The sequence below is a fragment of the Ambystoma mexicanum genome, chromosome 10 (genome assembly GCF_040938575.1).
Source record: "Ambystoma mexicanum isolate Mex_15411 chromosome 10, UKY_AmexF1_1, whole genome shotgun sequence".
Lineage (NCBI taxonomy): Eukaryota > Metazoa > Chordata > Amphibia > Caudata > Ambystomatidae > Ambystoma > Ambystoma mexicanum.
In genome coordinates, this window is record NC_090932.1 from 1,302,465,037 (window position 1) to 1,302,537,125 (window position 72,089).

The 72,089-nt window shown below is 47.3% G+C and overlaps 1 protein-coding gene across 3 annotated transcripts; it reads right to left on the reverse strand.

Moving 5' to 3' along the window:
- Positions 1-4,349: 4,349 nt before the first annotated feature.
- Positions 4,350-52,886, reverse strand: LOC138492268 (zona pellucida sperm-binding protein 3-like). 3 transcript variants are annotated; one of them, XM_069619313.1, is made up of 10 exons: positions 52,626-52,886; positions 46,910-47,106; positions 43,066-43,181; positions 18,005-18,093; positions 7,471-7,645; positions 5,530-5,638; positions 5,278-5,369; positions 5,032-5,123; positions 4,709-4,837; positions 4,350-4,548 (listed from the first exon to the last, which is right to left on the reverse strand). In XM_069619313.1, the coding sequence occupies exons 1-10, from the start codon at positions 52,705-52,707 to the stop codon at positions 4,364-4,366; spliced, it is 1,266 nt and encodes a 421-aa protein (XP_069475414.1). In that variant the 5' UTR covers positions 52,708-52,886; the 3' UTR covers positions 4,350-4,363. The 3 variants fall into 3 exon arrangements, with proteins under 3 accessions (XP_069475414.1, XP_069475416.1, XP_069475415.1); XM_069619315.1 differs by lacking the exon at positions 52,626-52,886 and adding an exon at positions 52,506-52,558; XM_069619314.1 differs by lacking the exon at positions 52,626-52,886 and adding an exon at positions 52,396-52,468.
- Positions 52,887-72,089: the final 19,203 nt, after the last annotated feature.

The following is a 72,089-nucleotide window of genomic DNA, read 5'->3' on the forward strand; positions in this document are numbered from 1 at the left end:
TAGGCACCTCCGCCCACAACCTAAAAAAACTCCAAATCACGCAAAACAACACGCTCCGGGCAGCGCTGTCCATTCCAAAAAGAGAACACATCTCGCAAGCAAGGAAAGATGCTCACTGGCTACCCGTGAAGGAACGCATACTTTTCAAAGCCATGACCATCACACATAGATGCCTCTCCCTGGATGCCCCACCCTATCTCGCAGAAAGAATCACACCGAAAGCCTCCATCAGACCCACCAGAGCTCACCGCACCAACATGATTGATGTCCCCACGTTTCAAAGATCCAGGGCGGGAGGAACCAGCTTCCAACACCTCGCACCTAAAAACTGGAACTCCTTACCTACCTCACTAAGGAACGAAAAATCATACCACACCTTCCGTAAAAACCTCAAAACCCTCCTATTCCGCTAAAAGTCCTCCACATGCACATCCATGCTTGCATTGTAACCACAGCATAGCATAACCCCTAAGCTCAATGTTTATTACCAATGTGAAACGTACTCTGTAACTCGGTTTACATCTGTAAACATATTCCTATGTTTGTGTTCAAGACTAAGTCTGCTGTAACAGCGCCACGATGCCCCAGGGCAGTTTTGTGCGCTTTATAAATGCAAATAAATAAAATAAATAAATTGTGCTCTTATTGATACAGATCAATTGACAGGTGGTCATAATGTACGGATTCAAGCTGAAATACCAATTATGCAATGGGAGTTGAGCTCATAGGACACTCAAGAGGCCAGTGTAATCAAATGGAAATGGTACATTCAAGACCGTGCCAAATCAGGAAAGGGTTGTGAAATTACATGAGCAAGTGGCTAATCTATTACATACCACAGGAAGTGACTGAAATACATGAGACTCCAGTGAAATGGGGAGTAACCTATGGAGCTCTGACAGGGGCACAGACAGAGCATGCTTGGTTTACCGATGCTCTGCTAGCTATGTAGGAACTGTGAGCAACTGGAAAGCAGTGTCAATACAATACAAAAAAAAGATCTTGACAACGTCAGGCTAAGGGTAGAGCAGTCAGTTTTCAGAACTCTATGCAGACTATCAAGTTTTGAAACAAGTAACACCAGGTCAATGTCATTCGTACACAGATTCATGGTCAGTAGCCAATGGGCTAGGTGTGCGGCTGCCGACATGGCAGAAGAATGGATAGAAAATTCATTCAAAATATGGTAGAAACTGAATTGTGGCAAGATATTTTGGAAATGTCACTGTCAAGTAACAGTGGTTTGTATGCACACTGTACTACCAATTCACACAGTTGGTTTAATTCTGTTGCAGATACACACCAAGATTTCATTAGTGGACGTGGAGGCTCAGGAGGAAGAATGAGGGTTTGGCCAAGTGGGCCCTGCAGAAATATGCTACTAGCAGGTGGGCACAAGCTCGAGGGATCAATATCTCTTTAGAGGTAATGAAAACCATCATTTTACAATGTCCTTTGTGTCATCAATATCATAGACCCATCCCTCATTGTCCAGGGCACTTTCTGAAGGGGCAAGTTACTGGGTCAAATCTGGCAGATCGATTATCGGTCCTATGCCAATCAGCAGAGGCGTTGCTAGGGTGGGCTAAGGGGCTATAGCCCCTAGTCGTTTGGTTGCAGCCCCGTATAGAATCTCAAGAGCTACAACCAAAAGGCTAGCTAGCCCCCAGTCCTGACATCAAACCCTGCCAATCAGTAAAAACTTCCACTATGCATGTACTATTGTGGGTACCTTTGCAGGATATGTAATGGTGTTGCCATACAAGAGGGCCACACATTTAAACCCCATTAAGATATCAGATTATATCGCAACATGGAGTGCCCTTGAAAATTCAGAGTGACAAACGGCACACATTTGAAAGGCAAGTTAATTCAGGCGTACTGTCGGGAGAATACTGAGTGGCTCTACCATGTGTCATTTCATCCACAAGGAGCGACCCGGATTGAGAGAATGGATGGTTTGTTCAAAGAGCAATTGCGCAAGTCAGGTAATGGCAGTTTGGTGGGCTGGCATGAGCGTGTGTTTGATGCTGTAAAGGTGTTCAACAATAGTCCAGTGGCCGAGTGTTTAACGCCTGACATGCTCAACACCTATTGTGCAAATGCAACCTAATTCAACTACAGAAACCCTAGTTTACTGAGAAGTCCTACCAGGTGCCTAACCCCATTCTGCACACACCAGAATCAGCTGCAGTTGATTCTCAAAGAAATCCGATTAGAACCCAGAGGTATAATAGTCATTGAGACTGGCATTGGAGTACATATTCCCTCCGAACATATGGGATTCATTGCTCCTCGATTAGCATTGAAAGGCATCCAAGTACTGGGAGAAGTGATCGATGCTGACTATCAAGGAGAAAGCACATTTTAATGAACAGTGGAGATCACATACATATTGCGGATCCATGTAGGAGACAGGCTAGCCCAATTGATTGAGATACCTGTTCACTGTCCATGATCAGAAAGGGAGAGCCGCCAACAGTGTTAACTAAAACCACCCCCCTTTCCCGCACCTGTGTAGTTATCAGACCACATGGTGCCAGGTGCAAAGATGTGGGTATAAAAGCCTAGTGCCCCACATGTACCCGCAGATGTCATAGCGTCAGGCAGAACCCAAATTGTGTTAGTAATGGAACCTGGTAAGGATAATGTTCTACTGACGAATGTTATTTATGAGAATGATCAACACGGATATGCTTTTTCTGGTTTGCTTTAAAGATTCTGTGCCTGGCTGGTGTAAGAGCAATTCTGAAGGGTCTCCATTTGGTAGACCAAAACGACACAGCAGAAGCAAATGTAAAATGCCACATTTGTGCAAACAACCAATTTGAAATTGACGAGGTTGGAGAATTGAGATTCGTGGTCACTTGATGCCAACCCAGACATACCAGCCCAAGCAGGTACAAATATACTTCACAAAGATAAACCAAATACAAGCTGCCCAAACTGAAAACAAATGGATCTACTTGGCTCAGGAAATTCTAAACATAAGCAAAAATAGGTTATCAAATTCACATAATGGAATGGATCCAATGACAACCTGTCCGGTAGCAGTGCCAATACGTGCTTCAACTTTGAGACACATTTTCAGCATCACGTATAAGGACTCTTTGGTGGACGTTAATGTCCCGACAATCATTTTCACTTTATGAATATTTTCAGTTCTGTCAGAAGACAGACAACAAATTGAGAAATTTAACTAAGCTCTTTATTGCTAAAGGTGATGCCTTGAGGTTGTCAAGTGTCAGCAATTGACTAGGACTAAACAAATTAACCAAACCCCCCAAAGAAAAGGATTTTTCGGCAAAAAAAAAAAAATCATAGTAAAAAACCCACGAAAAAACATCCCGCAATGAAAGGACGTCATACCCATACACAAGAGCTGTGCACCATCTAAACAGCCGTTCACTTGCAGGGAACAGCATCACTCATCCTCCACTAAGTTTCTATATTAGGTCAAGCAAAACCCGAGATTAGGCACCCGGCCCATGTGCTCCACTAGAGTGCTTTCCATTGAATAATATGTCCCACTTCCATATACAAATATACCAAGTAGCACCAAACCGCTAGAGCTTTTCACAGATCCACTCCCAGCACTGGTGCAGAGATGTTGGATTCCCCTCCCCGCCCCCCCCCCTCCATTTTCCGTTAGTAGGGGAACATGGCGCCATAGGCAGACACTTCCCTGGAACCAGTTCCGAGCATTTGAATCTAGTCAGAATTCCATCCTTGACACCATCTCCAGATAGATGCCCCAGTGCACTTCGACCCAGTTACTTCCTCACTTTGACATCTGTAGCAGTCGCGGTCACAAGGGGTGTAATGGTCACCTCTAGGTCTATATTGTACCCTTTACCATATTGCTCATGTAAGCAAGCTTCTCCCCCCCCCCCTTCAACTCCCACTGGCCCATTCCGGTAGCAGCCATTTCCAACCCGAGTCTCCCTCCTAGCCAGTTAACTGTGGTGGTACCATCTGCTACGTGGCCACCCCATGACACTACACAAACTTGACCAGACCCATAAAGACATTGGACATCTAGAACTGGTGGTAGGGTGCATGGTTTGCATGCGTCCGAGCATCCTTCTTGGGATCCCCTCTCCCAAACCCAACATCAACTTGGGTTAACCCAGTGAGTCCATCTGAAGGTCAGTCCCCTTCATAATCACATGCCCCTCCCCTAGTTCGTAGCCAATGAAATCCAACAACCAAATCCGACTAAAGAACCATCCCTCAAGAGTGCTATGCAAAGCAAGTGACAGAACATGACCTTATCAACCTCATTGGGACCCAAACCATACTTATGACGGTCATACATTGAAGTAATGTACAAAAGAAAGGACACTGAATAACTTCTTGACATTTATTGTGCATCGCTCTTCTCTTCTTCCAGCACGAGCCGCGAGGTCTCTGTCTCCCCTGTGGCATCGAGTCCTGCACTGGCCTTCCCTCTTTGGTATAGGTGGACGCCCAAGAAAACCAGGCCGAGCAGAGCAGCTTCCATCAGCAAGGCCCCAATTGCTGGGGGCAGCCCAAATGCCCGATGCTCTGCATGAGAAAGCAAGAACAAAGTCAACACTACTATTGGTTTGTTGGGGGAGGTGGTGAGGGGGAGGTGGGGAGGGGGGGAGAAGATCTGTTCAACACCCACCCACAGTTGAAAAGACATGGCACTCCTTCCATATGGTCCCCATCCTCTATAGCTTACCTTTGAGTTCATTAATGGCTAGAGTTCGGTTCATGTTCCATTCATAGCTTCCAGTCCTGGGGTCGGAGCTGACATGCAGTGGCCCAACGCTCACGGTGTGGGTCGAAGTCTCAAAAGAAGTCTCAAATTCTGCGACGAGGGAAGCCAGAAAACAAGTAGTTTGCATGGACATCCTGCCCACTCCACACAATACATCAAAGGTAAGTTCCAACTGGGCTACAAGGTGTGCAGCACCCCCCCCCCCAACCTCACTAGTGTGCAGCAAAGAGACAGAACACGCACCACCAAGGGTCGGGGACATACATGAAGAACACAGACTGTACCTTTCAAGCCTCTCCCAATGCGAGGAGCTGGGCAGTTGGACTCGCAACAGGCACAGACTGAGCTGGCAGAGGGGTTATCAAGCAGCTCCCACCTGCAGGACAAAGACATCCTTTCCTGAATGATCACTCTTTTTGAACAGAACCCAAATGCCCCCAACACCACCTCCTCTTTCTTCTACCACCGCAAGTCATGTCATACATGGTCAAGTAGGTCCAGAAAAGGCCATAGCAGCTATCCAGCCTTACCTGCTGGAGTCTCTGAAATAGGAGCAGGCCTTCCTCGTGGCATCTGTCAGCACGTTGGGATCCCAAACCAATAATTGGAAATGCAGATACACCTGCAGGAGAAGCAGCCAGAGTGGGTAACGCTGGATCAAACTGTCAGCCCCTAGCCCATTGCAACTGGCACCTCATGAACAAGGCCAATGCCTCTCCCAAATGCCCCCTACTTGATCTTCCATTTTGGGTTCTGTGAAGGAGCAGGCTACCGCTACTTACATCAGAGTTCGCCACAGCAAACCGGAAAGCCTGGAGAGTAAGACGGATTCTTGAAGGACTGGGCCTAGCCACAAACTTGGAATCTGCTCCTCTGCCATCAATGAGGCACCTAGGAGAACGCGTAACAAAAAATGGTTTAGGCCGAAGACAATCATTCACAAAAAGCCAGACTACCCTTAAGGACATATACATGCCTGTGACAAGAGTGATAAAAGATGCATGGAGACTGGGTCCAGCAGGCAAGAGAATCCTACCTTTCCAGGCACTTCATCTGTGCTTTTTTTAGATTTGGCCATCAGGTGGCGCTGAAGGGACACCTATAAGCCAAAACGGGTGTATTGGAGTACAGATTGGGAGAAGGAATGTGTGGAGGGACAGGTGGTGGGCATGTTATGTAGCCACTCACCAACCGCTGATGGCCATGCTAATCCCTAGGGCCAGTTCCAACCATTGACTGGTCCTTCCAACCCCTGCCTCCCCCGTGCCCCCCGCGTCCCTCAATATAGATCATCCTGTGATGCGAGCTAGCTCTACCACAGAGGCAAACTTTTCTCTGTACAAGCATGCCCGCATTATTCCAAAGCAGTCTTCAGGGGTAGTGGCTTAAGTGCAGCTGCAATAGAAAGGTCTTGGTCACGTGTGCTTTCAGCCAATAATCAAAGTGCCCCCATCTGTCCCTTGCTCTGAAGCAATGTGCAAAGGAAAAGCATTGCATCCTCATTTTGGGCTTCGGTATAGGTTTTAGATAGGCATTTGCCAGATGCTGCCATCATAATCCCAGGTACTCGCCATTTTCCAGCTGTTGCCATCTTGTGATAAGGTAGAACCATTGTGGCTGTACCCCACAAATGCCTAGCCAAATTCTACAAAATAGTAAAAACTGGAATTTGCCAATGCATATTACATGGATTACTTCCACAAGCATAATCCAAACAGTTCTGCACAGTGCAGCTACCCTCCACCCCCGCACACCCTCGATCAAGCATTGTGCATTGCCAGGCTTCAGGTTTTCGCACAGTGAACCTCTCACTCAACTACATTGCTGCGCAATCGTCCCTCATCAACTGAGCTGTTGCACTGTAGCCAGAATTAGTATACGTCTGGCCCACCTCACCCTCTGCGTAGGGTGGCACCCAGGGGAGTTGCTAGGTCTGGAAAAGACTCGGGGCTAAGGTGATGTCGGAACTGTTGGGACTGGGGGCTAGCTAGTCTTTTGGCTGTAGCTCCAGAGATTCTGTCCGGGGCTACAACCAAAAGATCAGGGGCTATAGCCCCCTTAGGCCCCACCTAGCAACGCCCCTGGGTGAACCTAGGCTAACATTTCATGGAAAAGTGGGGGGGGCAGGACTGACCTGTCAAATGTTGTAAAGGAGCAGATTTCAGAGACTTGGGAGGGGCAAACGTTCTTGTGTTGGAGCATTAACTTCTTTAATGGGACTGTTCTAGTGTCGCCTCAATGTTACAGTTGACCCTCTCCTTCAGGTCTGAAACCACACAACTGCTATGAGAACAAGCAATCTCCTGTCCCACCCTACCCTTCCAAATCACTCCCCCAACAGGCAAGTACTAACCCCCATCACTATTTCAATTGCCTAAAAACATTCATCCCAGTGCAGGGGCAAACAATGAAATGATTTAAATGAGTAATTGCCGGTCCTTTGTTAACTGTGCAGCCCCTTGCACCATTTGTAGTTTCCGCCCAGGCTCTCTTGGTCACTCAGGTCAAGTTAACATAGCCCAATATTTCAGGGGGCGGGGCTAGTGAAGCCCAATGGTTGTTCTGCCACTGACTCCGTGCAAGTCTTTGACCTCCCTTTCCCTCCCCCCCAACCCACCCCCCCCCCCTTAGGCGTCTTCTGGAAAGGTTACTAGTGAAAGCCTCTGAAAGCCCAATGCCCGACTAGCTCAGCCGCTAGAGCACAAGAGTCTTATGCCACTTACCCATAATTGTTGATGATGCTGTGCGTCAACGTGGTGGGGTCGGGACTCAGAGTAGCCTTGCACTGGTCTATGTAGAGAAGCATGGGCAGGTGGAAGGACCCTAGCACAGAAAGCTCAATGTTGATGCTGGAGCCAAGGCCATAGACACGGGTGCCCGAAGGAGCGCTGAAGTCTGCTGCAGAGTGCAAGAGGAGGGTGGGTTAATATCTGCACAATCCTACATGCCTCCCCGTAACAACCTCCCATAGACGTGCAGCCCCGCTCCGTGAGGGTTCCAGCATGGAACGCGACGCCGGTTGAGCGCTCCCTCCCATGCTTCATTGCTAAACAGGCTTGGTTTATGCTGTCCAATAAACTTCATGCAGTCCCTGCGGATGAGGTTTTACAAAGAACCCGTCACATATACCCTTCAGCACCTACTCGATGTGCCTTCATGGATAGACGCTGCGCAAGGGTGTGCGCATGGGGACAACCAGCTACAAGTCTCACAACTTTGCTTTCCTAATGAAAATTGAGTCAATATAAACTAGTGGCATCACATTTTATTTAAAATAGTAAAGTAATCGACTCATACATACTTCATGAACATCAAGACCCAAAAAGGGACTCATAGTAGCCCACGTGCCCACAGCCCTGCTGCTCTTACAGTTCCACCGATAAACTACCTGGAGATGTGTGGGCGACAGCAGGGAACAGGCCCCTACATGTCACCTTCAGATCCTTATTGGGACTACTCAGCAGTTTTCAGGGGGTAAATTTGTTGGTACACAAATGTGTAAGTCTGGGTACACACCTATAGCCACAAATTAATGAACATTAAAACGTCCTAAAAATGGCAGACATATTCCAGCTTTGCGACTGCCTTGCCACCAATCAATTTCTCACCTATATTGAAGCCAAACTGCTGGCGTTGCTAATGCTTCTCATACCACGGAGCAACGCAGCCAGATTTACTGCTGGAGAGATACGACAGTACATTGAAGCCCATTACCTCCACGTCCACTCTTCCTCGTCCCAGTACTTACTTCATGAGGCACCCGCCTCCGACACAGGCCCTTCTTCTATTTCTTTAAATCCCTATAACTCCTCCCCCACATCCATGTCACTCAGTTTAAATTTTTCCTGCCTCCGGCAGGTTGGACTTTTTCTTCCCGGTGCGGGGCACCAGGGAGCACCGATTGCTGGCCCCCTGGGGGGGGGGCTGTGTGGCGGGGCCCTCGGCTCCCTCAGGTGCAGCACTGCTCCTGGGCCCCCTGCGGGGCTTGGGGTCACAGTTGAGCTGGATTGCCTCGCTCGGTTCTTTGCTGGGCTCCGGACCGCAGCGTGAGCATTGTGTCCCGGGTCCTGCACGGCCCGGGAGAAGGTGAGGGGAGGACTGGGCTTGGTGTTTTTCCCCTCTCCTCCTGTTTTGGCCATCTTGATTCGACTTGGCAGTGTGGGCTAGCCTTCCCTTTTGTTGTGAGGCCTCTCTGCTTCTTGTCGTGGGGTGACTGTGACAGAGTATTTGAAAGTGCGGGGGCTCTGTTCTGTCGCAGGCATGCCACATACCACCCGCTCCTCAGAGACACGGCCCAGGATGCACCGGATGTCAGCTGCATTCTCTGGGGGAAGGTAAGGAGAGGGGAGGACTGTGCTTGATGTTTTCCCCTCTCTTGCTGGTATGGCCATCTTGACTCCTTTGAAAGGCCGTTACCTCGTGCTCTGTGTACACATCTTTATTGGAAATGATGGCAAGCACTTGGCAGTATGGGCTAGCCTTCCTTTTTTGTTGTGAGGACTCTCTGCTTCTTGTCGTGGGGTGACTGTGACAGAGTATTTGAAAGTGCGGGGCTCTGTTCTGTCACAGACATGTCACATACCACCAGCTCCTCAGACACACACAGCCCAGTATGCACCGGATGTTGGCTGCATTCCTTGCATGCTGCCTGTGAATACGGCGCAGATTTTGGACACATCTGCAAGCGGCCGGAAGGGTACCGGCCTGGCATAGTCTACACTTCGGGTTCGAGTCTCAGCGGTGCTGACTCGGTCCTTCATCCTTCCTAGACCGATGCATTGGAACGATTTAGAGCATGGGGCTACCAGCTACTGGATACAGGGCTCAAGCCACCTCTCAGTCATGTGGTGTGTTAGTGGTGTGTTTGGGTCTGTGCTAGCTATGGACGCAGACTCCTTGTCCTGTCCTCTTCCTCTAAACTGCGCAAGGGAAAGTCAAAGGAGTTGATTTGCTTTTCCCTTGTCCGGCATGGGATTATGGAAAATGATCATGGAAGTAACGGCCATGCAGGGGGTTCCCAGTGTCTCTTCTTTTAGGCCCTAGGTCCTCCGGTGCTGACGTGTTGCTTTCACGCCTCCTCTCAGACTTGTGGGAAGTGATAGGGCACATGGTGGCACATGTCTGTGCTTAGAGGGGTTCTCAGAGCCCCTGGTGCCGGAGGGGGATGTCACTTCAGTGGGTTTTCCAGTATAGGCATACCTCAGGTAGGGGGTTGCCTTTGATGTCGGCTATCCGGGATGGATTGCTTTGCCCCGCTTTGTGACAGTACTCTGCCCTTTTGATGCCAGCCTGGTGGCTCCTCTGTCGGCTGAGGGGGCCATAGTCTGCTGGACTTCTGGCCTGTCCAGTATCTTCCTTTTGATAGGTCAAATCTTTTTGTGGGCTGACAAGCATGCTGTTATATTGTGGCGCAGGCCTGTTTCAACGTCCTGTGATTTCCCTCTGGTGCAAGTGCAGTGACTGGCGGTTTTCCCTGGCTCCTCGTCTCTATCTTCTCGGAGGTGTATGGGACCGGTGGGGTTCGGTTTCCTGGGTAATGGGCTCCTTCTGGAGGGGGTATAAGTTGCCGTTCCTGTCTCCTCCTGTCCAGGTTTGCATGGTTAGGACTTTGGTACCCAGCTCACGGTCCAAGTAGTTGGCCATGGGATCCGTTCTCTCCGAACGGTTGTTGTGGGTTACCGTCTTGCCCGTTCCTCTCCCTGTTCAGGGTCAAGTTTTCTACTTGCGGGTGTTCCTGGTCCCTATGCCTTCTAGGATGTGTCACCTGCTTATGGGTCTCAAGACCCTGCACTGCTTGTCCAGACGTCTGGGGAGAGCGTACTCTGGATGTTGTGCAGGGGGGGGGGGGGGGGGGGCGCTTGCTGGCTGTTCTGGGCTGGGTTCTCAGAAGGCAGTATGTCTCGACTCACCTGTTGCTGAAGTTACGGGGCACGTGGCGTCTTGCATGTTTTCCAGTTCCTTGAGCCGGTCTTCGGTTACGTCTCCTGGTGTCTTATACTCTCTCCCACTGGCTCCCGACATCTCGGCTTTCGTAGTTTTGTTTTCAGTGTCCCCAGCGCTGCAAGTGTCCCTGCTATGGTGGCGGGGGGTTTCAGGTCTACAGGCTGAGGTGTGCATGGTCCTTCCTCCTGTGACCTCTCCTACTACCAACACCAGCAGAAAGGGTATACATTGGGGGTCCTCTCAGCTCAAGGGTTGAGAGATCTGGGGAGAGCCGGTGATCATCCAATTGGCAAGAGTTGTGCCATTGTGCAAGCTCTGGTGTACTTCGAGGAGTTGCTGGACGTCGGCGGTTTTTGGTCCGATCGGACAATACGACGGCCTTGGCATATGTGAACTGCAAAAGGGGTTCTGGCTGTTCCTTGAATGCTCTGGCAGCGCTGATAGGCACCTGGGAGGAATCTCATCTGGTGTATCTGCTGGCCTCACGTATCAGAAGGGTGGACAATGTTCAAGTGGATCTTCTCAGACGCCGGTTTTCACTCCTCTGCAGAACTGGTCCTGTTGGCCCAGGTCTTTGCGGTGACCTGTGTCAAATTAGGGTCCTTGGTTCTAGACCTGTTTGCATCCCTGGCCTCAGCAGAAGTTCCCCTCTTCTGCTCTCAGTTTCAGGTTGAGGGGATTGGGGGATGGACGCCCTCTCTGTACAGTGGCCTTGGGGTTTTCCTTTATGCCTTTCCGCCTATTCCCCTTCTGCCCCGGGTGGTTTGGCGCATCTGAGTGTCCAGGGGGACTGTGTTGTTAGCTCTGTTCTGGTGTCGCCGGGGTTGGCTCCCCTCTCTTTTGGAGCTTCGTTCCTAGGAACCTTGGCTGGTTCCGAGGTGGCCGTGTCCCCTTCAAGGGGATCTGCGGTTAGAATTCCACCGGATGCAATGGGCGGTGTGGCTATTGCTCAGTCTAGGTTGATATCTCAGGGGTTCTCAGATCCTGTAGTTGAGTCCAAATGGATGCTCTTAGACCCTCCACTCTGAAGGTGTTAGGCAGACATTGGGGCCATTTCCGAGACTGGTATGGGCAGTCTGGGATCCCTCCCCTGCGTTCTGGCCTCTGCTATCCTTCGGTTCCTCCAGGAGGGGTTTTGACAGGGGCCTGGCAGTTTTTCCAGGCTTCGCTCTCAGCGGGCCTCCATGAAATTCCTTTTGGGGGACTCTGACGGTCACTTGGATGGGGAGGTGTTGGTGGGGAAGTTGATCCAGGGTTTTTCTTCTTCCCTTCCTTGTGCTGATAAAGGGTTTTCCTTTTGGGATCTCCCTCTTGTATTACGGTTCCTTCACGGGCCTCCTTTTGAGCCCGTTTCCGAGATTGATATCAAACATCTTACACTGAAATCTGCTTTTCTTATTGCCCTCACTTCTGCCCGTAGGCTTGGGGAGATTGGGGCTCTCTTATGTCACGCTCCTTTCCTGAGGGTGCTGCCAGACTCGGTGGTGCCGGGGTGTGGTCCGAAGTTTCTCCCTTCAGTTGTCTCTCGGGTTTCACACCTCTCAAGGTCAGGTTCTCCCTGACTTCTTTCATGATCCAAGAACGCCTGAGGAGGTGGCTCGGCTTAACATTGATGTCCGGCGGGACGCGTTGGAGTATTTGGCTTGGTTTGCCTTTTCCACCAATCTGATAGTCTTCTGATTGCTTGTGGTCTGGCTGGGGCTGGGCATAACGCATCTGTGGTTTCCATTTTCCGGTGGTTCCGGGTTGTGATCTCTAGGGCCTATGTGGCAATCAGGGGCGGTCTACCAGGGGTTTCGCGGCTTCCTGGCCCGATGTAAGGAGGGTTTTTCTCTGCAAGAGATTTGTATGGCTGCCGCCTTGGCTGGTCTAGACATTTTCATCAACCGCTATGGGTTGAGTTTCTCCCAATCGGGAGTTGGTTCCTTCGTGGTTGGAGTTTTTGTCTGTGGGGATGTGATTTAAGAGTTATTGTGGGTGTGTTTTGCTGCACTGTTTTTGGCTCTGTCTCATTGGGACCTTTTCCCCTTTGATGCTTTGGTATACCTCATGAAGTAAGTACTGGGACGAGGAAGAGTGGACGTGGACGTGGAGGTAATGCTCCGATTACTTACCGGTAATCTTCATCACTCCTAGTCCTACTCTTCCTCGTCACAGTACTGACGACCCTCCCTGCAGGGAAGGTCCCATGCTCCGGCTTGGTAATATGAAACTGAGTGACATGGATGTGGGGGAGGAGTTATAGGGATTTAAAGAAATAGAAGAAGGTCCTGTGTCGGAGGCGGGTGCCTCATGAAGTAAGTACTGTGACGAGGAAGAGTAGGACTAGGAGTAATGAAGATTACCGGTAAGTAATCAGAGCTTTATTTTGGAACAAAAACACTGCGAGATAAGGGGCGAGTAGTCTATGCACGTTTAACAATCTCTGGGGATGAGTGACAGGAAACAATGAAAACTGACACCCAACAATAGAGAGTGGATCCGATGCCACCTTCCCCATTACACTTCATAACAGCAGTTTGGCACCAAGAATATGGGTTTCATAAAACAGGGGGCAGAACCACCACTTTTTTTGGAAGGGTATATTAAAAAAGAGGCGGGTTGTTCTATGTGGAAAGATCTCATTAAGGCTTCATGATGTATGATCAAAAGAAAAACTGGGAATAAAAAAACAAAAATCGGTCTTTTGCTCATGAGACCTTAAAAAGGTCTTTTCACATAGAACCCATAAAACATGCTTTTTTGTAACAGTGTGAATGATTGCAATTAGAGCAAGATAATGTAGCTACTAAGTAAGTGTGATCACTATTCATTACACTGTAGATCCAATTCCTTTGATCGCTCCAAGCGGGAAGGATATCTGTCTCAGGTTTAAGTGTATCATGGTCTGATATTGCCCTTAGAATCCACTTAAAATAATGAGACCAAGATTAATTTACTGTGAAGAGCCAGACTGTTCTAAACGCCGAGATGTGGTTAGCCATTTGAAAAGGTACTGCAACTATCATTTCCATATTTCTCAGTTTTTTGTTTTGGCCAATTTGTGGCACTTGCTCCACAAAAATGGCCTAAACATGTGAGTGAAGGGGTTTCTGAACTCAAAAAACCTGGGTGGCATAGCAACCAGAACACAGATTTTTTTCAACCTACGCCGCAGTACTACCCAATGAGGACTTCCCAAACAATAGTAGCACCAATCTGCAACTTTGTAATAAGCAAGTTAGGTGCCGGCTTTCCATTTCTAGCCATGCATGGATTTGTAGAGTTGCGTCATTGGGCTACTTCATGTCCAATTGGGCTATTTGTGCTACTTTTGAATGCAGATCTGTTTTTCTTTATTTTTTTTTTATTAAGTCCTCCTGAGGCTGCCTCTCTACCCCCACCCACCCCACTTTCTACCACCACACACACACCCATTTACGTGCTGGTTGCGTTTTGTTTGGGATAATTCTGTAGAGTCCTCCCGAGGCTGCTTTGTTTGTTTTCTAATCATAAACAGCCAACACAAACCCACCCAATCCCCACTCCCTCCACCCCCACCAACCCCACCTCCACCCAAAGACCCACTTGCTCTAACCTCACAAACCGAATCCTCAAGCAGGCCAAGGTCTGGACGCGTGCATCCCGGGCAGGGGCACATCCACCACGTACAAATATCTGGCACTCTGAAACTGCTTTTATACTGTGCCAAATCATTGTAGTAGAACAACAAAACAGATAACACACCCGGTTTGCTCCATTCCACACTAATTTATTCAATGTTTAGCCCTGGTGCAAATGTAAATAATCGGTGAAGCTTAACTTCAGTATAATAAGCCCAATTGGAACATATGAACAGAGATCTGTTGCAGAAGTGTTGGGAAGGGGACAAGCACTGTGATGGGCCAGGGGGACGGTCGAAGGACCCCGCCCCAATGTAATCAACCCACAGTGTAGCGCAGGGCATGAGCAAGACTGCCATTTTGCATAGATGTTAGTAATAGTGAGGAGACAAGGCCTGCACATCAAATGCAGCATTTTATACACTGGGGCTCTAATTGCGAGACAAAGGAATACTCCAGCCATGCCTGAGCTCCCACGAGGACAGCCCACACCCCCAACCAACACATAACTAATTCATTGTTGTAACAGTGTTGCATAGCTATTTTACGTTATCTCACACTGGCCAATAAATGACCTGCCCATCCCCAGACAACCACGAGTTATAACCCATATAACTAAGGAAAGGCTTGGTACATCAATGAAGACCAACACAAATGAGACAGGTCAAGGGCGATTATTGAATTTAAAAGGGTTGATTAAACGCTTATCTGAACCTAAACCCAAGGATGGGATCAAGCTGCAACCACCAAATACAGTCCTAGTCAAGTCTATCAAAATAAAAGGGCCTTTGCTAGCAAACCTATTGCCAATCCTGAATTCCAAATACAAAATGGTGTGGGAGCGTATTGTGTGCAAAAATGGAAAAGTGTTCAAAAACAATATGTCAGGACAGTTGAGCAGTTACCCTCCCTTCCCCACGCTCACAGGACAAGGCAGCACGCTCAAGCCTCCTGCACTCTGGCTTCCTTGGCACAAGTGGTTCGTATGGTCTCACACCACTTCTTCGGAGAATCCTTTTTGTGTCTTAAAGAAACATCTTGTCAAAACACAGGCTTCCTCTGCCTTGAAACAAAGTTCACTTGGCTTGTCAAGCACACAGTATTGCCTCCTTTCCTAGTGACTGCTGGTACTTTTAGTTCCTTTTGTTACTCACAGTTCAATATCTCAGTACTAGGACCTTCTGTGCCAAAGTCTTTGCCATTGAAAGTCTTAGCCATTGAAAGTCTTACTGCAGAAGGTCTGATGGAGCAAACAAAACCCCAAAGTTCTTTTCAAGATTCTCACATTCACAATTGGTCTGCTTCCTTTGGCTCGGCCCATGGTCCCCCTAGTCGGGCTCGGATCCCTTTTGACACCAGAATCGAAGACGTGCGACTGTGCACAGGAATTACCTGTCACTGGAGCACTTTGCTTTACACTTCCTTACAACTCTAACTTTCACTTCTGCCACTACTCGGCTGGATACCTTACAGAGACCTTCGATTGGGCACACACGTGGTGCCAGACCACTGTCTCAGCCTTGCTCTTTTAGACTACAAGTACCAGAATGCACAATCAAGGTTTTGGTCCCACTTCACCAGGTACCAGCACTTTTGGGATTCACACAAAGTTCTTGTCACAACACATTATCCCACCTTAGTTTCCCTCGAGTCACAGGGTCGCCATCTTTTACCCTCGGGGATGAGGCATTAGCAATGGGGATTTACTTGAGGTCAGGGTCCCAAGCCCCTGCCCCTCAGCTACCTGGGTTTCTGGAACTCAACCAGCAAGCAAGCACTGATGTAAACACTACCAGAAAAGGATAGCTGGAGTTTTGGTTCCCTGGGGCACGGCTCCCCTGCCACACTGTAGCCCCCTTTTGTACTCACAGGCCTTAGTGTCTTGGCAGTCCGTTCCCCTTCTTGCTTCCCCAATGTTCTCAGCTGTGGACTTCTTCTGGTCTTCACGGTTACTTCAGCATTCCCAGCTCGCTCAGAGTGCCTGGGTGGCTGACCTTTTATACTCTTTGAAAGAGTTGATGCGAGTCAGTTGTGTATAGTTGTCCCTCCCTGCCAGACTCGTCCCCTGACCTAATTAACGGGACATCATGGAGACTGTCCATAGGAATTAATTGCCCATGATGTATGGGTAATCCTCATGACTCCCATCTACCCCTTCTCCGTCCCAGTAGTTGGACTGGGAGAATGGAAGTAGGGATTGTGGGAATTGTAGGATTCCCTGGAGATCATGGAAAAAACATGTAGGTTCGTCAGGGTGAAGGGGGTAAATTTATTGTGATGGGTTGATAAATTTTCTATTGGGTTTTAATTTCCCCTGGTAATTTCCTCCTTTTATTTACAGAAAGGTACTGGGGTACGACGGGGGGACTCTGCTAACAATATCCCATGACAACTGAGGGGAGGGTAGGGGTGTGGCGGAACAGGATGAATACCATGTCTTGCCCGAGGCTGTGTCTCCCATAGTCCCCAAGAACCCCCCTGCCCAGGAGATTCTCCCTCACTCACCCGCCACAAGCCCCCCAAGATCCTTGAATTCCATGGCACCAGGTGACATTCGACCACCAACCCTAACAAGTCCTGAATGTTTGAGAACCCACGTTGCACGTCTTTGAACCAATCATGATTTTGATCGTGAGGTGCTCGGAGGAATACATTATAGTCCGAAATGAGGGTGGAGTCCTTGGAGCCAGATGGGACGAAGGGAATGAGTGAAAGAGTGCGTGGAGGACAGAGTGCCCCAGAACCTCCCTTGTGCCAGTCTTAAAACCCACCAGGTGCACAGTATAATGAAGTAGCATTAGTGTAGTTAATTTGTTCTTTGACTTTTGTGGGTGAAGATGATCTCTGCAGCACCCGCGTGATGGAAGACAGACTGGACCCAATGACCTGGCATCCCTTATGGATCAGGCGGACCATGTATAGGTGCACACCAGCCGTGCAGGTTTTTACTGTATTGTTTTGCATCATGATGACCGTCTCCTCTTAAGCCTCTGCTTGTACCATTTTTCAGCAGACCGTTCTTTGCAGCAGAGTTCTTTGCTGTTGCTCTGATTTTTGAGATTAAAACGTATTATCCTTACAAGATCGACTTGGGCCTTTTTTCTCTAGCGGGTTGTATTTTGTCTTCTGGTGTGAGCATTTAGGGGCGTCCCTTCAGAAGCCTTTGACGACAGGAGCCACTTCCTGTTGACAATGGCAGTCAAAGTGCAGAAACAGCCCAGAGAAAGTTGGCTTTAGGATTGATTCACAAGTTTAAAGTGGTAATTATTAAAGATTTAGTGTCTTTGGCTAATGCGGCTTTCTTTGATCGAATCTAGAATATTCTGCCTCCTGCTATTGTTCAATTACCTTCACTCACATAGGCACCATTTGACGACCTGTAAAACACTGCAATCCACAGTTTTTTGTAAATACATTTCTGGTCCGTGTATACCCTTCTAAACCCCAATAAAAAAAAGTTAAAGATAGGGAAGACCTTTGCCCATTGCATCTCAAACTTGAATACTATTAATTGGTAGACAGGCTCTCCAAGGTATTGACAAGCAGTAGATAAAAAGCAACACCATTTTCAGGAATGGTCAAGCCATCATGACAATGAAAACCAGATGGAATGGCACAACTCCCAGTGGGAGACATGGTTGGAATCTCACGCCACCTGGGCAGTGATATGAAAAGGTCCTGACCAGGTTCAGACTGCGGTACACATACTTACCATTCATCAGGTTTGCCTGAAAGTTCAGAACCCCAGAACTGGACAGCTGGGACATCACAGGGTAGCTGGTAGACGGAGCTGGGATCAGACTGCAGAAAGTAGCATTAGAAGAGAAAACTGGCATTAGGACCGTCATAAAGTAGCAGTTTCCTTCCCACCACCTGAAGTAGGAAGGCAAGTGCCATTAACACCTTTGGAACCTCAGCAGCATGGCCAGTTAGACCGCTTGTCCCCAACCCCCTAAACACCATTTGCATCAGGCATTATACCCCATATTACATTCTAGATAAACCTTATGAAGTTCATTACTGGTACTGGCACTTGGTCTGGCAGAATTACCACCAGATTACAAATGTCGGTTAGGGTGGTAAATCTCCATTCCATGGCACCGATAACACTGGTGCCAGTAATACCAGCTATGTTTTCTGATGGGGTGGCAAAATTCCCTCCAGCTCTTGGATGGAGGCGATTATGGACACCCCACTGGCAAACTTGTACTTCGAAGGTGCAGGAACATGCTGGTGAATGGAACTACCGGCACATTACCACACCGGCAAAGATGTAATGAGGCAAACCGCAGGTTCTTTGAGTACTTGAAGCTAACCATACAATGCTCATTTCTTAGCATCAGTCCTTGACTTATCATATTCTGTACAGTTATGGCTGCAAGCCCTCCTGGGAAAACGAAATAAAAATAAATTTTAAAAAAGCAATGTAATCTAATCAAACATTAGATTAGCTACCACCACATCACCTAAAGCTTAATATCAAGACAGCATGCAGGAACCTTTATACACGCACAATGAGCCACTGGCCAAAGTGGCATTAAATTTGGGATACTGGCTGTTGCAACATCCTAGCTCCACTCCGTCAATCTCTGGACACTAGTGAGAAATTGACTGCACCACTTGGGGATCCTTGCAGTCCTTCAGGCATACACTCCACCAAAGCACCACCACTAGGTTTGTGGCAGGTTCCAACTGTTCAATAACCGAACATGATTAATCAAGGAATCTCTGCTTCCCGAAACTGGGTTTCCACAATGAAACATTAGGCTTGCCTACTCCAGAAGCATGGTCACAGGGCCCAGTCAGTCCTATACTGGAATGCTCAATGCACCCACCTGCAATACTTCATAATCACACAACCTAAAGAAAGGTCCATCTGGTATATGCTATGTATTGCTTCAGGTCCCACCTTGCCTTCATTTTGTATAGCTCTTCAGCAGCTGCATCAAGTGGTCTTGGGGTTGGGTAGGTGTCACGAGGTCACAGAACAAGCTAATGCAGTCCTTTTGATGGGCATCGAAAATTAAAGCCTGAAGGAGGGAAAAGGTTTGTTGGTAAGTGGAACCTTTTTCTTTCGTCAGGCCAGTGATGCTTAGTGGAGGACTGCACCCAATGTTTAGTCTACATCACAGCCCCATGTGAAAGGCTTGGAGCGTTGGCAGGACTGGAGGAAATCTGGATGAGCACTCCAGACTGGAGCGGTCTGGCGTGATCTGCCCTAAATCTTCATGTAGTTGCATGGATGGCCAAAATGTTACTGGAGGTCAGCAGACAGGGATGGAAGCACTTGGCAGGTAGAAAAATTACCATGGGCACGTCAGACATTGCCCTGATGGGGGCCTAGTTTAACCTCTTCAGGACCTGTGATACATACTTGTCAGGTTAAGTGTAGACTTTTTGGGAGCCTGGCAAAGACAGCACGATTATTCCCAAAACAAGGCAGCTGCAGGGAGTGACAAAGCCGATGGCTGGGGGGCTTTGAATTAATCTTTTTTAACTCTTAAATTAAGTTATTTCAAAGTAATTACAACTCAGAACAGACAATCAAGTTAAACAATCAGAGCATAACAAACTATAAAATGTAATAAACATAACAAGTCAAATACAGTGCAGAAAAAAACACTAATCAATAATTGACCATTCACCATTATCCTAAATACTGCTCTTACACACAAGAATACTACAAAGACACCACAAACATTAACCCTCACCTACCGCCCAAAGAAAAATAAGCAATAGAAAAATAAATATATACATTCTGACAGAGCATCACGCATAAAACTCATTGAATTTACTCCACTGTTCATAAATATCCTCTTTGTGTAGTCTACTCAATTTCAATTTCTCAAAACGAGAAAAGTATTTGCAGTTGAACTAACCAATATTCCATACACAGCTTTTTCCTAGTCTTCCAGACTCGCAATAATCAGTCTGACAGCAACCAAGAAGACCTTAGCAATCCAACACATCAGATATTCAAGATGTCTCACACAACTCGAAGATTTCAAAATCACCACTAATGGATTTCTAGGAAAAGCGATCTCAATCAACTCTATCCAAAACACCATTATTTTTCCCCAATCCCATAACATGTGTAGCAAAGTTACCTTCTCTTTCAAACAACCCCAGCATCTATCAGTATCACCAAGTCCCAATTTAAACATCTTATCCGGAGTCCAAAAGTCCTCTGATTAATAAAGCGCAAATTCAAATCAGCCTTTGCCCCAATTTGAACCTTCCACATATTTTCCCAATCCTTCAAGGGAATAACCTCTCCAAGTTCTTCAGACCATGTACATCTCAATTCATCCCATAGTACTAAGGAACGATCATCAGTCGGAAACTTTAAAAAAACTAGACACCTTATGAGGAACAGTAGAGAAGATCACACCTCTCAGTGCGACAGAGGCAGGTCAATCATCTGACTCCTCTCCAAAATCAAAGCAGCCAACAAATTATATCTTCGCAACTCCTTCTGGTGTAGACCACATATAACCTTCAAATCCTCAAAAGACATACCCATCATACCAGATGTCTCCCAACAATAATATGCCCCTATTAATCCAGCCTCTCCAACTCAACATCCTATTGTTAAAATCTGCAAACCTGGACTTGATTCTGCCAGATGGAAGCTTCCTCATAAATATAATCCTCTTCCACCACCAGAAACCAAAGAGACAATAGCATATTTAGTGACCATCACGGATTGCAATTTAGCCACTTGCCGAGGTAACTTACCAAAGGAGTACAAACTTTTCACATGGAAAGGACTTGCAGATTTTCCTCAATTCTTGCCCAAAGTGGAACTACAGGTCTATTCATAAAGTAAACAGATTTCTTTAATAAAAAGCCATTGAAATAATTCTCAAGAACAGGATAAACAAAACCACCTTCTGAAGCCCCTCAAATCATTAAATATCTCGGTATCTTGTGCCTTTTGCTAGCACCCCATTAAAATTATTGAAATACCTTATCCACCCGACAATAGTTTTTTGAAAATCTCAATGGAAGAGACTGAATAATGTATAAATCCTTGGGTAAGAGCACCATCTTGATGGCATTGACTTCAGCCCAAACCGACAATGGTAGTCTTTCCGATTTACGAATGTCCTTCCTAAGAATTTCAATGATTTTATCAACGTTGAACCCAACCATCCCCTTCATATCTAGTAAGGTACACGGCCAGATACTTCACAGAACTATTTCCCCCCCACCCATTTACAATTCCAGTTTAACAATTGATCCCGTACAGGTGTGTCACGGACAGGGAATACTACAGTTTCTTCCCCAATTGATTCTGTATCCTGAGAGCTTACCCACCTCCTCAACCATATCTCGAAGTATATTACCACCAGTTTGAATTACCAAGGAGTATCGTAACATCAGGATAAGCCAACACAACTTCAATGTCACCCATCCTAAAACCTGAAAGACACCGAGATTGTCGAATATAAAGCAAAAATGGTTCCAAAGCTAAGTTAAAAAAGGTAAGGCGATAAAGGACATCCTTGATGAGTACCTTTGAATAATTTGAAGGGAGCCAACAGTAACCCATTTACCCAAACTCTAGCACTAATATCTAATTGTAACGCCCCAACAGCATTAATGAACAATGGACCAAAAGCCATCTTCATCAGTGTAAAATTCAAGAAGGTCCAATGTACACTGTCAAAAGCCTTCTTGGCATAAAAAAAAATAAAGACACATTTTCAGCCTACGCACTAGAAAGGTTTAAAACATCTAATAGCGTTCCAATGTTATCATACCCAAAGCGCTGTTTCCTAAAACCTACCCGAGTACCATCTATCAGTGCACCTACATGTTTATCAAGCCTACAAGTTAGGATCTTAGTAAAAATCTTCATATCCACATTTAGAAGGGAAATGGGATGATTATCACACTTTGATGCATCTTTCCCCACCTTTGGGACTACAGAAACAATAGCCTCCCTCATTGAAGGACATAGTGTACTTTCCATCAAAATTCTATTATAAAGGCCACATAGTTCAGGAGCAAGCAGCTCACTAAAAGGATTGATAAAATTCAGTCCACAGGCCATCCGGCCCCAGAGACTTTCCAATTTTTAAATCATGGATAAACCGTGGTACCTCATCTACTATTACATTACCGGAGAATCAATAAAGTTTCTAGCATCATTAGACAGACACTTCATCAAAAAACTCAAGATCCACTGATGGACTATATCCCACAGCATAAAGAGTAGAGTAAAAGGAACAAAAACACTACATTTCTTCCCTCCTAAACACCATATTACCTGAACCATCATCTAACTTGCGAATAAAAGAGCGTTAAGTAAAACCATCTTCTCGCCAGTAACCTACCACTACAATCTTCACTCTCCCAAAAACAGTTTCAGATAGAAGACCCCATGATCAGCTTGAGCCTCACTGCACATTTCAACAACTCTTACCTTATCCATGTTAATAGGGTCTTCTCTAGCCTTGGTACGGGCAAACTTAGACTGAAGTATACCTAAATCCAACTCTAGATCTTTCAACTTATTTTCCCATTTCCGCCTAATCCTAGCAGTCCAGTTCATCAGCTCTCCTCTTATCAAGGCCTTAAGAGTCCAAAACTATATATCGGCGGACCAGTATTTTCAATAAAGAAATTCACAATATAACTATTCAGTGAAGTTAGACCATCATCAATCTCCATCTACCAGAATCTCGTTTCAAGGTCCCAAAAGGAAGTTTGACTTTAACTAATGAACGGTCCAAGAGGAACCTTTCGCAGATCTTTGCCTCCACCACAGTTTCAACCAAAGTGTTCAGAGATGAACACAATCAAGCCTGGAAAATGAAAAGCACCTCTCCCCTTGATGTAAAGTCCTCCATGAATCAATCAGGTCAAACGTTTCAATAAAATCTTGGTATTCCTTACTAGACTTCTGGCCAGTAAATTGCCATTTTGAAGATCGATCCAATTTGTAGTCCAGGACACAATTAAAATCCCCTCCTAAGACAATAGGCTCCCCTCTCATAAAGAGCCTAGTTAGAGAACCAAAAAAAATCACCTTAGACACATGGTCCATATACAGAACCTACGGTAAAAACCCATCTTCAAATTTCAAATCAACCAGAATCACACGACCCATGTCATCCATCGCCACCCCTTCCACCCAACCACCCCCTCCGAATTAAAAGCCCAATTGCCCTCGACTTAGAAGAGAAGCAATTCAGCCACGCTTGTGTATCTTGAATTAGTAAGAAGCTTCTCCGCACCCTCCACAAGATGAGTTTCCTGAAGAAAAATCAATTCTCTCCCTCCAAAGTCTAGACAACACTTTCTTCCTCTTTATTGGACAATTCAACCCTTTCACATTCCATATTCAACCCCTTCACCTTCCATGTTCCTACCATAATCAATCCCATAGCAACTAAAGTAGATGAGTATCAAATCCCCAAAAAAGGACCACACAACTTTAAAAAGTATAGAGTAAACAAACAGATCCAGAATAAATAATGTAATATCCCAACCCCGACAAACAGATCACATAAGTCTGACAAAAGCCAAACCCTTAAAGAAAATATATTTACATAAGTAGACCAATTCCTAACTATACCACCCAGAAACCTGCATCCACATAGTAGTATTTACTAAACTCAAACATTTCAAATTGAATCAGAAAGAAGTGAAACAAATTCCAAAGCACACCAAAGAGCCTCAGGACAAAGCTTCCACCAAGTATAGAAAAAGAATGTTTTAAAAAAACACAATCGCAACAACTTCATCTTCAAACCTATTAAAGAAGTGAAAAGGAAAGCTAGAATCCAAGCAGTAAATAAAACAGCAAAGTAGGAGCAAATCAAGAACATACATAACGAAAGCAAATGTTATAACATCAGAGATTACATCACCAAAACTATTTTACAGTTCTAAGGGCTAGTGTCACATCTACAACCTACTAGTATTCCAAAATGGCTGAGTGTATGACAAATAGAGAACTCTCCACTGCCATAATTAGCAGTTAAATGTCATGGTCACACAAAATGACCAAATAAATCACCATTCATCACAAAACAGGGTGACAGAACTACCAAACATTAACGATGATAGTTTTCTTGTCCGACGCATTTAAATACTAGTGAAAATGTATCAACGACCATGACACAGACAACTAAAAGTACTGAAAGCATGGGGCCATATAGAAGTTAGCCATGACACAGAATGCAAATAATCAGTCAACCTCCATCTAAAAGGGAGGCAGCCACGACAGACTCAAAATTGACTGCTCAAGACCGGTTGAATGATGCAACCCCACTTTTGTCTGTGGTAGGCAAGTCTAACCAATAACATATCACAAACTCCCTTCCTCCATTTCATCTTCCCCTTGAACTCCTCCACCCGTCAACAGATCAATCTCCCAAACCCAAAAGTGCAAGCTGCATTCACAACAATGTATCAGGCAGGGATAGCATATTGTCTTCCAATAAAATAACTCCAAGGCACTTGTCTAATTGGATTTTTCAAGCCACTTCCGCACTCACAGATATCCGATTGAATTTGCCCAGTCACCTTAAACCACAGGACAAGTAACTGGTAAACCGCATAGTAAATATTGTAGATGGGAATTTGCATAGCACCCTCAATTACACCCAACTAACGTCCACGATTCCCTGGTAATTTTACAAACTTCACAGCATAAACAAGGGTGATTAAGAACCCACAAGTTACCAACCCAACTATTTTTCTGATAAGCCCAACTGGGACTCTCCGATCTTACAATATTCTCCACTGCCTCATGGAATATAAACCAGCATTTGCAAATAACCCTTTCCAAGTTCACGACTTCAAAATCGGTGAGGGAGGCCACACCATTAATCCTAGCAGTCATGAGAAGAGAAGCTCCTGCGATTGTTGTTGTAGACCCTCATAGCCGTTTTCCAGATGCACTGCCATGAGTATCCTCAGCATCCAAATCGAACAAAAAGTGCAGTTGCCACATTCACAAATCGCTTCTCAGTGACATTGCACCTTCACTCTCATCCAAGGCTTCTGATGAACAATTCGGCCCTTGGAATTATTGTGCAATAAGGTAAATAAAACAGTTTCAGCCGTCAGGGCATAGAGGGTCATTCTGCCTTGAATTCGAATGGCAGTTCACTGACAAAACAGCATATCCAGACCTTTGCGTCAGCTGGTACCACCATCCGGCAACAATTGGGTGTCGAGAGTGCACACACCAAGGCTTTTGCAGACAGCCATGTCTTGTGACTGCACTTGCTGCTGGACCATTGGAGGCTCCTCCCCTGCCTCCACACAACTGTCCCTATGGTCAAAAGCAGATGGCAGCACGCAGCTAGCGCGAAAAACAGCTTATTACAGAATAACGAATAAACGGCACCAGCCCTCTATTCTGCTTGAAGTTTTTTATTTTTTTGTCAGTAATATTTCGAGCCAGCCCCAGGAATTATATATATATATATATATATATATATATATATATATATATATATATATATATATATATACACACACCAACATACTGCACCGTGATTCAGTGTCATAACCCCGGCATCCGTCCATTTGTATCCAACACAACCATAGCTCATTCCTTTTCCCCCCAGAAAAGCTGAGAATTAGTCCTTGTTTGTTTTTGGCATAAAAAGGCCGCAGATTTATTCCACAATATCACAAAACCATACTGTACACATTTGTGGAAAACACTCATAAGATGCGGCGACTGCTCAGTGTCCCGAATGACTGCTTCCCCCTTTCTTTCCCCAAGAGTCCAAAAGTAGGCCCAACTCTCACCACCTTGCGTCTGAGCCCCTCCTGCCCCTGTAGGCGCTCCTGGGTGGGAAGAGTGCCGTTTCCTTGGGGGAAGCTGAGCCCTAGTTGTTCCTCCCAGACGCCCCTGCCGCTTAGGCTCCCAAAGGGCGCTGGATCAGAGAAGAGCGAAGACCCTTCCGGCTTTCTCCTGACTCATCAGGAGTCTGTCTCATGCGTTTGTTCGGCCAAACACCGCCTAATCATCCTGCAACGATGACCACCAGGTATTCCTGCTTGTTCTGTTCGTAGGGTTGGTGGGAAAACGAAAACCCCCTCGGTGGGTAACGGGCGTCCTCTGCAGCAGCTGGAGATGCTGCTTTGTGTCTTGAGCCTGCCCATTATAAAGGGGAATCCACTCCCCCTTCCTTTGTTCGCCCTTCCTGGGCTTTCCCCAGATTCTGCTGCGCTTTCTTTCGCTGGCTTTTTCTTCCTTTTGCCGTGCCTGCGTCCCCACCCCCCCTTTCTTTCTAGGAGGGGGGAGGCCAGGAGGAGGACACTGCCCGGGTTATCAGGGGTGCCTCCTCCATTTGCCTTGCACTCTAGTCGTCACTGGCATAACCCCGGCATCCGTCCATTTGTATCCAACACAACCATAGCTCATTCCTTTTCCCCCCAGAAAAGCTGAGAATGAGTCCTTGTTTGTTTTTGGCATAAAAAGGCCACATGATTTATTCCACAATATCACAAAACCATACTGTACACATTTGTGGAAAACTCATAAAATGTGGCGACTGCTCCGTGTCCCGAATAACTGCTTCCCCCAAGAGTCCAAAAGTAGGCCCAGCTGTCACCACCTTGTGTCTGAGCCCCTCCTGCCCCTGCAGGCGCTCCTGGGCGGGGAGAGTGCCATTTCCTTGGCGGAAGCTGAGTTCCTCCCAGACGCCCCTGCCGCTTAGGCTCCCAAAGGGCACTGGATCAGAGAAGAGCGAAGACCCTTCCGGCTTTCTCCTGGCTCATCCGGAGTCTGTCTCATGTTTGTTCGGCCAAACACCACCACGCCACGAGTGGGTTGCCACCCACTGTGGCTCCCCCCTTTGCTCCTGTCCTTACATTTCCAGTATTTTTGTGCAGGGCTTCCAGAAACAGATCCATGCCCAATGTTGATAGGTGCACCCCATCCTTGAGAAAATAATCTGTAGACTTCAAATTAATCAGGCTGTGCCTGATCTGGCCAAAGCCCCTGCAGAACTTCGCCATTGCACAGTTTAGCTTCCACCTGAACTTCTCTACAGATGCGCGATTCTCTGCACCTCTCCATTCTGGCCTTGGGATGATATCTGACCAGACCATCTCCGTTTCCCCCAATTGACCTGCCAGCTCCTGTAGAGAACCCCTCATACCGGCCTCGGAGCCCTTCTCCCCAGGCTTGTCAGGTCGTTACCTTCCAGATGTATGACCAACACCTCCGGCTTTTGCTGTTTCCCCAGCAATCTGCGCACCCGCAGTTGTGCCCACTTCCTCCCTGGCCCCTCGTGCCACTCAATTGGAAATTTTGCTGTCTGTCAACTCCTCCTGTTCCGCCGACCAGCTTGTCCCTGCCCTTGAGACAAATGAAGGACCTACCACCCAGACCGCACTCTTTTCCATCCGGGCTGCTGCTGGTGGGGAGAAACAAGGTGGCCTGCCAATTGTCTCTTTTCCTCTTGTTCCGCCTTAACCAGGGTGGGCATGCTCGGAGCACCTCTGCTTGCCCCTGTAGGTGTTACCTGCTTCCCCCTATTCGTTTGCACCAAGTCTGCAGTAGGCCCCACTCTACCTGCGCCTACCCTGCCCTTGCAGGTGTCCGTGGGCGGGGAGAGCGCCGTTCCATTTTTTGGGGGAAGCTGTGCCCTTGTTGTTACCACCAAGACGCCCCTGGTGTTAGTCTCCCAAGAGGCACCGGTCCGAGAAGTGCGAATCCCTTCGTGCTAGGAGTTAAAAATGCACGCCTTTCAGTGCTTCCCAACACTATTAGCCCTTGACCTGTTAACTACCGCAGATGTCCAACTCCCATTGTTTGTTGATTAGTTCCCCCCCTTTGATTATTAGGACCTGACCCCGGCAGCAACTTGAACCACTGTGAACCGCACCGGGTCCACCACATTCCACCTCACCCTTCAATCGCCCCAAAGGTCCTGTTTTATCCCAAAATGTGGGCACCCACAACCTTCCACCTAATCTTCACCCCCTAGATACCGATTTACCCCAACACATTGGATGCCACATCCCTGCCACCCGAGGTTGTCCTATAGAGTTACCCCACCTACAGGGCGATTCTTGTGTTATGTGGCTCTGGCCGAGAGGGAGGGTCATGTTAGTTCGGCCCACCAGTCTCCCTTTGGCATGCCCCGGTTAAGGGCGTACTACAGTTGTGCCGACTAGGAAGGGTATTAGTTTACCATGTCCTTGAACCGTGGACAAGCAGGTTTAAGCTGTCCCACAACATGACAGCCTTAGACCAGAGTTGCCTATAGCAACAGCGGCCATACGGCCACCCTATGCAACCCGTGGCAGTTGCCATTGCCCATAGCAAGAATTGTGCACCCTATGGAACGCTCAGCCCGGGAAAACTATATGTCCCATTTGAAAGACTTAACCCTCCATTGTTCAGTTGCGCGGGAACGCGCTGCGGTTTAAAACGGTCCCTATCCAATAATATCTCTGCGCCGAAATTAAACATGTTACCAACGGCTGCAGCCCTCGGTATTTCCTTTGGCCGCCCACCTTCAGTTCGCCGCTAGCGGGTTGCCCCGCCGATAAAATAAAAATGGGACCCAATACAACTTGAACCTGGCTGTACACATGAATGAATCCTTTACGGACGCCTGCCAGAATACTGCATTGCTCGCCCGTCCCCCATGACGGTGTTTCGCCCCATTGTGGGACACCACCGTTGCTGATGTCCTCTTCCGCTGCTGCAATGGAGCCAGAACAATAACCTACTGCCACACAGTTCGGGCCCCGTCCTTTGACCCACCGGACTGTCCCAGCCCAAACTGCAACATCACCCCTCTTTCAAATAAAACCATGGCATTGTACTTCCTTGTCGGCCCGCAAACCTATGTCAAGAAAACCTTGGGATAACTGGCCATCCCACTGTACTGTCCTACGTATGCCTGGGCAGGGGGTTCATTATACTTTGATCAGTTCTTACCTGCATAATCATATTCCCAGGCAGCTATTGCTTCCTTTATGCTCCTGCCACCGCTGCCTGTAACCAAGGGCCAATTATACCTTGTGGGTACTGCCAGCCCCCTACAGGCACCCACTTTGTCATGCCGCAATCAGCATACCTTTCCCCGGCTAAGGCATCCCCCCCATGGACTGAATTACCAGCCTGCTATAATGCAGATTCATAAGTTACGCCACTGCCCCACGTGGTCTGGGAACCTTTAAGGCGGCCAACCTCCTTTAACCTAGGGCAACATTCCTGTGATTCCATGCCCAATCCGAACCCATGGGGTCGGGCCCCTGCCCCAGCTCACTTAACTACCTGCCACTTGAGTGCTCCAGCCGCGTTCCTGCTTACTTTCACGCTTAGGTTAGCCCAAACCAAGTACTCGTTCGATTGGGGAATCGCCCGTTACCACAACTTGTTCCTCACTAGACCCAGAGGGATATTCATCTGCCAATCCCATGCTTGTACCAGTTACCCCACAATTGAACTATGGCTAGTGATCCACCGCACGGCTGGCTAGTGTGGGGCGGTGGAGGCACCCCTTCAAGCAAAAGTGTGCCCATCAACACTTGTCCGTACACGTGGTACCACTGTCATAACCAAACATAACGAGGCGTGAACTAAGCTTTTCCTTCTCAAAGGCACCTGGATTGTTAATCCCCTGCACCTTGCTATTTAGTGCCTGTCACAAATCCTTTGAAAGCACCTGCTGTCTTTGTGCGTGCCTTGCGTCATACTGTATAACTGTATGCCGGGGGTTCCCTGATGGGTAGCCCCAGCTGTCGTAGCGCCGGCTGTGCGACAAGCTAGATTACAAGTAGTTATGACACCCCACACGGTCTTAACTCAACCCCCCTTGTCACCGTACATTGAAGCAAACCGTGCCACCCCATACGCAGCAGTTCGCCTTGAAACACTTGTAGGGGAGTTATAACTGCCCTATCACCGCATAACATATGGTGCAAAAACTAAGCCTGGTCCCCCAAAGCATTGCGCTAACAAGCCATTGTTTCCACTATCATTGATCCCCTAGCCACCTGAGATTCCTTAATAGCACTTGGACCCGTCTCCCGCCAGCAGCTCCTCACCCAGCACGTGCATATCCTATGGTTAGCCCACTACGCCCGGCAATGGGAGGGGTACCATACCTCCGTGGGGAGGAGCAAGTCTGCACTTACATTGGGTAACTACTTGTGTCAACCCATTAACCAAACCTTCCTCCTCATGCTGCTTCACCCTGGAGTCACCCCATCCCACGGGAACGATATGCCAGGCCCGATACCGGTTTGCTCGCATTGATCTCTCCGGTCCCCATTCCCTTAAAAGGCCTCTCGTTTGGTGTGCGGTCATACAACTAAACACTATAACAGGCAGCCATCCTTCTTATCCCCTCTTCAAAACTGCCCGCATTTACCACTACTTTATATGCACCTTTCCCGATATTGGTGATGCACACATGCCATATTCTTTAACCCATGTACAAAATACTGTTCGCATTTACCACTACTCTATCATGTACATTTTCCAATACTTTCCCTGCACCCGTGTCCCACACACAGTACTACTTGAACGAGGGCAACCTGAATAACTTGCTTTCCAGCTCCCAGTACCGTTGTAAGCCATGACCTTTCCTACCACCCCTCGCTTGGAATGTTCTCTAGAACAGCTCATGTATCTCAAGCACATTTTTTGGCCCGTATCCTGACGCATGCAGAGAAGGCGGCTGTTCCTTTACAAATGTATATCCTTGGAAAACAATGTTCGGCCCGATTGTCGCCATGAACATTACCAGCTGTTTATGCATTTAGATGAGAAAAATACACTGGTGTATGCAGCAGACTTCCTCTCCTTTCTAAGGCCCCTGGAATTGGCCAGCCATAGATTGCGGAATCAGAATGCATGCAGTACCCGAAAGTACCATCGGTTGCAGAATTCAGCTGCAATCCGGTGCAGCACGGCAGCTGCATTACCCCTCCGAACTGCCTTTAACCGAGACGCCGTGCCCAAAACCAGCAACACAACACTCTTATACCCCACACTTCTAAATTTGTGAGCATACCATTTAAATCACCCCACCGCTGTGGCACAACAAGACAGCTTCTATAGCATCTGTAATAATAATGGCATTTATATAGCGCTGCGAAACCTCAGGTATCTAAGCGCTGCTTATTATTAAGCACGGTGCTTTGGCCCTGCCGGGATTCGAACCTGCGTTAGCAGGCTCTGCACGGATGTTAACGCTAGCACTCTGTGCCACTTGACCAGCTGTCCACACACTTACTTGTGCAACGCACCCGAAAGGAGACCAAGAACGATGCAACAGCAAACCCCCTTATATATGCACGTGATCCAAAATTAAACCCCTATGCCGCCTCGACAAGCCCCGCCATAAAAACAACATTTCCACCGATTGCATCCCAAGGTGGTTCGGTCAAACTTCCACAATACTCGCAGGAAGCCTACCCGCCCCGTTTTTAATCCCATAAAGCTTTCCACCTGGGCTAATACAGCGGTTAAATCCATCCCGCTCGCTACCCCCACACGCTGATCTGCCTGGCCCCTCAATCACCTAATGCCGTGTGCATGCCGCCCATGCAAGGCTTGACCTCTTGCTGCGCACTTGCCAGAGAGCATATCTCAACAACCCTCACTTGTCGCCTGTAGCTGCGACCATACCGCAAATTAATGCCCTTGCGCACACACTTATTAACGTGAGGTAAGCAGAGGGAGGGTGGGTGATACCCGAGAGCCATAAGGGCCCGACCCGCCAAGGAAACTTTCCTATTCCTTGCCCCTCCCCCACACGTACATCTGACCGCGCATTTTTTCCTGCGCTCGTGGCTCCCTCTTCACAGAGACCCCGTTCCTTCAGCGCTGGAAACACTTCGCTGGACCAGCCCTTTAACTGGAAACCCACCAGAAACCGGAGCACACCATCAAACAGGAACGGGAAAGCGAGCCAAAACGAAGTCCTCGCCATCAAACGGGAAACAAAACGAAGTCCTCAATAATTTTGGCAGCGGTGGGAAACGAAAACCTCCTCGCTGGGTAACGGGCGTCCTCTGCAGCAGCTGGTGATGTTCTGATTACTTACCGGTAATCTTCATTACTTCTAGTCCTACTCTTCCTCGTCACAATACTTACCTCATGAGGCACCCGCCTCATGACACAGGACCTATTTCTTCTTATTTCTATAACTCCTCCCCCACACCCACGTCACTTAGTTTCATATTACCAAGCCGTAGCATGGGACCTTCCCCGCAGGGAGGGTGAGGAGGGTCGTCAGTACTGTGACGAGGAAGAGTAGGACTAGGAGTAATGAAGATTACCAGTAAGTAATCAGAACATTACCTCCACGTCCACTCTTCCTCGTCCCAGTACTTACCTCATGAGGTATACCAAAGCAACAAACGGGGAAAAAGGTCCCAATGAGAGAGTCAAAACAGTGTAGAAACACACACCTTTAATAACTCCAATTTTACATCCCCACAGACAAAACTCCAACCCCGAAGGAACCAACCCCCGAGTGGGAGACATTCAACCTATAGTGGTTGATGAAGGTGCTCTGATCAGCCCAAGTGGCAGCTCTACATATCTCCTGTAGAGAAACCCCCCTACATCGGCCCATGAGGCCGCCAAACCTCTGGTGGACTGCCCCTGAACGTGCGCAGGCAGGCCCGAAGCCACATAGGCCATGGAGACCACAAGATGGATCCATCGACTAATGGACACTACAGATGCCTTACGCCCAGCCCCAGCCGGGCCAAAAGTAATCAGAAGACTGTCAGAGCGGCGGAAAGGGGCAGTTCTAGCCAAGTACTCCAACACCGCCCGCCGCACATCAATGTTATGCCAAGCCACTTCCTCTGGCGTTTGCGGATTTTGAAAAAAGGCAGGGAGAACCAGATCCTGAGAGATGTGAAAACGAGAAACAAAGCACCACCGAGTCCGGCAGAACCCTCAGGAAAGGGGGGGGGGGTGACATAACAGAGCCCCAATCTCCCCAAGCCTACGGGCAGAAGTTATGGCAATCAGAAAAGCAGTCTTCAGCGTCAGATGTTTCATATCAATTTCGGAAATGGGCTCAAAGGGAGGCCCTTGAAGAAACTTTAAGACAAGAGGGAGATCCCAAGGAGGAAGCCCCTTATAAGTACAAGGACGGGAAGAAGAAAAACCCCTGAGCAACTTCCCCACCAACACCTCCCCATCCAAGTGCCCATCAGAGTCCCCCAAAAGGAATTTTATGGAGGCCCACTGAGAGCGAAGCGTGGAAACCGCCAGGCCCTTGTCAAACCAATCCTGGAGGAATTGAAGGATAGCGGGGAGGCCAGAACGCAGGGGGGGATCCCAGACCACCCACACCAGTCCCAGAAATGGCTCAAATGTCTGCCGTAAGCCTTCAGAGTGGAGGGTCTAAGAGCATTCATTATGGAATCCACCACAGGACCAGAAAACCCCTGAGATATCAGCCTAGCCCGTGCAATATCCACACTGCCCATTGTATCTTGCGGACCCCCAACCGTACCTTCCCCAGAAGGGGACAAGGCCACTTCAGAACCAGCCAAGGCTCCTGGCACCGAAGGTCCAACAGAGAGGGGAACCAACTCCGACGGGGCAAGTACGCAGCGGACAACAATAGTCACCCTTGATATTCTGATGCGCTGAACCACCCGAGGAATAGGTGGAAAAGCATAAAGGAGACCCTGAGGCCACTGCACAGAGAGGGCGTCCACCCCCCACGCACCCTCTGTCTGAAAACGAGAGCAGAAGAGGGGAACTTTTGCTGAGGCTGGAGACGCAAACAGGTCCAGAATAGGGGTCCCGAACCTGACAGATCTCTGCAAAAACCTGGGTAGAGAGGACCAGTTCCACCGAGGAGGGAAACCGGCGGCTGAGTAGATCCCCCCGAACATTGTCCACCCCCCTAATATGTGAAGCCACCAGGGACACCAGATGTGATTCCCCCCCCCCCCCCCCCCCCCAAGCACCTATCTGAGCTGCCAGGGCATTCAAGGAGCGGCCGGAACCCCCTTGGCGGTTGACGTAAGCCAAAGCTGTCGTATTGTCCGTCCGGACCAAAACTGCCCGGCCCATCAGCAACCTCCTGAAGTACACCAGAGCCCGGAGAATGGCACACAACTCTCGCCAATTGGATGTCCGATGGCTCTCTTCCGGATCCCACAACCCCTGAGCAGAGAGTACTCCCAACGTAGCTCCCCAGCCCCTTCCACTGGCGTCGGTAGTAAGTGTGGTCACAGGAGGAATGATCAGGGACACCCCAGCCCGTAGTTTCGGAACCCTCAACCACCACTGCAGGGAGACCCGCAGCGCCAGAGACACCGGAATCAAAGCCTCGAAAGCTTGAGATGAAGGGAGCCAGTGGGAGAGAAGGTAGGACACCAGGGGGCGTAGATGAAGACGGGCCCAGGGAACTAGAAACACGCAAGAAGCCATGTGCCCCTGCAATTTCAGCAATAGGTGGGCCGGGACATACTGCCTCCCGAGAACCCTGCCCAGAACAGTCAGCAAGCGACGGACCCTCTCCAGGGACAGGAACACCTTCCCCATCCTGGTGCAAACCTGTGCACCAATGAAAACTAGATCCTGAGAAGCCTCCAGTTGGGACTTTAGCCAGTTCACCAGGAAACCCCAGTCCTGCAATGCCTGGCAGACCAATCAGAGATGAGAAATGACAGTCTGCCGGCAGGATGCTTTGATCAACCAATCGTCCAGGTAGGGAAATATCTGAATGCCCCGCAGATGTAAGTGCACCACCAGGGGAGCCACCAGCTTGGTGAAAACTCTGGGGGCAGATCGCAGTCCGAACGGGAGCACCCTGAACTGAAAATGTCGGGATCCCACTGCAAAGCGGAAGTGCATGTGCCAGGGACGGAGAGCCACATGGTAATAAGCGTCCTGGAGATCCAGAGATGTCATCCAATCCCCCTTTAATAACATCGGAAGAATGTTCTGTAAAGTCTCCATCTTGAAGTGTTCTTTTTGACGAAGCAGTTCAGGGCTTTGAGGTCCAGAATTAGATGGTACTTCCCCGAAGGTTTGGGGACCAGGAACACCCGTGAGTAGAACCCCTGACCCTGCACAGGGAGAGGAACGGGCATGATGGCCGCCTTCAACACTAATTTGGAGAGCGCGGCGTCCATGACCAACCTCTTGAGCCGAGACCTGGGAACCACAGTCCGAACCATGCAATGCTGGACAGGAGACGACAGGAAATGCACTTGATACCCGCATTGTACTGCGTCCAGAACCCATGAGTCGGAACACCACCTTTCCCATACTGGAAAAAACTGCCGGAGCCGCCCGCCCACCGGCAATTCCAAACAGTCAGGACTTAGGTGCCGGCCCAGGACGTGAAGAGCGTGGAGGACCCCGACCCCCCCTAGCTCTCCGAAAAGAATGTCATGAGGAGCCAGGAAAAGACCTGCTGGTCACTGGACCAGCCCCAGAGGAAGATTTCTTGGCCGTTGAAGGAGGCTTGCGTCGAAGTTTGTCAGCATGTTTGTCCGCCCTAAAAACTTTGTGCACCTTATCCTCAAGGCAATCACCAAAAAGCCTGGACCCAGTGAAAGGAAGTTTCAGGGCAGCCGCCTTCTGAGACCCATCAGTCTTCCAGTCCCTTAGGTGCAAATTCCTCCGGGCAGATATACCAGCCCCCATGGCCATGGCTGAACCACGCACCCCATCAAAAGCCAGATCGGCCAAAAACTCAACCTGTCTCTGCATGTCTGTAAGCAAAGGGGCACAATCAGAGCCTCCATTGACAGCCTTTTTCAACTCCCTGAAACCATTCAACACTGTTTCAGCTGTTTAGGAACCATAGATATTTGCTCGAAGGGCCAGATGCGCCCCTGCATGAACCTTCTTAAGGCCGGAATTAACTCGGCGGTCCACTGGATCCCGGACGGCCGCCTCCTCGGCCGACAGAGGAGCGACCCACCAGGCTGGCGAGGATATAGTCGACCTCAACTGGATCAGACAGCAAAGTCTCGCCCTTCAAAGGGTAAAGTTTGGACATGAAGCGGGGCATTGCAATCTTCTCCGGGTCATGCCATTCCCGGAGGATTTTTTCCCGGATATCAGAAACCAATGGCAACCCCTACCTAGGTGTATGCCTATACTGGCGAATAAAAGGGTCGGCCCCCTCCACCGGCACAGGGGCTCTGAAAATCCCATGCAATCCCCAACTTGAGCCAGCACCTCCTCCACTGCATCAGCCGAAGAGCAACAAGAAGAGGCCGATGACTCAGCGCCAGAAGAAGGAGGATAAGGAAGACGCCTGCGCTTGTGTCCATGAGCACGTGTGCGACTCCCTCTACGGTGCTTAAGCAGCTTCTTCAACTTCTTTCTGGTCAGGGAAAAACGCTTAGCCTTCTTTCTCCTTCTGTGTAAATCAGAAAAGAGGAAGAAGAAGAAGACAGGACCAGATGCCTGCTCTTTGCAGAATGTTTTCCCATGTTGAGTAAGCTCAAAAACAGTGACCAAGGAAGCCTGCTTCACCAAAGACCCCTGTACACCGAATCAAGGCTCCACATACAAACAATTGCTAATGTGCCTCTCCCACATTCAAATAGAGGCCAGAAAGAACAACCACCAATAGGAACAACATCAATTAATTCCTATGGCAACATGCCTGCAGCACCAGAGGAGGAGCCCACCCTTCTCCAGAGCACGTGGCTCAAACAAGAAAAAGGAGCCGCCAATCCGTGCACAGCCGCCCGTGCAGCATGGCCATGCAACAGGAAAAACATGCCCCCCCCTCTCCTTACCTTAACCCGGGTCCGTTCTCCCAGAACCCGGGCCACGATGCCCTGCGCTGGCCAAAACCCAGCAGAAACCAGGCAAGGCAGCCTGACTCAACTGGGTCCCAAGCCCGCAGGGAACCCAGGAGTCTTGCCACACCTGAAGGAGCCGAAGGCCCCGCCACACAGCCCCACCAGGGGGCCAGCATTCGGAGCTCCCCAGCGCCCCGCTCCGGGAAGAACAAAGCCCAACCTGCCGGAGGCTAAGTGACGTGGGTGTGGGGGAGGAGTTATACAAATAAGAAGAAATAGAAGGTCCTGTGTCGGAGGCGGGTGCCTCATGAGTTAAGTACTGGGACGAGGAAGAGTGAACGTGGAGGTAATGCTGCTTTGTGTCCTGTCACTCCCAGGGATCCATCAGCGCTGCACAATCAACTCCGAAGCCGCTGCAGTACTGCATTTTGCCCACTATCATATGTCGGATAGTTGATCATACAACACACGTATAAGATGACCAGATGAAAATACGGAAGCCAGGAAGTCACGTGACTTTGATGGTCAGAAGGTGCTTTCCTCAGATTAGAAGCGTGCGCTCTCCCTCTTCAATGGATCCAGATATAAACAAAGCAACGAAAGGCCGTTTTTAACCAACGGATCAAAGAAAATAAGTACATTTTAATTCCAAAAAAATCAGAATCCCCAAAAAATTTGTGGAGACAAAAAAACACTTGTAATCACTCTTCTGCTGTGCTGATTTTGGAGGTATTGATTGAGCCTCCATAAGTATGGTTTCCAAACCAGTCAAAAAAGCTTCAGCTTGTTTATGATCAGCAAAAGAGTGCACCTGCCCCTCCACCACAACACGTAGGATCGCAGGATAAATCATATAGTACTTCAGATGCTTGCCCTTTGCCTTCTCCTTGGCAGCAAAAAAGCATTTCCTTCTCTCCATAATATCCTTGCTTAGGTCAGCAAACACCATTATTTTGTTCCCCTACCCCCATGCAAGGTCACCAAGTTCTCGAGATTTCCTGAGAATTAACTCTAGGGTATCTAAGAAACTGACAAAATGTCTGGGACGCTGACGCAAAGCTGGTTTTGACCATCTATGTGCCCTTTCAATTTCTAGAGGCAATTGGCAATTTAGGGTCCAACTTGTAAACCTTTGCCAATTGCTCTTGGTAACGCTCCAGACCATCATTCTTCACCTGTCGCCAAGCCATTACAGAAAGGGCAAAGACCATGTGCAAATCAGGCTTGGTCCCACCCCCAAAGGGGCAGTCCAGCACCAACTACTAGGTCACATCCCTTCTGCACGAGACCAAAAGCAACCAGAGACAGGTTTCAGCCTCATTGGGTGCCATCAGTGAGGTGTAGCTTGGGTCTCCAGGCCCAACAGACACGGGAACCATGCTTGGGGACACCCGTCCTAGTTAGGGTGAGGGGATAGCTGGAAGGTTTAGAATTAATCTGAACTTCTGGCATTGCTCTGAGCAACAGGCCATTCTTCACCTGCCAAGCCATGCAAGGGGAGAACCTTAAGAAGCCAGGCTCCCAGCATGGAAATACAGATGACCTCAGCCGGTACTTTAGCCTTGATGGCAGACCAGACCCTCAGTAGGGTGATGGTTCACATGTTGAGGCTTGGGGCATGTGAGGAATTTGACCATCCGTACAGGTAGCGAGCGCTCGCCTGGGATTTTTAGATTTTTAAAAAATGAATCATGGTAGAGCAACTTCTACAAATGTGTAAGGCCATTCCGCACACATTTTCCCTGCTCACCGCGCATTTGCGTGTACTACAGGCGAACACAGCCTACAGACGCCGTCCTCCCCAGTCATGTTCAGCTAGCATGCGAGAGCCACGGGTACATCAAAGCATCTCAAGGGGGAAGGCAACACCTTCCTCTGGCCATGGGCAGCCTTATTAAAATATCCATGATCTGCCTTCCTGTGAAAAGGGCTTGTTCGCAGAACAGACAACTGGAAGGCAGAGCAAACACCTCTTTGATATGCAATTTGTCAACTTGAAGCTAGTTCCCACCCATCTGTATGAAAGACAGTGATAGGCATGTCTGGGTCTACCTGCACAGCGGACCCCTTTCAGAGGGAGAAGTATGTGATTTAAGGGATACAGAAGTCTGCTCTCATCACAAGCTTCAAGGGAGACCTGCGCTTTGATAAAGAGTCAGAGGGCTCGGTTAAGCAGAGAGACACTGATCTACAACAGACAGGAAAATGGGTGTGACTTGGAGTAAATGTCACCTCTTTCTTTCCTGTTGAAAAGCCCTCTGTTCCTGACCTCATGCATAACAGAATATTGTTGGTGGGGACCCAGGATTGGTTCCTTAAAGTAGGCTTAGCCTGCACCAATTACTGGGGCCATTTGGCTTTAAAAGAGGGCTGAGCCCCTCACTTAGCAGATCATCCGATGACTTTGAAAAGGAGTATGAAGGACCAATTAGGACCCTGGCTGCAGGTACAGTCTGCCTTACATCTTCCGCCAGTAAAGAAAGGCCAGGATTTCCAAAAGGGAAGCAAGATCCCTCCCCTAAACAGCTCACAGGCAACAGAGGGAGACACCGGACTCAGAGGACCCGTCCAGCAGCTCCATAATAGATACCCAGCCAGCATGCAGCATGCCCCGCTAGGTTCGGCCAGCAAGCTTCCTAAGCGGAACGTGCCAGAGAGTCTCTGAACAAAGGACAAGGCTGTTGCCTGCAAGCACGCTCCTTAGCTTAGCTTTGGGCCGTCTGCCTTGAAGGACGGCACAAGCCCTACAAAGAAGCTAGGAGGAGTGCCACGACCGCATCAACCAACATCCATCTTTTAAGGACATGGAGACAGTCAAGCCCTTGAACCACAACTGGCTGCACCACTGACTGTTGCCCCACTGCAGTCACTAAAGCCGCCCGAGATGTCCCGACTAGCGTTCCAGATAGTTAACCAGCACAGAATGGTTCTTGGCCCCGAGCTGCCGTGTAGGCCAGCCTGCAGCCGTCTGTCCAGCCTCCCTTGCCAAACTGCCAGCCGCCTGATACCATCAGTAGTCTCCTATCGCAGGAGCTGCAAAGTGTCATGAAACAAAGCATCAAGATGCACCATGTACATTGTGGTTCTGTCCCCCTGGTCCTTCTCCGAAAGTTTACAACCCCTTGCTCCCGAAACCAAATAACAGTTATGACTGATTGCTTTAACGCCTACCCTCCTGTCAGTGTCCAGAGTGCATCCCTTTCCTTCGTGAAACGGTCTGTCCTCTGTGTTACTTTACAGGGTGGGTTGTATTTGTAGTGGGCTAGGTCTGTCTGTTGTAATAATGATAGAGTAGATATTTTCACACAACCTTGACAGGACAGTCCCTTTTATCATTGGGTAAGAATTGTATTTCCGCTGTGTTGCAACTAATCAACGATCCACGACCATGCAGAGATAAGCCTGCCATTCCGTCCACATTTCCAAAATTGGACAAGTATGTTTATAATTGACTTGTGATCCAATCTGTTTTGGATCCCTTCTGATGTACTAGAAGTGTGGGGCTGATTGTTTAGAAATAGATCGTCATCCCTGGACCATTCCAGCTGTAAAATCTCTCCACTGGCTCACAGTTGCTGCAAGGATCCATCATCCACAAGGCTTTCGGGGGCATACAACCAACTCTCACCCTAAATACCTCCCAGCTAGAGTTCTTCGGTCATCTAGCGCCAATTCCTGGCAGATCAGATGCTTTTCCAGGCAGAGTGGGTGGGGTTGGGTAGATAGTTCTCCACAGGTGCCTCCCTTTGGAATGGCCTCCCTGCCCCCCTCAGACTGGTGTCTGATCTCCCCAAGTTCTAATAGCTTCTCAAGCCCTTCCTTTTCTCTTCTTCCTTTCCCCCTCCCCAGCTGTCCATGTCTGCTTCTTGACTGGCACCTGGTTCCTGCATAGTCTAACAGGGCACCAGCCCCTCCCCCTAATCCAATCTACCACTGCACTTGGTCTCCCCCAAAACCCCCCCCATCCACAACCTGCACTTGCCCTTCCGGGACCCTCTTCCTGCACTAGTCTGGCTGGGCCTGCACGCTTGCAGCCCCTTCACCCTCTACCTCGCACTTTTGACCTTCGTTCCCCTGCACTCTTCTTTCCCCTGGCCCTGTCCACCGGGCCTCCGCTGGCACTCGCTTCTCATGGGCCTCGCCACCCTGACCGACTGAATGTCACAAGGCCTAGTTAAGACCATTTTTGTCCTCCTCTTGCCCCCGCCCCCTTTGGCTTGTCAATTCTCCTGGTGGCTTGAGGTTGGTCATTCACAGTTTTGTGTGCTGCATTCTGATTGGAGGGGCTGGTCTTGACAGCAGAGGGAGCTTAACAGCCTTGTTGTTGATTGCGGCCCTGTGTGACTTACAGGCGAACAAAGCACTGCAGACAGTGCAGAGTGAATAGTCCAGCTGACGTTATGGGGCAAGGGGGGAGGGGGAGCAGGATTTCAGAGAAGGGGCCCAGGTCCCGGCCCATCCTAGCGACGCCACTGGTGGAAAGCCCTGCCTAGCACAACAGGGGCCCCTTTCAAAGCCCTCCTGTGACTTGAAAACAACCCTCTAGATCCCCCAAAACCTCCCATCAGCACGCCCACACGCAAATCCCATCTGCGCAATGGCTTAACCTTTCCACTAATATTCATTAGTCATTCCAAAAAATGTATAAGTCTACAATACTCCAGGTTCAAGAGCACACAAAACTACAACATAAAAACATGACAGCTCCATGCGCCCATTGGGTGTGCACCTTTCATGGTCAAGACAGCTTCTACATCAAGCAGGCAGCTGTGGCATATTGCAAGCACCTGTTCTCACCCCCCCCCCGGCCTTACAGCTCCATGATGGATAATTTGCCCTTCAACTGATAAATGTTGAGCTTGGTGTTCAAGGTTACCTGCTACCCCGATGAGTTTCATTGACCCCTATAGCTGCTATGCTCATTGCCCCCAGGCTGGCTTTCCAAGTTATGGAACAGAATGGTCCCCTTGTTCTTTAGTGTAAAGCAGTTCTCGGAGATTCACCATTTCAATGCAGCGCCAAAACTGCCTCATTCAGCCCTGGTTTCTTAAGCATCTCCAACATTGGCCAGAGGTCAGAAATGTTCCATTTCTTCTGTTGGCCAGGGCAAAATAAGTCATTTTGCGGACATTTCTAAAATACTGTAAAACCTATTGTTCTGCACGATTGTCCACTCACCACCCCATCCGTTTGTCTTTTGCATGCATTTGCCCCCCACTCACCACATGTGCAGAATTTATGGTGGAGATTAGCTAATTTTCGAATGCCGCTATGAATGTATTCATGCAAATCAGAACTTCAGAACTAAAGGCCTTGTTGGGCCATTAAAAAAAAAAAACAAAAAAAAAAAAAGAAAACCTATTACATAAGGCAAGAAACTATTTCCAAAGTCAGAAGCCTGAAGGTCAATGACTAGAAGGGAGCTTTAGTATTCCTAAACTGGCTAAAGTCATGTTCATTTCCCTTTAGCATGTCCCCGCCTCCCTAAAGTCCATATTCATTTCCCCTTAGCATGTCCCTCCCTAAAGTCCATGATAATTTCCCTTCACCATGTCCCCGCCTCCCTCTCCCAAGACTTTGTACGAATCAGCAACCCTTTCAATTCTCAAACTTCAAAGTAAAAGCAAAGTCACATGCCACTGCACCAATCCCTGGAACTACCCCTCCAGTGAGGAGCCACATGGGCAAAGTATTGTGGGTATTCAAATGCACCCAAATGCAAGCCTTCAGCTCGCGCCTGGCAGCAAAATTAATTAAAGACTGCTATTTTTTGTAGTAAAGTGTGCGTACAAGGGGAACATCTTCCACACACAAAAAAAAAAAAAAATAATAACTTTCTACCCTATACAGGTCGTAGTAAAGTTCCTTCAAAAGGTACAGAGTGCAAATCCTCTGATCGCCGTGTGCACCATAATTTATACCTCACACACCACACTAGTACGTCACTACATAAGGCGGCCATGAGAAGACCCTTCACTATTGGGGAGAAACCGGTTTGTAAAGTAGCGGGTGAGCAGAGAGACTTACTGGTATGAGGTGCAGTTAATTTGTTCTGAGAATGCAGTAGAGTACGACCGTCCACTGGTGCCAGCTGGAGGGCTGTAGACCAGATCAGCAAAATAATTGACCATCATTCCGGATGTCTGCGGAGAAGAGAGGTAATGTCTGTTCATACCACAGTTGAAGTCATCACACAAGTAAAACTGCCACCCACCCTAAAGCCCTTGCTCCAGATGCTCAAGCAAATCACCAAAACATGTAGTATCCCTCAATTATTTTTTAAAATCAAGATTCTAAATGATACCTTTCCCAACAAATGCATAAGAAATACATCCCATAACAGCCAGTCCACACACCGAGGAACCGTAGGTGCTCCAATGAACCTTTTGCATCAATTGGAGTGCAAGAATATTTATTAGACCTTAAACAAGTAGCTATATCCATTTACTGCCCCTATTAAGCTCTGTCAAGAGTCCTTGGGCCTCACTGAATCATAATTGGCCAATAGAATTACCTGCCACGTAGCAGCCACGTTACCTGCATTCCATCAGTATCCTGTTGCCTTCAAATAACTCATGGGTTTGGAGGCGGCCAAGCACCGCCCCCCTCCCACCATTCAGTCATACTGATGGAGAGCTTCCACCCACTTCCCTGTGGTTTACGCTATACAGCCTCTGGAGAGTCATCACCATTTTAATAACAAATTCTATATGTACACAATGCCATGGATGCCCCTAAGGGAGAGCGGTTTAATTCCAACTTTTCTTCAAAGCATGGACTGCGGGATTTTCAGCTACAGAATCTTACTCTTCTACTCAAGGAAATTTAAATTGTAACTGGCCGTTCCCGGCATAATTTACGCCATATCTTAAAGGTCAATATTGGTCAGCAATTCATAGGGTCACTTTTGTCCCCCTTCTTAAAGTCAGAATTACCACAGGTCGCTTCCAGGAAGGGGGCGTTGGTCCCTGTCGCTTATCAATGATCATTGAAAAGGCTAAAAACGTATAAACTGGCTTCTTTTGAATTTCAAATGCATATTTGTATCAGATGGAATGAGAGATATGTGCGATATAAGAACAGTTATCTCTAAGCTCCATTGATTACACAGGGTTCTGTGATGTTCCTTTGTAGATGCTGAATTGTCAGCCTTGTTCCATTGCAGAGTCCCTGTGATGGCATAAGATTGCGCAGTAGCATCTTTACAGCACCTACTTCAGTTTTAGCTTGTGAGGAGGCATTCGTCCTACAGCATTTCACTCTTTAGAGACTGAAATGTTGAGCCGGTAATTGCTGTTAATTGACACTGGAACCGCTGTGACCTGTGTGAAGAGAGGTGGGGGTGGAAAGACAACTTGAAATTATTCCGAATGTTTGCGACAGTGGAAGGTGAAGGAGAACCATGCTCATTCGGTTGGTCAAAATGATAGCTGTTGAAGTGGAAGACAGAGGTGCACTTTGTCATTTGGGCAGCAGACGGCCACCCAACACTGATGTTTTGCAGCAGCCGAGTACGGTAACATACCCAAGCATTTTATATAGACAGATGTTGCAGGGGGTTCCGTCCCTTCCACGAACAAGAGTATTGTTATACAAGCATTTTGGAACTCCACGTGTCACGTGCAGGAGACAATTTATCCTGGGCAATAGGTGAGTAGCGGTTTATGCCGTACTGAAAGAGCACTGAGGAAAAGGGGTTGTGAGAAGAGTATTTTGCATTAATTATAGAATTGGAGGTATGCTCAGAATTTGCAACGGTTGATAAGGAAATGGTAGGCTGGACATGTGAAATTACATTTTATTGTATTGGTGAAATTCTAAAAAAGGTGAGATGGGTGATAAGGAAGGCGGTAGCAACACTTGCAATGGGGAATGGTTAGTCTTCTCAATAAAAGCATTGTTCGGCAGGTGTTTCCCTTGAAGATTTAGTAATTAATGTAATTTGCATAAACACCAATTAAAAAACAAGGAAATCCAAGAGTACGAGTGGGTGCAGAGCATTTATGTTTGGAGTCCTTTTCAGCACATTACCACCCCCCCCCCGACCTTGTAAAGGAATGCATTCAAGTGAGCCAACAGCAAACCAACAACAGCCCATCAACACAACCCAAATTGTCACCAAAGAGCACCTATGGCTTGAATTTATTAATGTACCAACAGTATTGTGAGGTGAATGTAGGACATCCACTCCAGCCCCTCCATTCTAGCTGTGTGTCATCAGCGTATTGGTGGATGTGGATGTTCTGTGTGGCTAGGAGGGCTCCCAGAGCCTCCATGTATAGATTGAAGATCTGGCAAGAGTCTGGAACCCTGGAGGACTCCACAGGTGATGGGTAGCATTGGTGATCTAGAGTAGTCCATCTGAACAAACTTCTGGCAAGGTAGGACTTGAACCAGTGTAGAGCAAGGTTGCTAATCCCCAGGCGCCGATGTAGGGCATCTGATCACCTGGTGGTCAACTGTGTCCAAAGCAGCCCAAGAGGTCAAGTAGAAGCAGGAGGCGGGGTTGGCGGTCATCACGGATGTGGTGGGCATCGTCAACCACCTGTAGGGTTGCTGTCTACATACTGCCATCTGGGTCTGAACCCTGATTCCTAGGTTTGGGGAAGATTGTTCATGTGTTGCTGCAGTTGTGCGATAACCACTTTCTCACCTTACCTCGGCTGATGGGGAGATAATTATCTGGGTTGTCAGGATACAGAGTAGGTTTCTTTAGTAAGGGAAGGATTTCTCCTGTTTTTAGGGTTGATGGGAAGGTTCCTTAAGTTAGGGAGCTGTTGATCTATAGGTAGGAAGGAGAGCTTCTGCAGGGAGGGTCTTGATGGTGGGAGGATGTCATCTGTATATGATGTGGCTTTGATGGCAGCAAAGGTTTCTACCAGGTCCTGTCGCGAGAGAGTCTTGAACAGGGTGTGGAGATTTTGCAAGGAGGGACGCAAGGGGTGTCTGGATTCATATCTGGTGTGTGCGCTAGCGAATCTTGCCGATTTTGTTGATGAAGACGGTTGATGGCATGTGGCATGGCTGGGGTGGGTTGACGCAGTGCTTGACCAATTGAAGATACAAGTATTTTTCCACGCAAGCTTGCCACTTCTGCACACCATGTGCCTCTCTGCTTCCCAAAGCATAATAGTTGAGTGAGGGGCAAAACCTCTGCATCAAGAGGGTCTTCGGATCAGCCTGGTGTGTTGATCCAGAACAAGTGCCACAAAACCATCTCAGAGTAAGCACCAGGCCTGCAGTGTGCTCCAATCCCAACTTTGGAACTAATGTGCAGGACAGCCCGCTTCCCCATGAGGAGGTAGACAAGAACTAAAGTCCTGTCAGGTCTTAACAGGCCTCCCTAGAGCCAATTGACCCACCAGGAGTTAGTACCAGCATAACCTTTCAGGGACTTGTGAAGAACAGTTCTGGTAATCACAACTGCTGGAACCCTCACCTCCTAGGAGGACCACCCATTCAGTTACACTTCATTGCCTTGTAGAGGCAACATCCATTTTAAAGCAATACTTTCTTCCCTATGTTTTCCCTAGCGATTTAAGGAGCTGCAAGAAAATAAATGTTGATGTATTGACTGCTATGGTGCGGTCTTGCTGAACCCAAACTAAGGCGTGTAGAGCTTGGCCTAGTCAACAGTGCTGAGCCCAGCAGTGTGGTCTATTATATGGTTGGTGGGCTGCCAGAGCTGCAGTACCTTCAAGAAGGCCGAGCTCTCACTGGTCATTAGTAACCAGATGGTCTCATCTGAAACCGAAATACCCTCCCTCAACCCCCACAACAGCTCGGAGAACCTGCAGTCAAATGCTGCCTAACCATTACTTCTGCCGCCCTGCTCTAGGAGTCAGTGCATACTGCCATTTCAGTCCCTCACCAGCCTGGAGAAGCCGCAGTCAGTCAACGCATACTCAAACACTACGAAGCCAGGCAGGTCTGTAAGGGTGGAATAGCCGCACCAGCCAAGGGTCAGATATTGCGGCAGCAGCAGGGAGCCAGCAGACAGTGGGTCCATCTTCACAGCCAGGCCAAACCCAGTGTCATTGCACTGGTAGAAGACTGTGTCACTAGGGGCTGAAAAGAAATAGCCGTCAGCTTTGGAGCCGGCATAGCCACGCAAATTCCCACATTTTTACAGGCCTCCCCAAAAAACACAATTGCATTCAAGTGTAAGAAAAGCAAATTATATGTACCCTAAGCAGGATCAACAAAATCCCATCTAACCCCCACCCTTATGGCTGCCCACCCAACCAGACTCCAGTACCACCACTGGACCATCCATTCTGTCCTCCCATCATGCCTGCATTAACACCCGTTTTTTTTTTTTTTTACCCCATCTATTAGCCCTGGAACCCCGCATCCCCCATTACATAGCATGCCTACCTGCCACAGCAGTTACATCTACCTCAGCACAGCCACTAGTCACTTACCCCCGGGTGCCATTAACCCCTTCCAACAACAAGCCCATTATTCAGGCCTTTACTATTCCATTCACCCTGCCCTTTATACCATACACTTAAATCAACCCTGCAATACCCTCCACCCGTTATGCCCCCAGTTTAAACTGCCCTGAACTAACATCTGACTGCGTTGCAATACAGGCAAGACAGGCTTTATTAGAAGGCTCGCGGAGAAGCGTTCAAATGGCAAATCAGCGTTAGAATATTTACATAAGGCACCAACAATCCCATGTGGATAAAGTAGACCTACCAGTTCAAGATAAAACAAGCATTGGCAATGCCAATCGTTTTGGCGTTTACTACTGTTATTTGCATTTATAGGCACCAGGGTGCAAGGAGGAGAATGAAATGTTTCAAAGCATGATGTGATAAGGGGCACAGGTGTGCAATACAATGAGAAGGGGAATAGAGCAACAGAGGAAGCCGATGATGAGCAAGAGGAACTACAAGCATGAGAGTAAGAGAAATAGTGAGTGTGAAAGGAAGGATGAGAGAAAAAGTAAAGAGCTGTGACCAAGTTGGAGAAGACTGAATAAGGCGATATTTTCAAGAGTGCAAGAGAGCGAGTGACCGCGCACAAGAGTGCGCGAGAGTGACAGTGCATGCAGGCGAGAGCAACAGTGCACGAGATTGCGAGAGCCTTCGCTCAAACTGACCATTTCAGGCACTGGTTTTCATTTTTACTCTATGCAAACCGACCCAAATTGCTTGCCACAGGTGCACAACTGCTGAGCAACATTGTAAATTACACGAGACGGGAACCTGCACCTGGTTAGCAGATAGAAAGTCAGCCATTCTTTTAAGCTGCGGGGGTTCCCGTCTTTCCATTTCAGTAGAAATGAATAGCTCTCTTCGCAATCATGCATGCCATCACGTCCACTCTTCCTCGTCCCAGTACTGACTACCCTCCTCACCCTCCATGCGGGGAAGGTCCCATGCTACGGCTTGGTAATATGAAACTAAGTGATGTGGGTGTGGGGGAGGAGTTATAGAAATAAGAAGAAATAGAAAAATCCTGTGTCAGAGGTGGGTGCCTCATGAGGTAAGTACTGTGACGAGGAAGAGTAGGACTAGGAGTAATGAAGATTACTGGTAAGTAATCAGAACATGTATACAAACGCACAATGTGTTTTGCTAGTGAGTGTGCTTTGGGGGTCTCGTTCAAGTGGAATGGTCAATACCTGCGAGATTGTGTTCAGGATACTGTCCCAATATCCCTCTATCAGAGGTCACGACCAGAACATGTGCAGGCAGTCTGCGGGAGAGTGTTGGCATCTTGGACAGGCCTGGGGTTGCGTACGAGTCATCTTTGAAAGTCTGGCTGGAGTGTAGTATAATCTATACATAAGCTTAAACTGCATGAATTTGAAACGAAAATTCAGTGAGACCTTTTGGGAGTGGCTACACATGCAAATTGGTTGTCCTCGATTTTGGAGCCTAGTTCTTGGTACAAACCCCGGTGGGCACCGGGGATATGGGGGCGTGGAGTTACATCTATTAGTATTTTATACAGTGTGGAGAGAATGGGTCTACAATCCCCGAGTTGGCAATGTAGGCCAGTGTTGCAGTTTCCAGGGATTCTATCAGGTAAGAGTGCCGTCTGTCAAGATATGGCAGCCTGCAACCTATAATATTGGAGGGATTCCATCCCCGAGTTCCCATGACCAGGTTTCCAGGTGGCAGGTGTGATAGAACTGGCCCCTGCCTTTCAAACACTTCCAGCTGCAGCCCTCTTGAGTTAAACAAAGCTAACCCCCCTCAAAATAAACGTTGCAACCTCCAGCTCTCCAGATGTTTTGGACCACAACTCCGATCAACCCTAGCCAACAGTCAATGGTGAAGGACTACAATCAGCTGCCAAGCCATATATTCCAGGACACAGGTCCTACAGGGATTACCCTTCCAGTCCGAACCGCCCAAATGGCCATGAACACCACCTACGCCCCCAGCTGTGGATCCAACCCTATGCTCTGCTATATACTATAACCCTAGCCACTAGTCTGCACCTACTTGCTTACATACCATTTTACAATTAGCCACACAACATCCTGCCATTAGTTGCACACCAAACCTTCCCAGCTGTAACCCAATCTCCCCCGACAGGGCTCAATTGGGAAGACATGGGAACATCCTGTCTGTTATAGGTATTTATATAGCGCACCGTCACCAACGGATTTGGTCCCCAGGCACTCTGGTGGATCTGCAAACGAGAAGGTGGGATGGGTTAGTAAGGTAAAGAGGCAGTAGAACAGTGGGAGGAGTGGTGTACTGTTGGCAGCTTCAACTCAGTAGACACCGGGTGCTAGGCTTTAGTGCTAGTATCAGTCAGTGTGTGCTGTAGGTGCGGCTTATGTGTTGTTGCAGTGTGGTGAAGTGCGAGTTTTTTGAGAGAGATATGTATGCAGAGAGTTTGAGCTTATATTGGTTAGTGGGTTATAAAACATTTAAAATGCTAACATTCAAAGTTCTGTCTAAGTGTAGTACTTGCCAATCTACATATTCCGTCCAAGTGTGGCACTCTCGAACCTTCCCAATAATTATCTAGATGTGGGGCAGGATAATGTTTCCAATTCTAATAGTGGCACATGCCAACATTCAAGTTCCATCTAGGTGAGGCATATGCCAACATTCACAATTCCATCTAGATGCGAGGAAGGCCAAAGATAGGAATTCTGACTAAGTGTGACGCATGCTAACATTCAGTTTCTATCTAGATGCGACGTAGGCTAAGGTTGAGAATTCCATCCAAGTGTGGCACATGCAAACATTCAGAATCCTATCTAGATGCGACGTAGGCTAAGGTTGAGAATTCCATCTAAGTGTGGCACATGCTAACATTCAGAATCCTATCTAGATGCGACGTAGGCTAAGGTTGAGAATTCCATCCAAGTGTGGCACATGCAAACATTCAGAATCCTATCTAGATGCGACGTAGGCTAAGGTTGAGAATTCCATCTAAGTGTGGCACATGCCAACATTGGGAATTATATTCGTAAGTAATGCAAAACATTTACAGTCCAGTCATGCATAGATTTAGGTCGGTGGTCATAAATCTCTAAATGTGCATGGTGTAAGTCTAATGCGGTGTTCTTTATGGAGAGGTAAGGTAGAGTGGCGGGGGCTTTCTGGAATAGAGTAATTGCTCTACACCCCACCCAAGCCACACTTACAGTTTTTGTTGGTGTCTGTGGACTGCTGGCTTCATTGGCTTCCCCTGCTGACATCTGCAGAAGAAAACAGTCCCAACGGTGGGGGGTGGGGAGGCGCCACAGAGGATGATGCCAGAAGGGGTAACACGAGCCCCAGAGTGAACACAGAATGAGAGCCGGCATAAAGAGACACTGTGGGGAAATCAGCAATGCGGGGCATGTTATTTAGCGACTCAACCTAGAGGAGAGGTAAGGGGGCCACGCCAGCGTTTGGAGGCACAGTGCACCGCTACACTGCAGGAACAAAAGATCAGGCAGGTGCAGAGATCAAGCCGCAGTGATGTGGAGAAGCAGAGAGCACCCCCTACGCACCCAAACTGAGCAAAGCCCAAAACGCTTAAAGGATACTTTCAAATAGCCGGTGGCCCCAACACTACAAACCGCCGTTTCCCAGGGGCGAAAAGCATACAGAGAAAAAAGGCTGCAACACTGGACAGACATTGAGGCCCCCAGAAACTGAACCGGCCGCAAATCAAGGGGAGTACATGTATTTTCAAGCAAAGAGTATGCCTCTTTGCTTTCCCTAGAGGCAAGGCCGCAGGAGGGGTGGGAAATCCAGATAAGACAATATTAGAAGACACATTCCAGCTCAAAGAAGAGGTCTAATTGGAGACAAGCTTTACATTATATAACCCCGAGAAGATTTGGAAACATTAAACACCTTACATCTAATACTTTTAAGTGCATCAGCTTTAAAGGAATAACTCTTAGAAGTTCAAAAAAGGGAGAACACAAGGGCAAACTACAATTAAGCAGAGCATGAGAACGTATGCCCCATATACACGCCAAAGAGATGGCAAAATCCAAACAGGGAGACCCTGGACTTCTTTGTGCTTCCACCAGCAGGCCCCAACCCCTGGGTTAGTAACAAAACAAAACTCTGGGAACAAGAGACGGCAGATATGGAGTGGATGATGGGGGCTGCTATGGCCCGTACAAAAGAACATCCAATTACATGCTTGAGGGACCTCCAAAATAAACATCATACAGGATATCCAAGAGTTGAAAGAGGCGATGAAGAGTTTGAGTGTTCAAAAGGCGATTCAATGACTGGGGTTTCGGGCCAACTAACATGTCATCATGGAAATGTCCTCAGAACTACCCAAGGTGCAGGGGGATGTACTGAATACTGACTGAGTGTGCCTCAGAGGGTGGTCCTTGGGAAGAGGGAAACGGGCGACTGGCCGATTGATCGTTGAAAGGCCCCGATGCCGTCCCTGATCATAATGAACGCGGTGCCAGAGCATTTTTTTACTGGCAAGGAAGGTGCACGCGCTTCGCTGTCCACAAGGCCCAGCCCTGAGCTTAAACGAGCTGTGCTTTACTCCCTGGCACGCTCTTCTGTGGTGTGCATGCGTTAGCGATTACTTGCTACTGCAAACACGAATACACACACCCCAAGCCCTGCCCCATCCCGTTGCTTTCAAGTACAACGCATGTAAAGTGTTTTTAAGTGGATAAAAAGTGCAGTTACAAATACTGTAATCACTCCCGAGTGAGTCTGGCGGGCCACATATTGACCACTGCAGTACTGACGGCACCGCCCCCAGTGCTGTGATTCCGGCCCCCAGTGCTGTGACTCCGTCCTTCATGGGAAGATGAGGAGGTGGTTTCTGGCCTGCCCGAGAAGGCATTTACCTCTCGATGGCTCAGTGCGCACCCACTGTTATTTAAATAAGCATTAAAAACCATACCAGGCCGGGCAAGAACAGCAGGAGCCCAGCTCAGGAAAAGCATCAGCAGTACCCAGCCCTCCATCGTGGTAGGAAAAACAGGAAGAAGCGGGAGCGGCCTAAATAATCACCTCTCGTGGACACACCTGTGCGGAGCTCAGCACTACTCTAAAGCATCTCAGGTGTTTCTGCTGAGGCACAGCACCCCCTCGCCCTCTCGGCTACCCGCCCCCAGCTCCCTAACGGCTTACACTCGTCGGTACAGCTGTGCAGCCCATCTCTATGCTCGCCAGAGTGGACCCGGTCCACATAGCCAAGATTCCTTGTTTGCATTCGGGACCACGTTGTTTTAATGTCCCAAGTTACACAGTCCGTACTACATATCCCAGAATGCTAGGAAAGAAGCACGACTGGACGAGCTGCTCGTGCAGGATGTTTTAGAGCTTGAGAGCTCGAGCGCATGCGTCAGCGCTTGTGATTCAGTCTGGGGGCCTAGTAGTCGCGTTTTCCCTGAGAGGGCGACCATTCTGATCTCCGTCTTTGTCTTGCAGAGCGCTGTTCCCTATTCAATCCAGTCCTGTTTTTGGTATTCCAATTCTATTACTTGTAGTTTTGCTTTTCCGCCAGTGATGGAAATGAAAAAAATGTAAAGGGGTATTGATATTGATATTTTATTTCTATCGCGCTCGTACACAAGTGTTTCAGAGGAGGGGAACATGGGAGGAGGGAGAAGTGGAAAGTGTGAAGCAGAGGAGAAACAGATAAATAACAATAATAAAATAATAAAGGCAACAAACAGTGGTAATGCAGATGGCAATTTGCAAGTGCTGGGTTTAAGGCAGCAGACAGGGTAGGTCTGATAAGTGCAGGAAGAAAAAGTGGGGGGCTGTATGGGTACAGATACAGACCCCAGTGCAAGGGGTGGCCTGCAGGCAGTGCGGGAAGAAAAAGTGGGGGGCTGTATGGGTACAGATACAGACCCCAGTGCAAGGGGTGGCCTGCAGGCAGTGCGGGAGGGTGGCAGGGTGAGCAGGTACCTGGGCCCGAAGGACAGAGGGTGGCCAGGTGCATGGTGCCAAGAGAGAACGGATCAGCAGGGGAGAGGGGGAGCGAAGGCAGAAGAAAAGAGGAAGGTCTTGAGGTGTTTCCGGAACCAGAGATGGTTCTCCTCAAGTTTTAGAGTGGCAGGGAGGCTATTCCAGAGGGAGGCCCCAGCCGAAGACAGAGATCTACCCCCAGATCGTTCCTTTGAAAAACGACTGACCCTGAGGGAGTTGGAGGTAGAGGAGTGAAGAGCTCGAGAGGGGAGGCATTTACGGAGGGATAGCTGAAGGTATTTTGGACCCAGGCCCCAGAAAGCCTTGTGGACAATGCAGAGGATTTTGAATTTAATCCTTCCATCCACTGGGAGCCAGTGGAGAGATTTCAGAGCTGGAGAGATACGATCCCAGGGCTTGAGGTCAAGGACAAGCCTTGCAGTCCTGCTCTGGATTAGTTGCAGAGGGCGGAGAGTAGAGGCAGGTAGAGTTAGAAAGAGGCTGTTACATTAGTCGAAGCTAGAGAGAACCAGAGCTTGGGATACCATGAGCTTCTGGGGGAAGGAGAGGAAAGGCAGAGTACCTCTGAGGAGGTGCAGTCGGAAATTTGACTTTTTAGAGATCTCCGAGATGTGGGCGGAGAAGGAAAGGGTGGAGTCAAAGATGACCCTGAGATTCTTAGCCTCGCAGGTGGGGGTAGGAGGAGGGCCAAGGGAGGCCGGCCAGAGAGGGATGGGAAAGGATGGTGAAGGTGTGCCGATGAGGAGGATCTCCGTCTTGCTGGCATTCAGACAAAGATCATTGGCGGAACACCAATCTTGAATGGCAGTTAGGAAATCAGAGATGAGAGAGGGAGAGGAGGTGGCCGAGGGCAGCCTGAAAATGAGTTTAGTGTCATCAGCGTAGCACTGGAAATTTGAGCAGAAAATGGCAATGCAGTGGGCGAGAGTGGCCAGGTATTGGTTGAAAAGCCAGGGCGAGAGGTTAGACCCCTGGGGAACCCCACAGGTAGAGAGGAAGATAGATGAAAGGAAGGACCCAAGTTGGACCTGGGAGGGTCGATCTGAGAGGAAAGAGGTCAGCCAGGCCAGAGCCTGATCAGTGATACCCAGGTTTTCACGGAGACGGTTAAGCAGGATGGTATGGTTGACCGTGTCGAAGGCAGAAGAGAGATCGAGGAGGATGAGGACAGAGGGAATGTTAGAGTCAAGGTAGGAGAGCAGATCTTCACTGATGTTCAGGAGAGCAGTTTCCGTGCTTCTGGCAGCTCTGAAGCCAGACTTGTGGTCATGGAGACAGGCAACAGAATTGTGCCCACAAGGGCCTAGTTGGGGGCGCAGTTTGGAGGAGGGACAGAGCTCTGAGGGGGCAGAACTGGCAGTTGAAATGTTCAAAATAATAGCTTAAAAATGGTGCAATTTCTTTCATGCTGCTTCTTTGCAAACTCCACTATAGATAAATTGCACTTTAAATCACTTCCATGGAAGTGGTGCACCCAAAATTCTGTTGGTAATGCAGTGATGTTTAGAACGGATCATTAGACACGCTCTGCAATAGAAGGCTAGTAGGGTAGCTCAGAAGGTTGAGAGACCGTTGCAGAGATGTTATATATTAAAAACTGGTTGTTAATCGTATAACGTTTTGCAATTCCTTATAAGAAAAACGTGTTATAAAATGTGTATGGCCAGGGCATGGGCTTGATTTATTTTATATAAGCATTTATTTGTCAATAAGCAGTCTGACAAACACATAACATCTTTATAAATGTAACCTGTGATAAAACACAAAGGAAGGGGCACCCAGAAGGGGCACACAAATGACAGGGTTTTTGTGTGGTAGTTTGTCAACAAAAAAAAACACATTTCAAAGAAAAATGCAGGATTAAGCAGCATTTTTGAGTTTGGAAAATACTTTTTTTCTATGAAAGTGTAAGATGCACATTTGGAAAACAACAGTGTGCCCAGCATGTAGAAAGCCTGCTTTTAATAGTGGCGGCTGCCACCCAAGTGAAAGTCATGGCCCATTGATTCCCGTTGTCTCCCTTTCAGGCCAGAACAAACAAAACAGGCTGTGCAAATGTGAACTGCACACGCGCGAATGATGGCTAGGCAAAGCAGCACAGAGCAGATTAGATCACTGAGCCCCCAGCTTCAGGCTCGGTACTCGGGGCTGAGGCAGGCCAGGTCCGAGATCCGGGGAGACTTCTGACCAGCGCTGCTCTTCCTACCATAAATGGAAGGCCACAAGCTACAGAATCCAAGGTAAAACAGGGTGGGTGTTCCACTCACGCCTGATATGGCATAAATCCAAAGTTATGTCATTGACACTGAAACTCTGCTAGTTTCTTTCAGCAGGCACTGGATTGCCGCAGCCACAGGGTTAGAAATTGATCAATTCTCGTCCTATCTTTTTATTTAACTCTCTCTTTCACACTCTCTAATTTTCATTTTTCTCCCACTCTTCTCTCACCTCTGACTCTCTCAGGGAGCTGTTATCTTTCTCTTTCTCTGGCAATAAAGCCAGTCTTTTCCTAACACTAGAACTCTGTTGGTCTTTCTCACTCCCTGAGAGTGGAGCTCTGCTGCTCTCCCATCAGACAACGGGGCTCTCCCTGATAATGGAGCTCTACAGGTCTCTTTCTGACAATTGAGCTCTGAGTTCTCTCTGTCAGTCGTTCTCTGCTGATCTCTCACAGTAAATGTAGCTCCAATGGGCCCTATGCCTTGACTGGCAATGGTGTCCTGCTGGTCTCGCTCTGATAGTCCCTCTCTCCTGACAATGATGCACTGTTGGTATCTCTCTCTCTCTGATACTGGAGCTCTGCTGGGCCTCTCCACAGAGTTCTATAGAAGAACGATGTCCTCTCTGACAGCCTAGTTCTGCTGATCTCTATGACAATGGAGCTCTGCTGGTTCCAATCTCTCTCTCTCTCTCTCTCTCTCTCCCTCTCCCTCTCCCTCTCCCTCTCTCTCTCTCCCTCTCCCTCTCTCTCCCCCTATCGCTCTCCCCTTTCTCCCTCGCTGGTTTTCTTTTCTGGCAATGGAACACTGCTGATCTCATTTTGACAATAGAGAACAACTGAGCAATTGCCCTGTCTAACAACGATGCCCTGCTTGTCTCTCGCTGACAACGAGGTGCTTCTGGACTCCCTCTGACAATGCAGATCTGCTGAGCTATATCTCTCTCTCTGACAGTGGAGTTCCTCTGATCTCTCCCTCTCTCTCTGATAATGAATGGATGCTGGTATCTTGTTCTCTCTCCCTTCTGACAATGGAACTCTGTAGTTTTGCCTGATACAGGGATTTTATTGGTCACTTCCTCCTGACAATGAAGTGGTTTTGGTCTCTGTATTAATCTATATCTATTCATGTGCCAACCAATCTCTCTCTCTCTCTCTCTCCTTTCTCTCCTTTCTCTACCTCTCACCGTATATATATATATATCTCTCTCTCTCTCTCTCTCTCTCTCTCTCTCTCTCTCTCTCTCTCTCTCTCTCTCTCTCTTTCTCGATGGAGCCATGCTGGAGACGTTCTGGTTCTGTCTTCCCTACTACCCTGACACATAACCTCTGTTGGCCACTCCCCCCCCTCTCCTCACAATGCTTGAGTTTCTCTCACCACGTCTTCCCTTGTCCCCTGATACCAGAGTCCGGTTGGTCCCTGGTGAGGGACGTGAATAAATGATGTCATGAGTTAAGGCATAGAGTTCAACGATGTTACTGATAGAGAAAACTTGGTAGGTTGTCAGGTTGTCTGTAACTCTAGTTTATGTCTTTGATCTATCACGTTTCCCACCCTCAGTGTTGTTCGATGCTTTGGCGTACAAGTTCCAAAATACAGGGTTCTCTAGGGTTTGTCTGGTTCACCATCTCTTGCAATTTTCAGCTTCAAGTCCCATGAAGCAGTGTTTCTCTTTGCTCTCGGTTGTTCTGTATTTTTTGGGACTTTTGCATTCGAGTCCTAGTGTACAGTGATTCTCTTGCTACTGTGAGAAACCTGAAGGTGTCTCCCTAGCTAGCCCCTGTGGATCTGTCATCCAGGTGGCCAGGATACAGCCATCGCTATTGGATCCAGTTCCTGGGGGTAGACCAGTGAGGGAGGATCACCTGGCTGGGGGGTCCTCGGGGAGTAGAAGTGGTACACCGACATGTGAGATGTGGTATCCCCCTTCTTTCAACACCTTTTCCCCATCCTAGCACGTAAAACATTCAAAACCACTGCCCCCCTTTTTTCCGACACGTACATTTTCGCACGACACACCAGAGAACAGACTAACACCAGAGCTGTTTACCTGTCATGGCCCAATACAAGGGTCAGGCAAAGTGAGGCAATTGATCAGAATCACACACACCTGATGGCCCTTTCCCTTCCCCACAGGGATAAAAGGTGGAGCAAGAGAGCACAGTACAAGCAAGGCTGACTGCACAACAACACAGATATCCAGAGCAGGCAGTTCAAGAGGAGGAGATAGGCGGCAAGAATCGAGAGTCTGACGAGGAGAGACGCAACCTTGCCCCCTTCGACAGAACCCTGCTAACCCTCCACTGAAAGAATCATAAGGTCAAGGATAATAGCCCAAGTCCACTGCAGCAGATGTCAACAGTACACGGAGCGTGTTGATACTTAGCAGGAGCACCGGAAACTCTTGCTACCGTGGTACTGGCCATGACTCCCGTTACGAGGAAAGCCAAGCAGTTCATCACAGCCGGTGAGTCGAGGGGAGAGCCGATAAGAGCCGGACTATGGTGAATGAAAGACGCAACGTGGCAAGTTGAACCAAGTTCAAAGAACTGTAAAAGTGTTGCGGGGAGACCAGCTGTAGAGGGAACTGGCACCACGTGGGTGCTAACTCGAGAGTCTGAGTAAAACTACAAATACCAGAAGGCCGTAAAGAGCCTCCAAGATGGGTCAAAGTGGTCATACAAAATCCCTGTACAGTCGAAAGCCTTTGACCTAAGAACTGTGAGAAAGCAAAAGAAATTAATCCTGCAAACAGTCAGGAATGTGAAGTTGGCAATAGTAAACCGGAAGAGGGATGCTGACGGGAAGGGGACCAGTCTAAAGTCCCAAGAAACAGTGTGTTGACAAGAGTGAACCCGGCCGAGGGATGTGCACTGGAACTGTTTAAAAAGACATTAAGATTTGTGAAGGAAGGAAAAGCCATAGTGAATCCAGTGAAGGGAGTTTGAGAGTAAAGAGGAGTCAGCACCCGGAAATTGGGGACACGTGGCTGAAGAATCCTCACCCTAAGTGAAACCAAGAAACAAACTTTCATTTGTTGAAAACACTTTTTTTTTTGTTGTTTGAATACGTCAGGCCCTCGAAGGCAAGAGATTTTCAAGAGAAACGAGACTTGGCCATCAAGGTTCCTGATGAACTGGAACAGAACTGTCGACTTGTGCTGGGGAAGCTCGAGTGTGTGCTATGCTCCAAGATCCCACCTTACACCCGTGCTCAAAGCGTGAGCAAGGGAGAACCAAGCTGCTGCATCCTGACATATCATTTGTGAACACTTCTTTCTTTTCTTGAAAACTATCCCACACCCTTTTTGTAGTATTTGTAAGGGTTGGCAATGGGTTTCTTAGTATAGGCCTTTTTATTTGACACAACGCTACTAGGACTACCTTATTTTCATTTGGAAGTCGATGCTTGCTCCCACTTTAGTTTTAGTCATTTTTCCACCTGCATACAGTTTAATAAACATGCTTGAACTGTGACCACTTGTGTCTGTCTTTACTGATGCCACCACGAGTTCCTTATAGCGCTCACTTGTTCAATGTCTCTTGGACTTTGATCTTTACGTCCCAGTGTACATGGCCTTTTTTGGCACCTTTTGCTATGCACCACTTTTAAAAATATGAGTTCCAGGTCCTTGGCATTGTAGCGAAACCCATCAACGCTAACACCAGAGAAAATACAACCCGCTAAGGAAAAAGGCCCAGCACGCCTCTTGCAAGGAGAACAAGTTTTATTTCCACAAAAATAGAAATGCACCAGCAAAGCACTGTGCTGTCATGTAACGTTCTGTCGAAATAGGTACAAACAACACTTTATGAAGGCACACAGTGTCATCAGTGACGTAAATTACAGTGTACAAATCCAAATGGCTGGTTGGTCGAGACGCTATAAATAGGTTACCTGCTCCATAAGGGATGTCAGGCCATTGGTTCCAGCCCCTACTGTCCATCTTCTTCCATGTGGGCTCCTCTGTGCAAGTCATTAGGCATGAAGCTGCAACTAATTGGCAATTATGTGAAGAAAAGCAATACTGGCTCTATGTCTAACCTAATGTGCACCTGGTACTGCAGACACAGGCTAAGCGGATAGTTCGAGGCCATCGCTTCTAACAAACTACAACTTGATTCCAGACACCTTGGTGACCAACCAAAGCTCCCCATCCTCATGTTAGTTATGTTGTTTTATCCCTCCTGGTACCTTGCAGAAAAAATCATGTGACATATGGTGAAGGCGGATGATCGATTTCTGATTGATTTGGGGTTTAACAGTTTTATGGACGGTGGTCTGGAACTGACTGGTGCCTTGGAATGCTGGGAGTCTTGGGATGCGGCATCTGAGTGCTATTACTTAGAGCTGGGATGTGGAAGGTCAGAGGCTTGTGCCCTCCTTCTCATTGGACCGCTTTTCGCAGAGAGCTCTTAACCCCCTCATGACCTTGCAAGGCGCATTCCTTCTGGGATACAAATGCTGGCAACATGAGGCAATGATGCCTCTATGAATCTCTGTAGCCCATGTCTTTCTCACTGGTGCCCGTGCTACAATCTATTCCCTATTCTCGCATTGAATACATGTATTTCCATGTGCGTGTGGCTCGAGCCGCAACTCTGGCTGCAGCACCGAACTAGGCCTTGATTTCAATATGGCTGCTACTATTGAAAATGGCATTTTGGTTCCCCGTATACACTAAAGCAAAAACATACACCCCCTTCTGCATACTATAGGTCCTATGGATGTCCCCCTCACCCCTATACCCTCCCTGAGTCCCTACTGCACACTTCATGGCCTCTGCCTCATCCAAAAGTGCTAGGGGGCCTGGGACGATCACCCCCCCTCCCCAACATTCCCCCCTTTCGTTAATACTACATTATCGAATTCCCATGTGAGCTCCCCATCCTCTATGGCAACCATACATTGCTTGTTTGATTCATCGGTTTGTACTGCGCTGCATTTTGTACCACAAGGTGCCTCCTGTACCCCAATTGAGACCATTACAATTGTGTTGCTAGGCACTGCTTTAGCACAGCATCAAAGTCCGGGCTGACAGGTGCAACAGATCACCAACACAATCACTATCACAGGAACCAGCATCTTCACAATAGCTCCCATCCAGGACGGTGCCCACAAAAAGAGGTTGTCAAACAATCAGTCTCCTTAACTGCAGCTTCTGTTTGAATGTGTGCACTAAAGGTGTGCAGGGCCCCTATTATATTGGTGAGGGACCCATTCTCTGCATCGTTGGGAGGTACATAGGTACAGCAAGAATCGCCAATCTTCTTGCAGACACCTCCTTTCATAGCCGTGAGGAGGTCTTGCACGTAACGATTCTGCAACATCATCAGGCATATGGCGCGCATTTCCATCTTGATCGTGTTGAGCACCTGTTCAGTGTCATTTGCCAGCTGTATTACCTCCCGACCTTGCCCGACCAATAAGGGAAAACAGATGGAATCCTCCTCACGGACACGTGAATCAACTCAGTCCTGTTCAATGCCAATATCACGCCCTAATCGAAGGAGGATTGCTGTGGATAAAAACAAGGGTGGCGTAAGTGCAGATATAAAATCATTTTGTTGTGGGTTACCTGATAAATCTGCAAGTTTACGGGGACAGACGTGCATGTCAGCATCTACTGCCCTAACTGGAGAGGTCAGCGAGATTGAAGCTGTCCCTGCCTCTAACTTGCCAACGGTGAAAGTATTGCCTCTCAATGAACAGAATGCGCTTGGTGGAATAAATGCATTAACTGATAAAAAAACGAATATTGCGAAAGTAGGAGGAAATAATGCAATGTCATGTAATGTTTCCTTGTCAGACAGTACGGTACTCCAGGGTGTGTCCATGGTCCCTATGTTGGGCAATGATGCTGTTAACTCGCAAGAGCTGCTGATCAATATGGCTGTGATCGATGTCGAGTCCAACAAATCTGGGTTCTCTATTCAAGAGAACTCAGAGAATCTATCATTCCCTTCGGACATGTTCCTAGATATAAGTCAAGTCGAATCTCAAATGGCTGAATCTTACATTGCTCCAACACCGCACAAATGTAACATGTCCAAGATACCCATAGCAGTCGACTCTTCAAATAAGCTAATTGGGATAACTTTAAATGCAGTGAACATGACGTTGCACACTGAGGTTAAGCTCTTTGAAGCTCTTAATGAAAAAATGACGTTCCAAGTCTTGCAAATAGCTTTAATTTTAGATTGGCAAAAGGAACAATAGAAATTATTTGAAGCGGGGGTCCGGTTCAAATATTTGAGGATTTTTTTTGGATTTGGGAACGGTCTCACAGCCGTTACGTATTGACAGGACGACGTCTACCCTGAAGTTCAATATGGAATTGCTTGTGGTTATGGAATCTATTGTGGGTGAAAATGAATTTGCACCGTCAATACCATTCATAGGTAACATCATAACGGCTGATATTGAGAAGGTGAAACCAAATGGGTGCGTATCCGGTGCTGTACAGCTGGCATCGCCAGATAAACGAGCCTACACTATTTTCATGAACGCATCTTCCAGTGTAAATGATCACACAAAAATGAAACCCCATGATTCCTGTAAAGGGAAAACAGCCAAGAATGTAAGACCTCCTAAAAATACTGCAACTGCGGCGACTAAGCAGTTTTTTAAAGCCATAACAATTCCACCAAAAGGTTCTTTTGTAGCTTCCCATGCTGTGACTAAAACATACAGGTTCCATGTGTTAAGATCTCGGCAAAAATTTCTGTTTACACAAAAAATCACGGCAAAAAGGCGGTGGTTTTGCTACCGGAATCCATGTAAAGGATGCAGGAGACACCCCCGCAACCCCCAGACCCATTATACCATTTAAGGAGAGCGGGGGACACCCCCTCAGCACCTGCGCTCCTTAAATGGTATAATGGGGTACACCTTTACCGGGTCAAACCATGGCATTTTTGCAGCAATTTTTTGTAAAGGCGATATTTTTGCCGCAATTTTATTACTGCATACCAAAATACACACATTTCTCACTCAGGCACGTAAGCAAAAGACGAATGACAAAGACAAAACGAGTCCTAATATTATATCATATAATATTAGCCCCACTGAATGAGCTAGCAAAGGTTGCTAATGATTTTCAAGCCATGTCTAATGACAAGTGCATGTCTTCTAGTAAAGAAGTGCACTATGCGATACACTGTGCCTCTAATGCGGCAGAGGATCATGTAGCCTTGGAGTCGCGTCGGCATGAAATTAGAAAGGAGGTGGATGCTTACATGGCTAGCTTTAAACCATCCTCTATGTTGAATGCACCTAACATAACGAAAAGTAATGCGGACCAGGTTCCGAAAATAACTAGGGACAAAGGGAATTGTAAAATTGATCAGTGCCCATTTTGGGTCGAGCAGGCTGTAACAAATACAATCTGTATGAATGATTGCAATATCAGGAACATGTCCTCGCAAACGATGGGACAGGACTTTCCAGTTCTAAACCATAAAAATTCCACGCTTCATCAACACACAGGTGCTAGTAATGCAATACAAAAATAGAATCCTCATGCTAATATTGAATCAGGGAGTTTAAGTACTTCATCAGGGAGTACTAATATAAAACAAACTGTATCCCCCTTTGCTAATATTGCAACAAGAAACTCCCTAGAACAAATGGTGGCAAATGACATAAACTGCCCGTGGCTGGTTGAGGAACAACCGGCCGAAAAAAATAGGCTTAGAGGTTGCCCGTCTTTTGCAGGCTTTAGTGAATAATAAACAGGAGCAAAATTCCTCGGCACCATCAAAAACATCCTTACAACGGAATACTAAATTAAAATCAAAAGCACAGCCTACTTTAGCCCTGCAAGGAGCTTCTGCCTTCTCGCTGATACTTGGCTGTCGTCCGTCCCCTCATTCCCAATATGATCGACATAGCATAATGGCGATTTTTTCAGATATACCAATGCTGGAGGGCGTTGGTACTAGCGAAATAGGACAAGTAGAATTGATCAATGACAAAGTATTGAGTATTGTCAGAATATGGTTGAGATCTAGAGTTGTGCTAAACACTATCTGGCTGGCTAAGAACAAACTGTTTGATCTAGGATTTATTCTTGTGGTGGGGTCACCCAGATGAATGACATCAAACCTGGAGAAGGCCCCATAACCAATGAGAAGAAAACATTGTCAAAAACGACTGTACTACCAAATCAAATTGTCCAAACTAATCCCCAATGTGTGTACAAGTGTGGTGGGTCTAATAGATAACTAGATTCACAGCTAGATCAAATAGTTATCACTCTAGTGTGTTGGAAAATGTGTGAATATCGGCATTTGATAAATAACAAGGCGAGCAAGTTGGAGCTATTTGATTTGGTAATGCTACAAGAGACTTGGTTAAGTGTGGCCCCTATTTGGGACGATCATGACACACATATAACCCGGCCAGAATGGTGGTGAGAGGTTGCCCCCCTTCAGGTCTCTTGACTAGTAGTAAAATTAGCTTGAATCTGCGAATAACATCTGTACCTATCCCGAATTCATTTATGCAGCTAACATTTGTGCAAGATGGTGAATTATGCATTGGTTAATCTATATTGGAATCCCTTGGGGATTGAGGATGAAAAACTATTTTACGATTTGACTGAACTACTGGATCAAATTATGTTAACATCAGGGTTGTGTCACATTATAGTTGCTGGTGATATAAATGTACATTGTTTAGACCAAGAACATGTTCAAGAGAGGTCAAGGATGTTGCAATGGGTTCATATCATGAAATCTCGCAATTTATGTTGAATGGTGCCTTTGCGGATGACATTCCTCCTAAGCACACATGGCAGAGAGGCAATGCAAAGGCTATTATTGATTACATCTATGTAGATTCAGCTTTGTTTTCCCGAATTGTGAAATTTTGTGTTGAAGCAACCGAATATAGTGATCGACAAATGCTGACGTTAAAATGGACTACTGGTGATTTCCATAAAATACGAATGTATCCATCTCTGTCAGGGACCTTGACTGTTAACAATAGCCTAAATCGGGTGTCCTGGACTGACAAGTCTTTGAAGCAGTTCAGTGACACTTCAATCTCAACCTTCTATAAATCTTCAATGGGTTATACAAAGAATGATGTGCAATATTATGATCTAATACAATTGTATAGAATGGAAAAATCTAGTACTTTTAATAGACGGAGCAATACACATATGTTTAATATGGAAATTAAGGCAAGGAAAACCCTGTTTCGGTATCAAAAACGTGAGGCCCAGAAACTCCCGTATTCGATGAGGGCATCTGCACTAATTAAGATAAAGACAGCATATAAAAATTGGATGCGGACACAAAAGGCTCGACTCTACCAGGAAGATGGAGGAAAAAATGCAAAATGTATTACATTCTAAAAACACGGCTCAGTTATGGCTAGCCCTCAATCAGGCTCTCTCATCTACTCAAGTGACAATTCGGTCAAATGGTGTGGATGAGAATGCCTGGATAACGCACTTTACCAAATTGTATGAAACACTAGCAAATATGTGTGAGGTGGCAATATCGGAACTGACAACTCCCTTCCATTTGGCCTTTGATAGAGAGGATATTTTGTATTTTATCAATAAAGTGAGTCATTCCAAAGCCCCCGGACCTGATGGTCTCTCAAGTATGATTTTAAAACAGCATCCTGTAATTTGGGCAGATATTTTGTTGGTATATATTTACATATTATGTATTATTTGGTATATATTTACATATTTACGCAGATAAATCTCTCTCAACGATTACCGCAGACATGGAAGCATTATATTGTGCTCTCAATTTATAAAAAAGGCGACCACCAGAACCCTGAGAGCTATAGACCAATAGCCCTACTGGACGTGGCAGGAAAAATATTTAGTCGAATCATGCTGAAAGAGCTAAATTCCTGGTCGTTGAAAGAGGACAAAAGGGATCCTTTCCAGTCGGGAATTGTTGTTGGCCTGGGCACATCACCTAACATCATTATACTAAATTTGTTGAAATCAAAATATCTGAGGCGGAATCAAGCCTTGTATATGGCATTCGTAGATTTTCGCGTAGCTTTCGATTCAATCGATTGCCTATTATTGTTTGACAAACTGAAAAAATATGAATGTCCATCCTCTCTTTTGACTCTAATTAAGTTGCTTCACTCAGACACAACCATGCAGGTCAGACTTACAGTGAAGGGTCTCCTGTCAGCTGTGTTTCGCACGGAACAGCCCTGAGACAGGGTTGTATATTGGCCTCCACATTGTTTAATCTTTTTATTTTGGACATTGGTGATAAATTTGGGTAAGCGATTGCAGATGCTCCTAAATTAGGAAATCAGAAGATCATTTAACTGTTATACGCGAATGATCTTGTCCTCCTACCTCAGACCCCACGAGGATTATAGTACCTCCTGCACAAGTTGGATGAATATGCCAACGAGAATAATCTGACAATAAATTCTGAGAAAACACAAATTGTGGTCTGTCGCAAAAGAACTAAAGCTAAAGTATCTGCATTTTCGTGGGTTCTGAAGAGTCATAAGCTTGCGGTAGTAGAACAATATAAATATTTGGGTGTTCCTTTTAATGGCACTATGATTAATACTGCGTACCTATTAAGCTTGGATGCCAAATTAAGGACTTTAATATCTCAGGCTAAAATCTTGAAATATAAATATGGCAAATTCACATATACGCACATCATGACATTTCATCAGCAGAAGGCCGTACCAATAATCACATATTGCTCTGAAACTATGATGCCCAGGGACAGTAAATGTTGGCAACGACTTGAATCAAAGTTCTGAAAGTCGATATTGAGGCTACCCAATTGTGCGCCTTTGGCCATAATACGGTATGAATTAGGTGCTCTTTCTTTATATAGTCAGGTCCTCTGGAAAATGTGCTGTCTGTATAGAAAATGTCTTATGGGCTACTGTGCAAAGAACATTCTGAGCACAATGGCTCAACATTTAATGGTTTCAGTAGAAAAGTTTCCACAGATATGGAAGAACTGTATTTTGGGTGCGTTAACAAATGCAAATGTGTCTATTGAAATGCTAATAAATAACCCAGGAAAGGCTAAAGTTAAGATTTACCAATACGACTGGATATGCTCATTAGAGCAATGTAAAGGTTATGTAGATTTTAACATTTCTGTGTTTGGACACAAAAGATATGGGAATATGGCGAATTATTGGATCAAATGCCCATCAAATCATATGCTCATGCAATATCTAAGAATTAGACTAACTCTGTGTTCTACTAATGAAATTTTAGCAAGAAAGGGCATTTTACTGAAAGATCATAATTTGTGTCTTTTTTGTAAGAACCCGGCACAAAAAGAAACATTGTTGCATCTAGTGAGAAAAGTACTTCAAAAATCTGTTTTATATTTGCTGCTCCTTGTCTAGTGAAGAAATATGGCAAACTATGTTTTCTAGTTCAAGAATAGCAGTGAAAATCGCACTTGTACAATATGTGAATGCTGTCTTACCAGAACTGAAGAAGGAGGTTTAGAATGAACTTCGGAAGATTGTTTGTCATGTATTGTCCTGCTATCTGTTGAGCCTTACGACTGTGTCAATAATTATGTTTAAAAAGGTGCAGCTAAATTATATTGTATATTTTAAAGGTGTTTGTTTGCTTGTATTCATAAGAATCTAATTTATTTGTTTGTTATAAAGTATTTGAAAGTATGATTTAGTCAGCCAACCAAATGAAAATAAATTAAAAAAAGACATTGATTTGGTATTTCTTTTAGTAATTGTAAATAATTAGATCTTCTTTTCTTTCTTCTCTTTTTCTGGCAAGATACGAAAGGTAGGTTTTTGTGGTTGCACTGTGGTACTGTCGGTCATTGGGGCACCTGTTGAGGCCGTCAAGCCACCTCGTCCCACTATCAAATGTTCTTCAAGGACCACCGGGAGTGGCGAGTGCATTGAGGCCAGCGAACAAGTGCCCCTCCATTATGGCGGGGGTGCAAGAGAGCCTGCTGGCCAAACCTGCTGGCCACACACCCAACTAACTGTCTACCATGGGCGGTGTCCCTTTATTTTTAGATCTGGGATGTACAATGTTTTGTTGTACCTACTGTTGGCCCTGACAAAGGCGCTTCATTAATTGTAAAAAAAGCATAGCTGATATTCTTTCTGCTTTTGCACTTTTACTGGTTTCTCCATTGCCTCGATCCAGGTGAGTTTTGCCACCTGATCATTCCAGTACCCACTGCACGCACTGCTCACTTTCTCTATTGCTTCTTCTCCGAAACCCACTAGTCTTCCAATGCAGCTCATGGTAGCTTCTTGCCATCTGCTTGCCACAAACCTCACTTCTTCCAACTTTAGGTATGGTCCACGCAGGCAATGCACGCTTTTCGGGGTTTTAGCACATTGCAGCTGATCAGGATCCATTACTTCTAGTTGCACTCTTCGTGCCTGGAAAGTGCTTCACAATCTGTACAAGGCCAGATGGAGGAAACATTGAGCTTCCACAATTGGAGTTTCCTGTGGCATTAATAACTTGGGGGCTCCCGAAGCGTGTGGAGTCAAGGAGCATACGTAACAACTTCCATTAACTTACTTTTTTCCCATTCAGCTCATCTCTGCATACCAACTATTGCTTAGCTCTGGATGGTCCACATCTCCAATTGTATCTAACCCAAGTCCTTGGTATTGATCATATTTGGCCCTTTGAATTTATCTTTTAAAACGTTTCAACCCACGAAAATGTGCAGCAGCAGAAAAGTAAGTGTCATTTACAGTTGTGTTAGAAAACACGTTACGATATAAGGATAACATGAGAAAATTTTGAAAGTTTTGCATACATTCCTGAGTACCAAGTGTATCATTACCAGATGCATTATGATGTGTATTATGAACTGCGGCCACAGTTTTGTTAATTTCAGTTCCTTTATTTGATAGTGATATATTTGCAAAACCAGTACAACAATCATTAGTTAAGGACCCATTTTTTGTGTTCACATTGCCCACCCCATATAAAACTACACCCTAAATAAATGTCTAACTGCAGTGCATAGCCTGCCCACCTATCATTCTGCTGAGGTTAGGTGGGGGTGCTTTGCGGACATCAGACAAGTGCATCCAATTCCTAAATTCACAAACCTTTACCACATGGGGAGAAGCATAGATGACCACAAAGGGGCTGTTATATCTAGGCTTGTTCCACTGGCGGACAAAGTTCTTTATGAACACACAGTCGCCAGGGAAAAGCTGAAGGGGAGGCAATGTAGGTAATGAACCAGATGCAGTGCTGGTAGGCTCTTCAATCCATGATGGTGTGATCTGTTGAGAGATACATTTTATGGCTTTGGTTATGGCACACAAATGGCTATGGAATTTGTCCCCTAGAATAGATGCAGCCCTGTGAGCATCAGATGCTCTCCTGATTGGAGATAGAGGCATGTGCATATGATGCCCCGATACCACCTTGTGGGGAGATAAATGGTGATCCTTACAGGCCTGCGTGCGCATACTGAACAAAGCAAGGGGTACGCAGTGCACCAAATTATTCTTTAGGGCAGTGCAGAGCTTTGACAGTTTACTCTAGAGAAAACCAATGATCCTTTCCACAATCCCATTGGCCGGGGGTGATAAATTGTACCCATCCGATGCTTGATGTCCAATAATGCTGTAATTTCCTTAAAAAGCTAATTGAAAAAGTGTGCGCTGTTATTGGACCTTATTACATCGCACTCGCCCCATTGAGGAAAAACCTCTGTGGCCAAAAATCTGCCCGTGCATTTTGCATTTGGAAGTGCACAAGGATCAGCCTCCACCCATCGTGAGAAAGGACACACAACTACTATATGACAGCGAGATCCGTTAAATCTTTCACCCATATCCGCATAGTCAATATGTAACTTGTAGAAGGGCCCACTAGGGTGGGGCAGTGTACCGCAGATAGTTTTGTAAAGTGAGGCCAGTGCTGCAAGTCTGACACGTGGTGCAGTTAATGACCATTTTAGTTATTTCCTCCTGCAGATTGGGGACAAACCAGTCCACCCGTATATCTGCTGCAATGTGTTGCTTGGATACATGGGAAGGGTAGTGCAGTTGGTCAAATGCGACCAGCAGCAATTTGTGTGCAATAACTGCTTTGCCTGATGTTTCTTGTCACCACAATAGATCCGTAGGTGTCTGTTTGCATCCACAACTCTTTTTCCTACTGTGGTGCTCCACCCTGTAGCTCAATTAAATGTGCAATCTTCAAGGAATTATAAGAGTCTGACAACTGCTCTTTGCTTCGTGCCACTACAAGGTACTTTGAGCTGTGTGGTATTGGAATATATGCTGCTTGCTACGCTGCCGCTTCCACGGCAGTGATTTCAAGTGAGACCTCGTCCATATTATTAGTATGGGCGGTGCATTTCACCACCACCATCACCGAGGAGTGGGACAGGGCATTGATAAGTTTATCCAACAATGTTGCATGCTGTACAGGGGACCTGTCAGCCCTACTAAACCCCCTTCACTTCCAACGTGCAAGTCCTGAGTGGACTGTAGTGGTGCCATAGGCCGAGTCTGAATAGATAGTGACGTGGCACACTTGGGACACTAGAAGCACCTCAATAAGTGCTATAAATTCTGCTGCTTAGGCCGAATAGTGCATGAGTAGTCTCTTTTGCACCATCACTTCATAGTCCCCTTCTACTAGGTGCACCACCGCTGCCTCAGTATGCCTCAAACCTGTGTCGTGGTCAAAGGTTGCTGACCCATCAACAAAGAGCACCCCCCTTTGAGCGGGTTGCCTCTTGCTTTAGTCATCTTCTCCCTCAAATGTTACACAATCGTGCATGGCAAGACCTTCCTCTTTGCGTGGGTCTGTCAACAAAGTGTCTTTGCCTTGTCTAGTTTATACCCCTTGTACGCCAGCAGCTGCAGGAGAATGATAGAGTCCGTTGGCAATGCTGTTCACTTTCACTGCACACCAATAGGGTATCGACATACTTGATGATGCTACTGGGCACTTGAATATTTCCTAAGTCTGCATGCAATATTCTGTTAAAGATGCTGGGTGATTCAAAGTACCCCTGAGGCAATCTTGTGTGCTCGAAACGCATCTTCCCATCCATAAACGGGGGGTGAGGTACTGCGAATCGGGGTGCAAAGGTATGGAAAAGAAGGTGTTTTTAAGATCCTCCACTGTAAAATGGGTCGCCTCTTAGGAAATGCTGCACAGTATCATTGCAGTGTTCGGTATAACTGGAAAATCTGCCTGAACAATGTGGTTTAGGGGGCAAAGGTCCTGGACCATCCTCCAACTCCCCCCTTTTGCCTTTTTAATCGGGTAGATAGCCGTGTTGCATGGCAATGTGAAATGTACTATAATTCCCTGATTCAGGAGGGCCGTGATGGTGTCCCGTATTCCCTCATCTGGATCTTTCACTTCCTTAAGGGGCACCATTGGATCAATACACAGCACCGTCCACCTTTCACACCCATGGTTTTCTTTCCCGACCACAACAATTCCTATGGCTGACACAACCAGGCCCTGCAGATCTAGGGACAGTGTCGTACCTTACCACAGGGCAAAAAAGGAAATCTGAGGGTACCTGCCAACAAGCCTTGCCAATTTGGGGCACTGCATCAAGAAGCACTGTTATTCCATAGACAAACATGTCTGGGTCTACAGGAATGCCGCAGATCACCACCTCCCCTCCGCGGGCCTGAACAATTACCATTGCCTTAAGGCATACAGGGCTGGGATGGCACATACCATCCCACGGTCCGTAAAGCAAACGGTTATGTTCAACTTGCTCAACAGATCCCGTCCCAACAAATTTATGGGGGGGGGCTTCTGAATATAGTAAGGGTGCATGCACCACTTTCCCTCCTATCTTGATAGTTACCTCTTCTGTGTAGGAAACAGTTGTGACAGCCCCAGAGAATCCTTGCGTGTTTAGAGTTTCACCACATAGCAGGACGTTTCTCTCACTGATGCATGATTTAGTGGCACCTGTGTTGACCATAAAGATGAATTGTTTGTTACCTCTCTCAGCACCCACCAAGGATTCCTCATCGTGGTGGGTAGTCATGGACAGGACTTTGCATGCAAGAGCTTTCTGTGGGCTGTCCTAATCCCGTCCCGTCTCCCAAGTCTCATGAGACCTTGACACAGTCCAGACTCCATGTGGGGTACAGAACTGAATATACATTTTCTCTCTGCTCTGTTCCTGTATTATGCGCTGTTAATGGTACGCTTCGGTACATGTATATATGCTGTATATTTTTGTAACTCACTGTAACTACTGCTTTTTGTAACATGTTTAAGAGTATGTACATATATATATGCTGTATATTTTTGTAACTTCTGTAACTACTGCTTTTTGTAACATGTTTAAGAGTATGCGCCCGGTTGCCCCTGGGCCTGGTTTTTTACGCTTTATAAATCAAATCAAATCAAATCAAATCAGGGTAGGTGTTGGTACCTGGGAGCGTAAATGCCCCCCCCCCC

What these genes read in the sequence shown, in the direction of transcription:
- LOC138492268 (XM_069619313.1), bottom strand. Translation starts at nt 52,707, where the DNA reads ATGCAAACAAGGAATCTTGGCTATGTGGACCGGGTCCACTCTGGCGAG. An exon ending in TCAGGCAAACCTGATGAATG is followed by an intron (nt 7,646 to 18,004) that starts GTAAGTATGTGT and finishes TGCACTCTGCAG; the next exon opens with CAGACTTCAGCGCTCCTTCG. An exon ending in AGCATCATCAACAATTATGG is followed by an intron (nt 5,639 to 7,470) that starts GTAAGTGGCATA and finishes GCGTTCTCCTAG; the next exon opens with GTGCCTCATTGATGGCAGAG.